The sequence below is a fragment of the Eleutherodactylus coqui genome, chromosome 7 (assembly GCF_035609145.1).
Source record: "Eleutherodactylus coqui strain aEleCoq1 chromosome 7, aEleCoq1.hap1, whole genome shotgun sequence".
In the NCBI taxonomy this organism is placed as follows: Eukaryota; Metazoa; Chordata; class Amphibia; order Anura; family Eleutherodactylidae; genus Eleutherodactylus; species Eleutherodactylus coqui.
Genome location: NC_089843.1, coordinates 199544227 through 199612885, shown reverse-complemented (window position 1 = coordinate 199612885; position 68659 = coordinate 199544227). Strand labels below are relative to the sequence as shown.

Genomic DNA, 68659 nt, shown 5'->3' with positions numbered 1-68659 from the left:
CCCCCCAAGGAGAGGAACCCGAGGAGATGGACACCACAACTAGACCCCCCGAAGCGGAAGAGAGCGTACCAAAGGAGCAAAAGCACCACAAAAGAAGGGCGAGTGATCGGCAGACGGGTAAACCTTCCCAGGAATCTGGGAAACCGGATAAAGCTGGTCCAAGCCCTCAAGTGGCGCCTGCTCAAAAGGTGCCTGAGGCAGAGGACCCTGGGGGAGCGACAGCCGCCACGAAAAGGAGGAAAGGGTCATTACAGAAGCTGTATTCGGAGGTAGTGCAGGGGGAGCAGCAGGGAGTATCTGCTCATGCAGAGAAACCTAGCATTCCCCCGGAGAAGCCACTGCACAATGCCCCTCCCCCACCCAGCCAGGTGGGGGACTCGGGGGTTACCTCCGGGAAAAAAGCTGAAGACCAAGTACTCGCCCCTGCAGAGGGGAATCAAGCGGAAGAGAAGGCTGACCCGCTGGCCCCCGGGGAGGGCGTACTTCCAATGGAGTCTGTGTGGGACATCTCGCAGATTCCAGCCTCAGGTACTGTGGGGGGTCAGGTTAGTGAAGGGAGTACCTCTCCATTGTCGTCCTTATACACCGTGGACTCGGATGCGGGGGGGTATGACGGTTCCAGCGATGTCTCTGGCTTAGGCGGAGAGTTATAGGATGGCAGGGGTCCTGAGTTGCGCAACCAGGACTAGGATAACATCTCCCTATACTCTCAAACATCCATGGCTGAGCTATCTGGCATTACACTAAATGTACGGAGTCTGGAAACGCAAGTGCGAAGGGCTGCCCTCTTTAATTACCTGACGATTTTCGCTGCTTCTGTGTTCTTTTTGCAGGAGTGTGGCATCCCTCATCGAGCACAATATAAAAAGTATGAAGCTGATTGGGTACACGGCCCATCAGTGTGGTCTGGATCAAACGAGTCCAGATCAGCAGGGGTCGCCATTCTTTTTAAAGGGAACGTTTTTATTGATTTTTAATCAACAAAATTTTACCAGGCAGAATTTTATTGGTTAAAGCTTTTATTAACGGTGTGAAATGGCAGTTTTTAAATTTTTACGGTTCTCCAGATAAAAACGAAAGAGCAAGAATGTTAGAGATTTTACCCTTATTTATTAGTGATGCTGAGCCTTTGGTTTTAGCAGGAGATTTTAACTGTATTTTAGGAGGGGAACGCCGGTTCTCGAACGCAGTAAGCCGCAATTATGATAAAACCTCGAATATGTTAAAAAATTTGCTTTTAGATTTTAGACTTACTGATGTTTTTAAAAAATGCAACCTCCACCTTCCAGAAGAGGCCAGCGTTACCTGGAGCAATGTGAATTGTAGCTCCAGGATCGATTTTATTCTTTGCTCTTATCAAGTACTGCCTTTTAAATGTGACCTTTTTACTAATGTGTTTTCAGACCATAAGTAGAGATGAGCGAACGCGTTCGTCCGAGCTTGATATTCGTGCGAATATTAGGGTGTTCGGGATGTTCGTTATTCGTAACGAACACCATGCGGTGTTCTGGTTACTTTCACTTCCTTCCCTGAGACGTTAGCGCGCTTTTCTGGCCAATTGAAAGACAGCGAAGGCATTACAACTTCCCCCTGCAACGTTTAAGCCCTATACCACCCCCCTGCTGTGAGTGGCTGGCGAGATCAGGTGTTCGCCTAATATAAAAGTCGGCCCCTCCCGCGGCTCGCCTCAGATGCGGTGTGAGTTAGATGAGGGACAGTGCTGTTTATACCGGAGCTGCTGTAGGGAAAGAATTGGTAGTTAGTGTAGGCTTCAAGACCCCCCAAAGGTCCTTATTAGGGCCACTGATAGCTGTGTGTTGGCTGCTGTTAGCAGTGGGATTTTTTTTTTTCTCAAAATCGCCTCTGCAGACCGTTGCACCTGGCATTAGGGACAGAAGTGCTGCATAGGCAGGGAGAGTGTTAGGAGTGAGTGTAGCCTCCAAGAACCTCAACGGTCCTTTCTAGGGCCATATTTATCCGTGTGCAGTACTGTCCAGGCTGCTGTTAGCTGTGCTGCATTTTTTTTGGGCTTCTCAAAATCGCCTCTGCAGAGCATTCCACCCTCCATTGATACTGCAGGGAAAGAATTGTATAGGCAGGGCCACAACACAGTTATTATTCATAGAATATACGCAGTGCTGCCTGTTGGTGGGAAAAAACTGAAAACAAATCTATTTGTCCAGCCTCTGTCCGTCCTAACGCCTGTGGACACGTGTGAGCTGCGTGAACAACATTGCTAAATCATACGCACCCAGCTACGCTTTACTGCTGGCTTCGCCATTTGCTTTCCTTAATTGGGAAAAAAATACCTGCTCTGCCAGAGTTATAATAACTCTGCTACCCTCACGTTCTGTGACACATAAGCAGGGACACAGCACAGTTATTAAACTTCTCATGTTCATTGAATATACGCAGTGCTGCCTGTTGGTGTGAAAAAACTGAAAACAAATCTATTTGTCCAGCCTCTGTCCGTCCTAAGGGCTGTGGACACGTGTGAGCTGCGTGAAGAACAGTGCTAAATCATACGCACCCAGCTACACTTTACTGCTGGCTTCGCCATTTGCTTTCCTTAATTGGGAAAAAAATACCTGCTCTGCCAGAGTTATAATAACTCTGCTACCCTCACGTTCTGTGACACATAAGCAGGGACACAGCACAGTTATTAAACTTCTCATGTTCATTGAATATACGCAGTGCTGCCTGTTGGTGTGAAAAAACTGAAAACAAATCTATTTGTCCAGCCTCTGTCCGTCCTTACGCCTGTGGAGACGTGTGAGCTGCGTGAAAAACATTGCTAAATCATACGCACCCAGCTACGCTTTACTGCTGGCTTCGCCATTTGCTTTCCTTAATTGGGAAAAAAATACCTGCTCTGCCAGAGTTATAATAACTCTGCTACCCTCACGTTCTGTGACACATAAGCAGAGACACAGCACAGTTATTAAAGGAGATGTCCCGCGCCGAAACGGGTTTTTTTTTTTTTAACCCCCCCCCCCGTTCGGCGCGAGACAACCCCGATGCAGGGGTTAAAAAAACCACCCGCACAGCGCTTACCTGAATCCCGGCGGTCCGGTGACTTCAATACTTACCGCTGAAGATGGCCGCCGGGATCTTCTACCTTCGTGGACCGCAGCTCTTCTGTGCGGTCCACTGCCGATTCCAGCCTCCTGATTGGCTGGAATCGGCACGTGACGGGGCGGAGCTACACGGAGCCGCTCTCTGGCACGAGCGGCTCCATAGAAGAAAGCTGAAGACCCGGACTGCGCAAGCGCGGCTAATTTGGCCATCGGAGGCCAAAAATTAGTCGGCTCCATGGGAACGAGGACGCTAGCAACGGAGCAGGTAAGTATAAAACTTTTTATAACTTCTGTATGGCTCATAATTAATGCACAATGTACATTACAAAGTGCATTATTATGGCCATACAGAAGTGTATAGACCCACTTGCTGCCTCGGGACATCTCCTTTAAACTTCTCATGTTCATTGAATATACGCAGTGCTGCCTGTTGGTGGGAAAAAACTGAAAACAAATCTATTTGTCCAGCCTCTGTCCGTCCTTACGCCTGTGGAGACGTGTGAGCTGCGTGAAAAACATTGCTAAATCATACGCACCCAGCTACGCTTTACTGCTGGCTTCGCCATTTGCTTTCCTTAATTGGGAAAAAAATACCTGCTCTGCCAGAGTTATAATAACTCTGCTACCCTCACGTTCTGTGACACATAAGCAGGGACACAGCACAGTTATTAAACTTCTCATGTTCATTGAATATACGCAGTGCTGCCTGTTGGTGGGAAAAAACTGAAAACAAATCTATTTGTCCAGCCTCTGTCCGTCCTTACGCCTGTGGAGACGTGTGAGCTGCGTGAAAAACATTGCTAAATCATACGCACCCAGCTACGCTTTACTGCTGGCTTCGCCATTTGCTTTCCTTAATTGGGAAAAAAATACCTGCTCTCCAAGAGTTATAATAACTCTGCTACCCTCACGTTCTGTGACACATAAGCAGGGACACAGCACAGTTATTAAACTTAGATAATTCATTCACTAGAGGCAGTGGGGCCTTTCGTTTTCCAAAAAGGGCAAAAATTATATTTGGCCTGCAGTCTTGCGCCAATTTATTTCCTGCCTGTGAAATCAAATCACTGGTAATACAGCATGCTGAGGGGTAGGGGTAGGCCTAGAGGACGTGGACGCGGCCGAGGACGCGGAGGGCCAAGTCAGGGTGTGGGCACAGGCCAAGCTCCTGATCCAGGTGTGTCGCAGCCGACTACTGCGCGATTAGGAGAGAGGCACGTTTCTGGCGTCCCCACATTCATCGCCCAATTAATGGGTCCACGCGGGAGACGGTTATTAGAAAATGAGCAGTGTGAGCAGGTCCTGTCCTGGATGGCAGAAAGTGCTTCGAGCAACCTATCGTCTACCCGCAGTTCTGCGCCGTCCACTGCTGCCAATCCGAATCCTCTGTCTGCTGCTCCTCCTTCCTCCCAGCCTCCTCACTCCACTACAATAACACCTGCTCAGGAGCGGGAGCACTCCCAGGAACTGTTCTCGGGCCCCTGCTTAGATTGGGCAGCAGCGGTTCCTCTCCCACCAGAGGAGTTTATCGTCACTGATGCCCAACCTTTCGAAAGTTCCCGGGGTCCGGGGGAAGAGGCTGGGGACTTCCGCCAACTGTCTCAACAACTTTCTGTGGGTCAGGAGGACGATGACGATCAGACACAGTTGTCTTGCAGTGAGGTAGTAGTAAGGGCAGTAAGTCCCAGGGAGCAGCGCACAGAGGATTCGGAGGAAGAGCAGCAGGACGATGAGGTGACTGACCCCACCTGGTGTGCAACGCTTACTCAGGAGGACAGGTCTTCAGAGGGGGAGTCAAGGGCATCAGCAGGGCAGGTTGCAAGAGGCAGTGCGGTGTCCAGGGCCAGGGGTAGAGGCAGGGCCAGACCGAATAATCCACCAAGTGTTTCCCAAAGCGCCCCCTCGCGCCATGCCACCCTGCGGAGGCCGAGGTGCTCTAAGGTCTGGCAGTTTTTCACAGAGACGCCTGACGACCGACGAACAGTGGTGTGCAACCTTTGTCGCGCAAAGCTCAGCCGGGGAGCCAACACCAACAGCCTCACCACCACCACCATGCGCAGACATATGATGGCCAAGCACCCCGCAAGGTGGGACAAAGGCCGTTCACCGCCTCCGGTTTGCACCCCTGCCTCTCCCCCTGTGCCCCAACCTGCCACTGAGATGCAACCCCCCTCTCAGGACACAGGCACTACCGCCTCATGGCCTGCACCCCACACCCTCATCTCCGCTGTCCTCGGCCCCATCCAGCAGTGTAGTTCAGCGCACCGTTCAGCCGTCGCTTGCGCAAGTGTTCGAGCGCAAGCGCAAGTACGCCGCCACGCACCCGCACGCTCAAACGTTAACCGTCCGCATCGCAAAATTCATCAGCCTTGAGATGCTGCCGTATAGGGTTGTGGAAACGGAGTCCTTCAAAAGTATCATGGAGGCGGCGGCCCCGCGCTACTCAGTTCCCAGTCGCCACTACTTTTCCCGATGTGCCGTCCCAGCCCTGCACGACCACATCTCCCGCAACATTGTGCGCGCCCTCACCAACGCGGTTACTGCCACGGTCCACTTAACTACGGACACGTGGACAAGCACAGGCGGGCAGGGCCACTACATCTCCCTGACGGCACATTGGGTGAATTTAGTGGAGGCTGGGACAGAGTCAGAGCCTGGGACCGCTCACGTCCTACCCACCCCCAGAATTGCGGGCCCCAGCTCGGTGCTGGTATCTGCGGAGGTGTATGCTTCCTCCACTAAAGCACCCTCCTCCTCCTCCTCCTCTGTCTCACAATCAAGATGTGTTAGCAGCAGCATGTCGCCAGCAGTCGGTGTCGCGCGGTGTGGCAGCACAGCGGTGGGCAAGCGTCAGCAGGCCGTGCTGAAACTACTCAGCTTAGGCGATAAGAGGCACACGGCCCACGAACTGCTGCAGGGTCTGACACAGCAGACCGACCGCTGGCTTGCGCCGCTGAGCCTCCAACCGGGCATGGTCGTGTGTGACAACGGCCGTAACCTGGTGGCGGCTCTGCAGCTCGGCAGCCTCACGCACGTGCCATGCCTGGCCCACGTCTTTAATTTGGTGGTTCAGCGCTTTCTGAAAAGCTACCCACGCTTGTCAGACCTGCTCGTAAAGGCGCGCCGGCTCTGCGCACATTTCCGCAAGTCCCACACGGACGCTGCCACCCTGCGCACCCTGCAACATCACTTTAAGCTGCCAGTGCACCGACTGCTGTGCGACGTGCCCACACGGTGGAACTCTACGCTCCACATGTTGGCCAGGCTCTATGAACAGCGTAGAGCTATAGTCGAATACCAACTCCAACATGGGCGGCGCAGTGGGAGTCAGCCTCCTCAATTCCTTTCAGAAGAGTGGGCCTGGTTGGCAGACATCTGCCATGTCCTTGGTAATTTTGAGGAGTCTACCCAGGTGGTGAGCGGCGATGCTACAATCATTAGCGTCACCATTCCTCTGCTATGCATCTTGAGAAATTCCCTGCAAACCATAAAGGCAGCTGCTTTGCGCTCGGAAACGGGGGCGGGGGAAGACAATATGCCGCTGGATAGTCAGGGCACCCTCCTGTCTATTTCTCAGCGCGTACAGGAGGAGGAGGAGGAGCATGAGGAGGATGAGGAGGAGGGGGAAGAGACAGCTTGGGCCGCTGCTGACGGTACACCGGCTGATTGCCTGTCATCCTTTCAGCGTGTATGGCCTGAGGAGGAGGAGGAGGAGGAGGAGGAGGATCCTGAAAGTGATCTTCCTAGTGAAGACAGCCATGTGTTGCGTACAGGTACCCTGGCACACATGGCTGACTTCATGTTAGGATGCCTTTCTCGTGACCCTCGCGTTGCACGCATTCTGGCCACTACGGATTACTGGGTGTACACACTGCTCGATCCACGGTATAAGGAGAACCTGCCCACTCTGATTCCCGAAGAGGAAAGGGGTTCGAGAGTGTTGCTATACCACAGGACCCTTGCGGACAAGCTGATGGTAAAATTCCCAGCCGACAGCGCTAGTGGCAGAAGGCGCAGTTCCGAGGGCCATGTTGCAGGGGATGTGCGTAGATCGAGCAGCATGTACATCCCAGGCAGTGCAACAGTCTTTAAGGGCCTGGCCAGCTTTATGGCTCCCCACCAAGACTGTGTCACCGCTCCCCAGTCACGGCTGAGTCGGCGGGAGCACTGCAAAAGGATGGTGAGGGAGTACGTAGCGGATCGCACGACCATCCTTGGTGACGCCTCTGCCCCCTACAACTACTGGGTGTCGAAGCTGGACACGTGGCCTGAACTAGCCCTGTATGCCCTTGAGGTGCTTGCTTGTCCTGCGGCTAGCGTGTTGTCGGAGAGGGTGTTTAGTGCGGCTGGGGGAATCATCACAGATAAGCGTAGCCGCTTGTCAACCGACAGTGCCGACAGGCTAACACTCATCAAGATGAACAAAGGCTGGATTTCCCCAGACTTCTGTTCTCCACCAGCGGACAGCAGCGATACGTAAGCAATACGTAGGCTGCACCCGCGGATGGAAGCTACGTTCTCTCTCACCATCCAAAACGGGGACATTTCTGCTTCATCAATCTGTGTCTAATATTCCTCCTCCTCCTCCTCCTGCTCCTCCTCCTGAAACCTCACGTAATCACGCTGAACGGGCAATTTTTCTTAGGGCCACAAGGCTCACTCAAATAATTTTTCAGAACAATTTTTATAAGTTTCAATGCGCTTAAAAGCATTGGAACTTTAACTTGAACCAATTTTTCGTTACACTGGGCTGCCTCCAGGCCTAGTTACCACTTAAGCCACATTAACCAAAGCGATTAATGGGTTTCACCTGCCCTCTTGGCTGGCCATGGCCAATTTTTGGGATGTACATTAGTACTGTTGATACAGCAATTTTTGTGGGCCCTCGCCTACAGTGTAATCAAATTAATTTTTAGCCCACCTGCATTACAGCTGACGTTACCTCAGCTGTGTTGGGCAATGCAATGGGATATTTCTATGTACCGCCGGTGGCTTCCTGGCACCCACCCAGGCAGTGGGTCCACAGGGAGTTAAACCTACATGTGTCCACTTGTAAAGAACCCCAGTCTGACTGGGGCATGCAGTGTGGGCCGAAGCCCACCTGTATTACGCACGACATTACTACCTCAGCTGTGTTGGGCAATGCAATGGGATATTTTTGTGTACCGCCGGTGGGTTCCAGGGAGCCACCCATGCTGTAGGTGCACACTGAGTTTTTAATACATCTGTACACTTCTAAAGAACCCGTCTGACTGGGGCATGCAGTGTGGGCCGAAGCCCACCTGTATTACGCACGACATTACTACCTCAGCTGTGTTGGGCAATGCAATGGGATATTTGTGTGTACCGCCGGTGGGTTCCAGGGAGCCACCCATGCTGTAGGTGCACACTGAGTTTTTAATACATCTGTACACTTCTAAAGAACCCGTCTGACTGGGGCATGCAGTGTGGGCCGAAGCCCACCTGTATTACGCACGACATTACTACCTCAGCTGTGTTGGGCAATGCAATGGGATATTTCTATGTACCGCCGGTGGCTTCCTGGCACCCACCCAGGCAGTGGGTCCACAGGGAGTTAAACCTACATGTGTCCACTTGTAAAGAACCCCAGTCTGACTGGGGCATGCAGTGTGGGCCGAAACCCACCTGCATTAACCCTTTCCAGTCCACTGTGTGACCTGTGAAGACATTAGGGTTTAAGGCTGTACAGCTCCGTTGTTGGTAGACGTCCGTCGGGGTTCTCTTACTGTATATTGCCAGCCTCTCTGCTGTCGGAGCCTATCCTACGTGTCAGCTCATGCAGTACTGGCTTTAGCCAGCATATAGCGCCGTTGTATAACGGCAGAAAAAGAGTAAGCCCCCTAGGAAAACCATATACAAATTGGATTGGAAAGGGTTAAGCACAACATTACTACCTCAGCTGTGTTGGGCAATGCAATGGGATATTTCTATGTACCGCCGGTGGCTTCCTGGCACCCACGCATGCTGTAGGTGCACACGGAGTTTTTACTACATCTGTACACTTATAAAGAACCCCAGTCAGACTGGGGCATGCAGTGTGGGCCGAAGCCCACCTGCATTAAGCACGACATTACTACCTCAGCTGTGTTGGGCAATGCAATGGGATATTTCTGTGTACCGCCGGTGGGTTCCAGGGAGCCACCCATGCTGTGGGTCGACAGGGACTTCACAATAGGGAGTTGTACCTGCCTGTGTCTATGAATTAAAAAGCCCGGTCTGACTGGGGCATGCAGACACCTTGACAGAATGAATAGTGTGTGGCACATAGGTTCCCCATTGCTATGCCCACGTGTGCAGCTCCTGATGGCGGTGGCACAGGATTCTATTTCTCATTGCTTCTGTACAGCATTGTGGGCTATCGCTCCGCCACTTTTAAAGAGGGTCGCTGCCTAGCCGTGCCAACCTCTGCAGTGTGTGCCTGCGGTCCCTCGTCATGGCAGACGCAATTCTAAATAGACATGAGCGTGGTGTGGCATGAGGGCAGCTGAAGGCTGCGCAGGGACACTTTGGTGTGCGCTGTGGGGGGGAGGGGGGGCGGTTGGGCAGCATGTAACCCAGGAGAAGTGTCAGTGGAGTGTCATGCAGGCAGTGATTGTGCTTTGTTGGAGGTAGTGTGGTGCTTAGCAAAGGTATGCCATGCTAATGAGGGCTTTTCAGAAGTAAAAGTTGTTGGGAGGGGGGGGGGCCCACTCTTGCCGGTATTGTGGCTTAATAGTGGGACCTGGGAACTTGAGATGCAGCCCAACATGTAGCCCCTCGCCTGCCCTATCCGTCACTGTGTCATTCCCATCACTTTCCTGAATTGCCCAGATTTTCACACATGAAAACCTTAGCGAGCATCGGCGAAATACAAAAATGTTCTGGTCGCCCATTGACTTCAATGGGGTTCGTTGTTCGAAACGAACCCTCGAGCATCACGGGAAGTTCGTTACGAATAACGAACACCCGAACATTTTGGTGTTCGCTCATCTCTAACCATAAGTTATTGTTTTTTAAAGTAAAAAGTGAAACAAAAAGAAGCACCGGTAGAAACGCCTGGAAATTAAACGTGTCCCTGTTACAAGATCCGCGGGTTTTATCAGATTTTATTGCCTTTTATAGAGATTGCAGACGGATGAGAGATCCCAGCATTCCCATCAGCGTTTGGTGGGAAAAAATGAAATTTAAGATAAAGCAATTCTTCATAAATGTTGGGATCTCCAAGGCCAAATATCACCGAGGCAGTTAAGTTCCCGTAAGTCAAATATCTTTCACCGTAGGGAACCACAAAAATATAATAAAATATAACTTTTATTGATTAAAATAAAAAAAAGGAAAGCTAAATAGTGCGATATAAAGTGATAGAGAAAACTATGCTCAGATAGTAATAAAAAGGAGGTCTCGTTTGTTTCTCAGTTATTTGGTATAAGCCCAAATAATTCCTTTGAGAGAAAGGTCTTTATGGCCTATTAGGGTACCCAATGAAGATTCGCAGTTAGATTTTATTATTGTTTTCTTTTCCCTTAATTCTGCGAGGATGTTAGCAGACTCCCCTATCAGGAGTTGGCATATATTGCGCCGCGATACTGACCTACAAGATTTCATCCCTGAAAGACCTCTCATAACATACAAAAGAGGCAGAAATTTGGGTGATCGTTTGGTGCATAGCCATCTCAGACCAAATCCACAATCCCAGACCTGGCTAGCATCTGACTTACCGAATGGGTGCTTCTCGTGTGCCGGATGTAAGGCATGTAAATTCATCCAGCGAGGAAGCACCTTCAGAAGCGCGCCTACTGGGAAGACTTATACCATCCGCAATTTCATCAATTGTAGGTCTCAATGTGTTGTGTATAAGGCCACCTGTCCATGTCCCCTCGACTACGTGGGCAAGACCATCCAACAACTGCGTCGACGGTTGTTGGCCCATATTGGGAACGTAGATCGAGGGGATCACACCAGTTTGGCAACACATTTGAGATCACCAAAATGACCCAAATGTCCTCCAATTTCAGGGTATTGAAATGCTCAGGGATAATGGACGACGAGGCAACTGAGATCGCAGGCTCCTACAGAAGGAGAGCCAGTGGATTTACAGACTCGACTCAATTGCCCCGAGAGGTCTTAATTAGAGATGAGCGAACACGTTCGGCTCCGCCCCTTTTTCGCCCGAACACCGAACTTTGCGAACACTTCAGTGTTCGGGCGAAAAAGTTCGGGGGCCGCCGTGGCAGCGCAGGGGGGTGCGGCGGGGAGTGGGGGGGAGAGGGAGAGAGGGCTCCCCCCTGTTCCCCGCTACTGCCGCCCGCGCCGCCGCGCATCTCCCCGCCCCCCGGCGGCACCCGGACACTTACGCGCGAACACTGCAGTGTTCGGCAAAGCCGGTGTCCGGGTGCGGATGTGTCCGTAACGGACACGTTCGCTCATCCCTAGTCTTAATGAATGCCAATCATTTTCATCATTTATTTGATGTCTCCCCTCCAATTGATGTGTCAGGCAAATATTGATATAGGCATAAAAGGTTACTGTATACTGGGCAATATTATATAATACTATCCTAGTAGAAGTTTAGAGGCATGCATTGCATCATAAATTTGGAACGTAATGGAGATATTTTTTACATGAGTCTGGACCGGTGATAAATATCTTTACACGTTGATCCTTTATAATAACTGATCGACTCATCACTACGGCGTACTTTATGAAGATATTAGAAATTATCAAATTATAAAATTAAATTGAATCATATACTCAACACTGAATGAATGCATGTATACAAGCAAAGATATACATAAACCACCATTTAGTGTGGTTCAATGTATAATATATATGACATGTTCTCAGTGAAAATTGGAAGCGATGAATATAGCATTATTTTCCAATTTTGTAATATAAAGATTCTATTTGGCACCATTTTGGTCCACAGATATTGACTTCAATCTTCAATCAGAATTGCCATGTTCATCCAAATTGATGCACTAATATTGTTTATCCATGCACTACCACCAATTATGGAAGGAATACAATACTAATCATGACTGAATATACTGGATCAATATATGTGGTTAATTATACATCTCTAAATATATTGATATTAAGTGCATCGATTTAGAACCATATTCTTCATTTTATCATCATGAGTGCATTTTCCTATACAGTAATAAAATATGCATACAACCACACACCTCTATTGGTTGTGATGAGTAATGCATATAGTTATAATATGCTGCCTCTTTTATTTCAACAATATTTTTTCTATAAATTGCCCCCATTCCAACTGCCTATCCTAATACTTACCTCTTTAAAAGAGATACTGGCCATCACTGAGACTGTGATACCTCTATTCACTCGATTACCTAATCGCCCATCTGCAAGAGGTAAAGGCACTGTGCTCCTCTCCGCTGCCACCTCTCTCGTCTGCGCGGCTTGGTTACCATAGTGATACAACGCTTCTGTGCGGCCGGACGTCCGCTCACCGCTTGGTTGGCAAGCGGTTGGCATTTTCACGTTTGGGTCCCATTGCGCATGCGCAGAACTCGCGTAATATCGCGAGATTTCGGCAAGAGGTGTGTAGCGATGCCGATAGCTAATTGGAGGAACAAGAGACAATCCCCTTGCTTGGAAGGCGTGCCCTGGACAATATAAACCCCTACTGATAAACAAATGAGCATAGATGGTAACTGTGCTAACAGCCACTGCGCTGTGCAGATCGACTATCAGCCACTATGCTGTGTGGCTTACTAACTCTATTGCTAGGATAGAATCCATCCTGATGACGCTGCCACATAATATTTGGCAGCAGAAACGCGTAGATGGAAAGAATATTTGCCTAATGTGATTAACATCAGCGCTTGACATAAGTGCCAAAGTAATCACTTAGGAAAATTACTGTTGGGACAAAAACTTCAAGTGTCCTTTAACATTAGTTTGCGAAAAGAGTCACTATCTATTGTGATTGATATCAATGGTTGGCCTTGTGCCAAATCAATCACTTAGAAATTGCACTGTCAGGCACAATAATCTAAGTGTCCTTGACAACAAATTGACAGAAGCTATTTGTATCCATAGCTAATTGATCTGAAATCACATCTTAGACGAATATATGTGATCTGCAGTCATATTCCAGATCACTATATATTCCTCTTTGACTATATAGGAGTTCTCAATAAAATTCTCTGGTTTGTGTTTAGAGATAGATGGCAAGAATCTTGCAATAGGCTATTTCTTGATACACAAGACTTACCTTGCATCATTCACCAAATAATAAGCCATCCTTAAGTAATACACACTATTTCAGTCTGGGACGTGCATCAATCCCTTTGATTGCAGTTATATATGAGTAAATTCTCTACGGTATTTGCATATCATCTATTGTGGTAATATATTTACTGCTTTAAGCTTGATATAGTACCCTATTATTCTCGATACATCTAGAGGAAGATACCACTATCTAATGTAGTGATACAGTGTTCTGGTCGACAATTGTTCTTGCGACTCGAATAATCACCATCTTCAGCCATTCTCCCTTTCTTTTCTCTATGTGACAATATCCATGAGAATTCCTGATAGGGGAGTCTGCTAACATCCTCGCAGAATTAAGGGAAAAGAAAACAATAATAAAATCTAACTGTGAATCTTCATTGGGTACCCTAATAGGCCATAAAGACCTTTCTCTCAAAGGAATTATTTGGGCTTATACCAAATAACTGAGAAACAAACGAGACCTCATTTTTATTACTATCTGAGCATAGTTTTCTCTATCACTTTATATCGCACTATTTAGTTTTCCTTTTTTTTATTTTAATCAATAAAAGTTATATTTTATTATATTTTTGTGGTTCCCTACGGTGAAAGGATCTCCAAGGCCAAAGCGAAGCGCGCCTTTTATACTAATCTGAACATCCGTCTGCAAACCCTGTACAAATTCCGAGACCATGGTATTAATGTGGAGAAGGAGCTCATAGACATAAAGAAAGAGATTGCCAAATGCCTGGAGCAGAAGGGAAAGGAGATCATCTTCCGCTCAAGAGTCCAGCACCTGGAAGAAAACGAGACCTGCTCCAGGTATTTCTTCAAGAAGACCAGAGGAAGGCAATCTCTTAACGAGCTACATGGTACTCGGGATGTGCAGGGGATTTTAAAAAAGGTTTATGAGTTTTATGCGGATCTATTTAACACAAAGAATGTTAACAGTTTTATGGAAGACTCTAGAGCTGAGCGAACGCGTTCGTCTGAGCTTGATATTCGTGCGAATATTAGGGTGTTCGGGATGTTCGTTATTCGTAACGAACACCATGCGGTGTTCTGGTTACTTTCACTTCCTTCCCTGAGACGTTAGCGCGCTTTTCTGGCCAATTGAAAGACAGGGAAGGCATTACAACTTCCCCCTGTGACGTTCAAGCCCTATACCACCCCCCTGCTGTGAGTGGCTGGGGAGATCAGGTGTCCGCCGAATATAAAAGTCGGCCCCTCCCGCGGTTCGCCTCAGATGCGGTGTGAGTTAGATGAGGGACAGTGCTGTTTGTACCGGAGCTGCTGTAGGGAAAGAATTGGTAGTTAGTGTAGGCTTCAAGACCCCCCAAAGGTCCTTATTAGGGCCACTGATAGCTGTGTGTTGGCTGCTGTTAGCAGTGGCAAATTTTTTTTTCTCAAAATCGCCTCTGCAGACCGTTGCACCTGGCATTAGGGACAGAAGTGCTGCATAGGCAGGGAGAGTGTTAGGAGTGAGTGTAGCCTTCAAGAACCTCAACGGTCCTTTCTAGGGCCATATTTATCCGTGTGCAGTACTGTCCAGGCTGCTGTTAGCTGTGCTGCATTTTTTTTTGCTTCTCAAAATCGCCTCTGCAGACCATTGCACCCTCCATTGATACTGCAGGGAAAGAATTGTATAGGCAGGGCCACAACACAGTTATTATTCATAGAATATACGCAGTGCTGCCTTTTGGTGGAAAAAAACTGAAAACAAATCTATTTGTCCAGCCTCTGTCCGTCCTAAGGGCGGTGGACACGTGTGAGCTGCTTGAACAACATTGCTAAATCAGACGCACCCAGCTACGCTTTACTGCTGGCTTCGCCATTTGCTTTCCTTAATTGGGAAAAAAATACCTGCTCTCCAAGAGTTATAATAACTCTGCTACCCTCACGTTCTGTGACACATAAGCAGGGACACAGCACAGTTATTAAACTTCTCATGTTCATTGAATATACGCAGTGCTGCCTTTTGGTGGAAAAAAACTGAAAACAAATCTATTTGTCCAGCCTCTGTCCGTCCTAAGGGCGGTGGACACGTGTGAGCTGCTTGAACAACATTGCTAAATCAGACGCACCCAGCTACGCTTTACTGCTGGCTTCGCCATTTGCTTTCCTTAATTGGGAAAAAAATACCTGCTCTCCAAGAGTTATAATAACTCTGCTACCCTCACGTTCTGTGACACATAAGCAGGGACACAGCACAGTTATTAAACTTCTCATGTTCATTGAATATACGCAGTGCTGCCTTTTGGTGGAAAAAAACTGGAAACAAATCTATTTGTCCAGCCTCTGTCCGTCCTAAGGGCGGTGGACACGTGTGAGCTGCTTGAACAACATTGCTAAATCAGACGCACCCAGCTACGCTTTACTGCTGGCTTCGCCATTTGCTTTCCTTAATTGGGAAAAAAATACCTGCTCTCCAAGAGTTATAATAACTCTGCTACCCTCACGTTCTGTGACACATAAGCAGGGACACAGCACAGTTATTAAACTTCTCATGTTCATTGAATATACGCAGTGCTGCCTTTTGGTGGAAAAAAACTGAAAACAAATCTATTTGTCCAGCCTCTGTCCGTCCTAAGGGCGGTGGACACGTGTGAGCTGCTTGAACAACATTGCTAAATCAGACGCACCCAGCTACGCTTTACTGCTGGCTTCGCCATTTGCTTTCCTTAATTGGGAAAAAAATACCTGCTCTCCAAGAGTTATAATAACTCTGCTACCCTCACGTTCTGTGACACATAAGCAGGGACACAGCACAGTTATTAAACTTAGATTATTCATTCACTAGAGGCAGTGGGGCCTTTCGTTTTCCAAAAAGGGAAAAAATTATATTTGGCCTGCAGTCTTGCGCCAATTTATTTCCTGCCTGTGAAATCAAATCACTGGTAATACAGCATGCTGAGGGGTAGGGGTAGGCCTAGAGGACGTGGACGTGGCCGAGGACGCGGAGGGCCAAGTCAGGGTGTGGGCACAGGCCGAGCTCCTGATCCCGGTGTGTCGCAGCCGACTGCTGCGCGATTAGGAGAGAGGCACGTTTCTGGCGTCCCCACATTCATCGCCCAATTAATGGGTCCACGCGGGAGACGGTTATTAGAAAATGAGCAGTGTGAGCAGGTCCTGTCCTGGATGGCAGAAAGTGCTTCGAGCAACCCATCGTCAACACGCAGTTCTGCGCCGTCCACTGCTGCAAATCCGAATCCTCTGTCTGCTGCTCCTCCTTCCTCCCAGCCTCCTCACTCCACTACAATGACACCTGCTCAGGAGCGGGAACACTCCCAGGAACTGTTCTCGGGCCCCTGCTTAGATTGGGCAGCAGCGGTTCCTCTCCCACCAGAGGAGTTTATCGTCACTGATGCCCAACCATTCGAAAGTTCCCGGGGTCCGAGGGAAGAGGCTGGGGACTTCCGCCAACTGTCTCAACAACTTTCTGTGGGTGAGGAGGATGATGACGATCAGACACAGTTGTCTTGCAGTGAGGTAGTAGTAAGGGCAGTAAGTCCAAGGGAGCAGCGCACAGAGGATTCGGAGGAAGAGCAGCAGGACGATGAGGTGACTGACCCCACCTGGTGTGCAACGCTTACTCAGGAGGACAGGTCTTCAGAGGGGGAGTCAAGGGCATCAGCAGGGCAGGTTGCAAGAGGCAGTGCGGTGGCCAGGGCCAGGGGTAGAGGCAGGGCCAGACCGAATAATCCACCAAGTGTTTCCCAAAGCGCCCCCTCGCGCCATGCCACCCTGCAGAGGCCGAGGTGCTCTAAGGTCTGGCAGTTTTTCACAGAGACGCCTGACGACCGACGAACAGTGGTGTGCAACCTTTGTTGCGCAAAGCTCAGCCGGGGAGCCAACACCAACAGCCTCACCACCACCACCATGCGCAGACATATGATGGCCAAGCACCCCACAAGGTGGGACGAAGGCCGTTCACCGCCTCCGGTTTGCACCCCTGCCTCTCCCCCTGTGCCCCAACCTGCCACTGAGATGCAACCCCCCTCTCAGGACACAGGCACTACCGCCTCATGGCCTGCACCCACACCCTCATCTCCGCTGTCCTCGGCCCTATCCAGCAGTGTAGTTCAGCGCACCGTTCAGCCGTCGCTTGCGCAAGTGTTCGAGCGCAAGTACGCCGCCACGCACCCGCACGCTCAAACGTTAACCGTCCGCATAGCAAAATTCATCAGCCTTGAGATGCTGCCGTATAGGGTTGTGGAAACTGAGTCCTTCAAAAGTATCATGGAGGCGGCGGCCCCGCGCTACTCAGTTCCCAGTCGCCACTACTTTTCCCAATGTGCCGTCCCAGCCCTGCACGACCACGTCTCCCGCAACATTGTGCGCGCCCTCACCAACGCGGTTACTGCCACGGTCCACTTAACTACGGACACGTGGACAAGCACAGGCGGGCAGGGCCACTACATCTCCCTGACGGCACATTGGGTGAATTTAGTGGAGGCTGGGACAGAGTCAGAGCCTGGGACCGCTCACGTCCTACCCACCCCCAGAATTGCGGGCCCCAGCTCGGTGCTGGTATCTGCGGAGGTGTATGCTTCCTCCACTAAAGCACCCTCCTCCTCCTCCTCCTCTGTCTCGCAATCAAGATGTGTTAGCAGCAGCATGTCGCCAGCAGTCGGTGTCGCGCGGTGTGGCAGCACAGCGGTGGGCAAGCGTCAGCAGGCCGTGCTGAAACTACTCAGCTTAGGCGATAAGAGGCACACGGCCCACGAACTGCTGCAGGGTCTGACAGAGCAGACCGACCGCTGGCTTGCGCCGCTGAGCCTCCAACCGGGCATGGTCGTGTGTGACAACGGGCGTAACCTGGTGGCGGCTCTGCAGCTTGGCAGCCTCACGCACGTGCCATGCCTGGCCCACGTCTTTAATTTGGTGGTTCAGCGGTTTCTGAAAAGCTACCCACGCTTGTCAGACCTGCTCGTAAAGGCGCGCCGGCTCTGCGCACATTTCCGCAAGTCCCACACGGACGCTGCCACCCTGCGCACCCTGCAACATCACTTTAAGCTGCCAGTGCACCGACTGCTGTGCGACGTGCCCACACGGTGGAACTCTACGCTCCACATGTTGGCCAGGCTCTATGAACAACGTAGAGCTATAGTCGAATACCAACTCCAACATGGGCGGCGCAGTGGGAGTCAGCCTCCTCAATTCCTTTCAGAAGAGTGGGCCTGGTTGGCAGACATCTGCCATGTCCTTGGTAATTTTGAGGAGTCTACCCAGGTGGTGAGCGGCGATGCTACAATCATTAGCGTCACCATTCCTCTGCTATGCATCTTGAGAAATTCCCTGCAAACCATAAAGGCAGCTGCTTTGCGCTCGGAAACGGGGGCGGGGGAAGACAGTATGCCGCTGGATAGTCAGGGCACCCTCCTGTCTATTTCTCAGCGCGTACAGGAGGAGGAGGAGGAGCATGAGGAGGATGAGGAGGAGGGGGAAGAGACAGCTTGGGCCGCTGCTGACGGTACACCGGCTGATTGCCTGTCATCCTTTCAGCGTGTATGGCCTGAGGAGGAGGAGGAGGAGGAGGAGGAGGAGAAGGAGGAGGATCCTGAAAGTGATCTTCCTAGTGAAGACAGCCATGTGTTGCGTACAGGTACCCTGGCACACATGGCTGACTTCATGTTAGGATGCCTTTCTCGTGACCCTCGCGTTGCACGCATTCTGGCCACTACGGATTACTGGGTGTACACACTGCTCGATCCACGGTATAAGGAGAACCTGCCCACTCTGATTCCCGAAGAGGAAAGGGGTTCGAGAGTGTTGCTATACCACAGGACCCTTGCGGACAAGCTGATGGTAAAATTCCCAGCCGACAGCGCTAGTGGCAGAAGGCGCAGTACCGAGGGCAAGGTAGCAGGGGATGTGCATAGATCGAGCAGCATGTACATCCCAGGCAGTGCAACAGTCTTTAAGGGCCTGGCCAGCTTTATGGCTCCCCACCAAGACTGTGTCACCGCTCCCCAGTCACGGCTGAGTCGGCGGGAGCACTGTAAAAGGATGGTGAGGGAGTACGTAGCGGATCGCACGACCATCCTTGGTGACGCCTCTGCCCCCTACAACTACTGGGTGTCGAAGCTGGACATGTGGCCTGAACTAGCGCTGTATGCCCTGGAGGTGCTTGCTTGTCCTGCGGCTAGCGTGTTGTCGGAGAGGGTGTTTAGTGCGGCTGGGGGAATCATCACAGATAAGCGTAGCCGCTTGTCAACCGACAGTGCCGACAGGCTAACACTCATCAAGATGAACAAAGGCTGGATTTCCCCAGACTTCTGTTCTCCACCAGCGGACAGCAGCGATACGTAAGCAATACGTAGGCTGCACCCGCGGATGGAAGCTACGTTCTCTCTCACCATCCAAAACGGGGACATTTCTGCTTCATCAATCTGTGTCTAATATTCCTCCTCCTCCTGCTCCTCCTCCTGAAACCTCACGTAATCACGCTGAACGGGCAATTTTTCTTAGGGCCACAAGGCTCACTCAAATAATTTTTCAGAACAATTTTTATAAGTTTCAATGTGCTTAAAAGCATTGGAACTTTAACTTGAACCAATTTTTCGTTACACTGGGCTGCCTCCAGGCCTAGTTACCACTTAAGCCACATTAACCAAAGCGATTAATGGGTTTCACCTGCCCTCTTGGCTGGCCATGGCCAATTTTTGGGATGTACATTAGTACTGTTGATACAGCAATTTTTGTGGGCCCTCGCCTACAGTGTAATCAAATTAATTTTTAGGCCACCTGCATTACAGCTGACGTTACCTCAGCTGTGTTGGGCAATGCAATGGGATATTTTTATGTACCGCCGGTGGGTTCCAGGGAGCCACCCATGCTGTAGGTGCCCACGGAGTTTTTAATACATCTGTACACTTCTAAAGAACCCGTCTGACTGGGGCATGCAGTGTGGGCCGAAGCCCACCTGTATTACGCACGACATTACTACCTCAGCTGTGTTGGGCAATGCAATGGGATATTTCTATGTACCGCCGGTGGCTTCCTGGCACCCACCCAGGCAGTGGGTCCACAGGGAGTTTAACCTACATGTGTCCACTTGTAAAGAACCCCAGTCTGACTGGGGCATGCAGTGTGGGCCGAAACCCACCTGCATTAACCCTTTCCAGTCCACTGTGTGACCTGTGAAGACATTAGGGTTTAAGGCTGTACAGCTCCGTTGTTGGTAGACGTCGTCGGGGTTCTCTTACTGTATATTGCCAGCCTCTCTGCTGTCGGAGCCTATCCTACGTGTCAGCTCATGCAGTACTGGCTTTAGCCAGCATATAGCGCCGTTGTATAACAGCAGAAAAAGAGTAAGCCCCCTAGGAAAACCATATACAAATTGGATTGGAAAGGGTTAAGCACAACATTACTACCTCAGCTGTGTTGGGCAATGCAATGGGATATTTCTATGTACCGCCGGTGGCTTCCTGGCACCCACCCATGCTGTAGGTGCACACGGAGTTTTTACTACATCTGTACACTTATAAAGAACCCCAGTCAGACTGGGGCATGCAGTGTGGGCCGAAGCCCACCTGCATTAAGCACGACATTACTACCTCAGCTGTGTTGGGCAATGCAATGGGATATTTCTGTGTACCGCCGGTGGGTTCCAGGGAGCCACCCATGCTGTGGGTCGACAGGGACTTCACAATAGGGAGTTGTACCTGCCTGTGTCTATGAATTAAAAAGCCCGGTCTGACTGGGGCATGCAGACACCTTGACAGAATGAATAGTGTGTGGCACATAGGTTCCCCATTGCTATGCCCACGTGTGCAGCTCCTGATGGCGGTGGCACAGGATTCTATTTCTCATTGCTTCTGTACAGCATTGTGGGCTATCGCTCCGCCACTTTTAAAGAGGGTCGCTGCCTAGCCGTGCCAACCTCTGCAGTGTGTGCCTGCGGTCCCTCGTCATGGCAGACGCAATTCTAAATAGACATGAGCGTGGTGTGGCATGAGGGCAGCTGAAGGCTGCCCAGGGACACTTTGGTGTGCGCTGTGGGGGGGGAGGGGGGGCGGTTGGGCAGCATGTAACCCAGGAGAAGTGTCAGTGGAGTGTCATGCAGGCAGTGATTGTGCTTTGTTGGAGGTAGTGTGGTGCTTAGCAAAGGTATGCCATGCTAATGAGGGCTTTTCAGAAGTAAAAGTTGTTGGGAGGGGGGGGGGGGGGGCACTCTTGCCGGTATTGTGGCTTAATAGTGGGACCTGTGAACTTGAGATGCAGCCCAACACGTAGCCCCTCGCCTGCCCTATCCGTTTCTGTGTCATTCCCATCACTTTCTTGAATTGCCCAGATTTTCACACATGAAAACCTTAGCGAGCATCGGCGAAATACAAAAATGTTCTGGTCGCCCATTGACTTCAATGGGGTTCGTTGTTCGAAACGAACCCTCGAGCATCACGGGAAGTTCGTTCCGAATAACGAACACCCGAACATTTTGGTGTTCGCTCATCTCTAGAAGACTCTTTGAAGGAGATTACCGATATTTTAGATCCTGTCTCCCAAAAGCTTTTATTAAGAAAAATCACGGAGCAGGAGGTTTTAGAGACGATCAAGAGTTTTAAACCAGGTAAGGTGCCTGGCCCGGATGGTATACCCATCGAGTTTTATGTCACCTTTTATGGGCTTTTAAAGGATGATTTGTTCTCCCTTTTTACCGAGGTTTTTAATTCTAAAGCCCTCCCGGGGTCATGGAAGAAGGGTGACGTCTCCTTGCTGTACAAGAAAGGAGACAAAGCTGACAAAGAACTGGAGACCGATAACCCTTCTAAACTGTGATTATAAAATTATGGCCAAGATATGTGCGAGCAGACTTAAAACCGTCATACAGAAAATCATCCACTCCAACCAAGTCTGCGGAGTCCCTGGGAGGAGCATATGGGAGAACCTAAACTTCATTAAAGACGTGATCAGTGACACAAAGTCTAGAAAAGGGAAGATGGCCGTTTTGTCTATAGACTTTGAAAAAGCTTTTGACAGTGTGTCCCACTTTTACCAATTTAAGGTTTTACCTTTTTAAGGTTTTAGAGAAGATGGGTATACCGGAGGGTTTTTTATTGTCTCTTAAAGCGTTTTATGATAATTGTACAAGCAAAGTTTTAGTGAATGGTTTTAAGACACAGGACGTGCTTTTAAACTCCGGGGTAAAGCAGGGGTGTCCCTTGTCCCCACTACTCTTCATTTGTGCATTGGAGCCTCTTATGTGTGCGCTAAGGCGAGATAAGCAAATCCGCGGGATCCCCCTGCCAGGAGGGGGGGGGGGGGGGATAGAGGCGAAGGTAGTGGGCTACATGGATGACGTTGCAGGTTTGTGCAGGGACACCTATCTATACAAAAGACCTTAAGACAGATACAATATTTTTGCTGCGCCTCGGGTTTTAAAGTTAATTTTAGTAAAAGCAATATTTTAAACATCGGTGAAATGCTTTTAACGGATATTCCGGTTCCTGTGTCTCCATCCGCACAAATTTTAGGTATCTCCTTCGATGAGTCCAATAATGGTTTTAACAGTTGGGACTTGGTGGTACAGAAAATAAATCAGAAACTTTGAATGTGGAAGCTGAGAGAGCTGACGATGGAGGGGAAGATTTTAGTTACTAAAATGGTTATTCTACCTATCCTGTTGTTTTTAAGCATGGTGTTCCCCCCTCCAGAGTGGCTCCTCAAAAAGATTACTAAAGCTTGTTTTACCTTTTTATGGAACTCCAGGATGGAAAAGCTCAGGCGAGAGATTGTTTTAAAACCCAAAGTGATGGGCGGGAAGGATTTTCCAGATTTTAAAGCATTTCTCTTAATTAAGTTTTTTAGCCTGTGTATTTCTGCGCTTTTTAAACAAAACTATTGGTCTTATTTTGTGCGTTTTAATACCGGATATTTTATGAGGCGTAATGGCTGGTTCACCACAGTTTTAAATTCACCTTATGCTTTTAATATGCCGGATGAATACAAGATTTTAGAGAATATTATAGTTTTATACAATTTTAATGGGAAGAGCGTTGAAATTTTTAAAGATAGTAAAAAAAAGTGCTCAAAAACATTAAAGAAAATTCCCTAACAGAGACGATGAGCAATTTTAACGAGCAACAAAGCAAAAAGATCTGGCAAATTGTTAACAGTAACTATCTTTTTAATTCACAGAAAGACCTGGCCTGGAGCTGCGTACATCAATATCTTCCATGCCGGGCATTCCAGCACCGGAGAGGCTTGACCAACTCTGCCGCCTGCCCAAGACCCAGATGTGGAGATGATGAGACAACAGCCCATCTGATGTGGACCTGTGACTTCACAAGAGAAATATGGAGGAAGATAATACCCCTGATGAAGAGAAGAACCGGACTAAAGCAACTAAGCCTCAACACAGTGATGTACGGTAGTCTGGAATGCCCAACACGGACTCAAAATATCATGGCATGGAAAATGATAAACTGTACTAAAGCAGCTCTGTGGAAGGCCAGGAATATTTTATTATTCAAGCACAAGCTTTTATCTGTAAATGAGGTTTTATCCATCTTTCTTAACGAGCTGTACCAGTATTATTAAATAGACGGGAAAAAAATATCCCATTTTATCCAGAAAGTGGTTTTTAAGCGAATGGAGTTCCATAATTTGATGCCACCAAGTGCCCATTTTATGTGAATGTATTTATTTTTAAAACAGTGTTGAAATGTTGTTTTTGTGCATTTATAATGTTCTTCAGAATATTTCATGTAAAGCCGTTTTGATATAAATAAAGTCACCCCTTTGTAAGGGGTAGTCAATTTTAAAAAAATCTGTTCTTATCAGTTTAATATCTGATACGTCCCCTATCTGGGGACCATATATTAAATGGATTTTTAGAACAAGGAGCTGGAAAAAGAGCTTGCTCTGTCCACTCCGCGCATTGACCTGGTATTGCAGTACCTCCAGGACCGGTGCACCCCCTTTCTTATTTTAGTATTCAAAAACAGAAACGACGACCAAGAGGTGCAGCGCAGCTGTGGCTGCTGCTACCCAAGCACTTTGACACTCAGCCCGTCTGCTGCAGTGGATCTCGCAACATTGTATCCACTGAGCAGCTGTGTCTCCCAGAGTGTGCACAGCACAGGTACAACTGGAAGCAAAACAACACACACACAGCAGTTAATATTCCAGTTATAGTTCATACCTACCGCTACGCTAATAGCCCAGTTGGAAACATCGGGCAGGCACCGCGTATCCTGGCAGCCTGCGTCTGTATGCTCCACGTATTTGGGTCATGGGTGTATGTGCAGGGGGTGCGGTCGCACCTGGGGCCCGGAGCCCAAGGGGGCCCATAAAGTCTCTCTTCCCCACATTGTAAACCAATGCTATCAATGAAGCTTTATAGTTTGGGGGCCCAGTTCCAGACTTTGTACTGGGGCCCCGCAGCTTCAAGTTACACCTCCGGATCAGGATAATGCTAGGCCATTCCAACCAGCCTGTGTGACTGACCTGCAGTCGCTGGTAGTCGAAAAGCGGCTGCCCGGCCGGCCCCGGATGCGCCCTTCGGAGTGGACAGACAGCAGCGGTCCCCCAATCACACAGGCCCGAGGCTTGCTATGCAGCACGGAATACCTCATTGGACTGCAGCACTCCACGCGGGCTGAGATACACGCTCCACGTGGCAGTATTCATCCATGAAGATCCAGGCCAACGCTTAGAGATGGAGCAACACTTAGGGAGCAAAGAACTCCAACGAACGCACGTCTACTTTAAAAGGATGTATTGCTTTATTCAATGCATGGACACAGAAACAGTTCAACCGCTCGATTACAGACCGCAGTCAATACAGTAAAGAAAGAAATGTGTCTGTTTAATGTAAACTTGCATGGAGCTCGTTTGTGAGCCACTGACTGACTGAATGCTGCTGCTGCTGCTGCATGTCTGAAATGTGGTCTTTACATGCAGCAGCCGGGATAAGGCCTTGCCTATAAGCATTCCCCAGCTGGCAAAAACGGAACCTCCCTGCCTATTCCTCACCATGGAAGAACGGAACCTACCTTTTTAAAAAAAAAAAAGAAAGCCACAGCAGCAGCCAACTAGATTTTGGTAGGCCGCTGTCTCCCCCTTGTGTGCTGCATTAAAAATGCACTCCGCTAAAAATAACAATGATCCACAAAATAGAGCGTATGGAGAGAATGAGGCTTCTAGATGAGCCGTCAGGCTATGATAAATTTTATCACACCTGGGCGATATGGATAGATGCCCGGAGCTCACCCCTATTTACGGGGTGGTTATAGACAGGGACATGTGAGTAACACGTTTTAAATCACAATCGTAAAGAGAAACAACCATCCTGGAGCCCCCCCCCCCCCTTTTTGTTTTATTTTCTCTTTCTCCCGTGTCATAGATACCTACCCTCCCTTACCACTCCCCCCCTTATCCTCCCCTCATTCCCCTGTTTGTAGACCTTATAAAATATCACAAACATGATATAGTTCAACTCGAAATTGATTTATTAAGTTTCATTGTCAAAGTTTTTTTTCCATTGCTTTGAGATGAGGCAAAAGTTTCCCCCCCTCCATGAAACCAATAAAACCTATATTGAATAAAATAAAAATGATGCAGTTACCGGTAGTTCTGCAGCTTCTTGGAGGAGATAAAGACCATCTCCTGTCTCCCAGCTGCAGCAGAGACTGACTAAAATGGCTGCAAAGCCGGGTATTAAGGCTTCTGAATTGATGACATCACAATGGAGTGACATCAGCCTGCCATACACCTGGCTCATTTGCATACAGTATGTATGTATGTGAGTCTATCTTTATTAATTATGTAGAATATAGATATGGATTATTTCTGAATTATTGATTTTGTAGATATAGATTAAAGATAGATTTAAGATTGTTTATATGTGTATATATATAAAAAAAATAAAATAAAATCTGTAGTTCTGTATGTATGGCGGGCAAAAAAGGCCTGCTGTATGTTTTTAAGTTCTTCGGATGACCATGCCGCTCTATTATTCTCCTTACTAGGGTCTACTAATGCCGGCCCAGGGGAAGGCAATAAAGCCCTATGAGGCCGAAGGCAATTTCCCTCATTCTAGGTAAAAAGTTTCCATCCGTCCCTACTCGAAATGCGGCCAGCCGAAGAGATCCCTCAAACCGACGCACCTTCAGAGACAAACTAGTGCTTGCTTCTAGTGTCATCGCCGGCTTAACCATCCTGTGTAGGGAGCTGACGAGTCCTGCAGCAGGCTCTGCAAGCCTAGGATGCGTGAGCACGGTGCAAGAGGAAGGACTGAGGGGGGGAGGGCGCGGTTGAGAAGGCATGGGGCGGGGCTATTTAAAACTCTTTCCGCTGCCTGGGTGCATTGTGGGTGCTGGCTGAGCGTGTTGCCTCAAGCCTTGGAAGTGGAGTTGGGCGGGCCGGGCTGCAGGTGAAACCTCTTTCGGGTTATCGCTTCTTGGCCTTTTGGCTAAGATCCAGTGTAGTCTCTGCCTGGATAGGAAGCGTGAGAGTGCTGAGTTTACTCAGCGACTCCTTTTGCTGCTTTGGCAGTGCTTTTTCTGTGGTTTCATACCGACAGTGATATCAGGATGTTCGGGATAAAGAATACCATCCGATCGATGTGGATGTCATGGACCGCACCAAGAACAACATGGTGTACATCGTGAGAGACATTATTCTGGAGAAGGCTGGAGTACCGAAGGAGGAGATATTCAGCGTACAGGACTTTCCCCGCCAAGGCCAGTATGATGTGACCTTCTTTGATGAGGGAGCGTGTCTGACCCTGTATGAGTGGCTGCGGGAGCATAGAGACACGGAGCCCCTTCAGGGCATTAAAGCCACCCCACTGTTTGGGATGCAGGAACGGACTATTACAGTACACGTCTATAATCGGTTTACAGACGTCAGCCTCATTGCCAGTTTCCTTAGACGTTACTGTGAGCAAGTGCGTGGAGGGGAGAGGCAAAAGAACATCCTCGGCATCTTTAATTGCAAGTACAAATTTATTGTTAAACTGAAAATGGCTCCCAATGTCGTTGGAGGAGTCATGCACCCGCCGGCCAGCTTTTCCATCGCTGGCAATAGATGATTTTTGACATACCAGGGACAGCCCACCTACTGCAGGAACTGCGGTCAGTTTGGACATGTTAAAGCAGACTGTACAAAGGGCCAGGTTTGCAGGAACTGTCAGGGCACCGGACACCATTCTGGCTCTTGCCCTAAGCCCAGATGCTGTGACTTGTGCGGCTCTGAGAGTCACATCTGCAAGGACTGTCCAGGAACTGTATTGTCAAGAGATGTGGGAGTGTGGAGGCTACCGACAGAGACCGTCGTGACAGGAAATGTACCAACCGCACAGTCTGAATCATCTGCGGCTGCGATACGTGCAGTTCCTGAGGTAAAATCATTTGCGGCTGCGATGGATGCAGTTCCTGAGGTAAAATCATCTGCGGCTGGGATGGATGCAGTTCCTGAGGTAAAATCATCTGCGGCTGTGAAGGATAAATCGTCTGTGGTGAAAATGGCGGCAGTTACCAAGTCAGTCAGCAAAAAGGAAAGAAAAGAGGAAGGTATGAAGAGGAAAGTGGACAGGCCGAGGCCTGCGGAGGTTGTTGCTGAAGCTGAGGTGTCTGAGGTAATTCGGGACCTGGAGGAGGTTATTGAGAGTGTGGAGAGTCCTGTCCACCCCTCTGACCCCGGAAACAGCGACATTTTCTCCTCACAAGGGGCCAGTTTGTGTTACAGGGAGGGTGGTGGGTTACAAAATGTCTCCAGCGAGGAGGAGTTCGTTGAGGTCGCTGACAAGAAAGCGGCAAAGAAAAGAAAATGTACAAAAAGTAAGGACCTCGTCATGGTAGTCAGCAATCCCTACCAAACGCTGGCGGAGGACTCTAGGGATTTTGAGGACAGTGGTGAGGAGATATGAGACTGAGCCAGCATAAAACATGTAATATTATTGTGCTATAGGCATTTATAGGGCTTATGTTTTCTGAGGAAACCAGGCCTGAACAGTTATGTTTATGTATTGTCACCTATATACAGATATATATGTAATGTTTATGTGCCCTGGGCATTACTAAGGGCTATGGGGTTTACAGTATGCTCCCAGAACGTTCGTGTTTTTAAGAACAAGGCCAGGAGGGCGGCCATTTTAAGTTTGCTGCAGCAGGAGCCAGCTGACATTCTTTGTTTACAGGAGTGTGGTCTCCATGGCGACATCAGCCCAGCTGAGTGGCCTCATGGCAGGATGGTGTGGTCTGGGAGCATACACAATAAAAATGATGGGGTGGGCATCCTGATAAACTCCAGGGAGCTGACGCTGCAGAGTTACACGGTGATCGAGGAGGGGAGGTGCGTCTCTGCGCTGCTGGAGTACAGGAGGGTGACTTTTCGGCTAATTAATGTATACGCACCCAGCGCAAAAAATGACAGAAAAGCTTTATTTGAAAAGATGAGAATGTTTGTCGGGCAGGATGCCAACCATATTAGGAGGAGACATGAACTGCGATGTGGCTAAGAGGGCCTTTGATGTTTCTGCGAAGGCTTTATTTGAGGTGGTTTCCGATTTTCGGATGAGGGATATGCAGCAAGCGTGCGGTATAAACCCACCTCTGAATACGTATCACGCAGACAGGGGGGGGGGATTCACTCCAGATTGGATTTTTGCTTCGTGTCTGATAATGTCACCACCATAAGCTATAGGCAGAAGCCTGCGCCATATTCGGACCACGAGTTCCTGTGTGTGAGGTGGATGTCAGTAAGAGTGTTGTGTGTGGGAGGGGGTTATGGAAGCTTAATGTGAGACACCTGGAGAGCCAGGATATAAGGGCCCGCTATGCGTGTGAGTATGAAAGGTGGAGCGCCAGGAAGAAAGAGTTTGCAAGTATTTTGCTCTGGTGGGATTGGGTCAAGAAAAAAACCCAGGTGTTCTTTAAATCTCTTGGCTATGAAATGGCTGCAGCCAAGAGAAAGGAGTACAAGAAGCTGAGCGCCCGGCTGAGCCTGCTGATGAAGCTCCGTGACAGCGGGATGGAGGTGCAGGAGGACATTGTGCAAGTAAAGAGGGACATTAACAGCTACCTGGTAGAGAAGAGAAGGAGTATTATGTATCGCGCAAAGATCGAAAAAATGGAACATGATGAGAAATGCTCGCGATTCTTCTTTAAAAAAAAAGTTTTTGCAAAAAAAACAACTTTTGACACAATTGTGAAGGAGGATGGATGTGAGTTGAGTGGTGAGGGTGTGTATGAGGAGATTGCAGCGTTCTATGAGGATTTGTATGGTGAGAAATGGAGGGATGAATGCTTGGAGAATGATGTATTAAAAGGTGCTTGAGGGGAAGCTCCCTGACATTGAGCAGACTTCCGTCATGCGGGAGATATCTAGTAGAGAGGTGTTTGAGGTAATACAGAAAATGGCTACAAATAAAACACCTGGTGCGCATGGGTTACCTGTCGAGTTTTATCGTATGTTGTGGAATGTGGTAGGGAAGGACGCGTGTGAGGTGTGTAAGTATATGTGGGTGAACGTGGAGATGGTGGAGAGTATGCGTGGCGGTATTTTTGTCCTGATCCCAAAAAAAGGGGATTCAAAGAGTTTAAAAAACTGGCGTCCAATTACATTACTGAACTGTGACTATAAGATCTATGCTAAAATAATCGCCAACCGTATGCGTGACGTGGTGGAGTGTGTTGTGAGTGAGGACCAGTATTGTGCGGTGCCTGGGAGACGTTTGCATGAGAGTTTGTGTCTGATGAGAGACGTGTTGTGGGACTGCAAGGTTAGGAAGAAGACTGTGTATGTGGTGAGCCTGGACTTTGAGAAGGCGTATGACAGGTTGTCGCATGGGTTTTTGTTCCGAGTGCTGCTGCGAATGGGGTTTCCGGCTGATTTTGTGTGTAGAGTGAGGAGTTTGTATGATGGGATATATAGTAGGACGTTGGTGAATGGGAATGTTGGAAGGAGAGTGAATGTGAGGTCTGGAATGCGTCAGGTGTGTCCTCTATCTCCGGTGGCGTTTATTTGCGCCATGGAGCCGTTGCTCTGCTTGATTAGGCAGGATAAAGTGGTGCGGGGGATCCATATCCCTGGCAGTAATGGAAGAGAGCTGAAGGTGAGTGCGTACATGGATAATGTGTGTGTGATGTGTGAGTCTGAGTGTGCGGTGAGGAGGGTGAAGCGGTTGGTGTCTATTTTCTGTGGTGCGTCTGCTTTCAGGGTGAATTGGGACAGGAGTGAATGTAAGGTGTTTGGTGAGGCTGTGTTGAATGCGGATGTGGGCCTAAAAACTTTACTGGTGCAATTAAAGTGTTAGGGGTTAATTTTAATGAGAATCTGGATGGAAAGAAAAGTTGGGTGGATGTGAAGCACAAAGTAGAAAATCGGTTAAATTTTTGGAAGCTCAGAGGTCTTACAGCTATAGGTAAGATCCTGGTGATTAAAAGCGTAATTCTGCCCATTTTTCTGTATTTGGCGATGGTTTTTTTCGCTCAGTTATATGAACATCAGAAGACTTAATAGAGTTTTGTTTGTGTTTTTTTGGGGGTCAAAAATGGAGCGTTTGAGGAGAGAGGTTGTGGTGAAGAGTTGGAGGCAGGGAGGAATGGGCTTCCCAAATTTGGAAACTTACTTTGGTTTAAACATGTTGGTTTTTTGTTGTCTGATTCAGAAAGATGTGAAAGGGGCGTGTATGGCGAGGTACTTGGCTGGAAGACTTTTTACGCGAATGAAGTGGTGTGAGCGTGATTTACGTATGCCGGTAGCTTTTTAGATTCCGAAGTGGTATGAATGGGTTGTGAGCTTTGTGGTGAAGTTTGAGTTGAGTGAATATGAGGTGAGCGTGCTGAAGAATAAGCGGATGGTGCGGAAGATCATTGAGAGTAAGGATGTGGTGTGTGATAATTCTTTACGGGGAGCGGATGTGGAGAGCATGTGGAAGAAGGTGCGGATGGATGGGATGAGTAATAGGCAGAGTGAGATTGTATGGCAGAGTCTGCATGGTGTGTTACCGATGCGAGAGTTCCAGTGTGTGAGAGGTTTGGTGAGGAGTGAGAGATGTCTGAGAGAGGGGTGCGGTGGATGTGAGAGTGTGATGCATGTTTTTTGAAATTGTGACACTGCGCAGAATGTACTGCGAAGGTTAGGGACGTTATGCCGTGAAATAACGGGTGTAAATTTCATATGCTATGAATTAGTCATGTTTGGTCTCGGAGTGAGTAATAGAGTGAAGGGGAGATTGTTGTGGCTGTTCTTGGCGTGCGTGAAGGAAGTGTTGTGGGATGTGAGGAACGTGTATGTGTTTAAGCGGAAGGAACTGAGTGCGAGGGACAGCGTGCGAATGGTGCTGGGGAAAATGTATATTATTTATTTGTGGGACAAAAAGAAAACAGGGGTGGATGCGGAGGGGATGTGGAAGGTGCTGAAGTGGAAACAAATTGTTAACCTGTCATGAGTTTTCTTTTAACCCCTTCATGACATGGACTATTTTGGGCTTAAGGACGCAACAATTTTTGGCGGATTTTCTTCTCCGTTTATCAAAAGTCATAACTTTTTTATTTTTCCGTCGACGTGGCCGTGTGAGGGCTTGTTTTTTGCGTGGCGAACTGTAGTTTTTATTGGTGCCACTTTTGGGTACATAGACTATATTGTAAAACTTTTTTTTTTATGATAACAGAGAGGGAAAACGCATCAATTCTGCCATATATATATATATATATATATATATTTTTTTTTTTACAACATTAATCATGCAGCATAAATGAGACATTCCATTTTTTCTGCAGACCGGTACGGTTACAACGATACTAAAATTCTTAGTTTTTTTAAGGTTTTCCCACTTTTCTGCAATAAAAACCCTTTTTTTTGGAAATCTTTTTTATATTCTAAATTGCTGCATTCAAAGTCCTGTAACTTTTTTATTTTTTTATGTACGGAGCTCTATGAGGGCTTATTTTTTGTGAGACGAGCTGTAGTTTTTACTGCTACCAAATTGGGGTACATACAGCTTTTTTGATCACTTTTATTGCGTTTTTAGTGAGGCAAAATGCTAAAAATTAGCATTTTGCCTCAGTTTTTTAGCATTTTTTTTGCGTTTTTTTCCGTGCATAGTCAAAGGCATGTGCAACTTATTGTATGCATTGATACGGACGCGACAATACCAAATATGTGGGGTTTAATTTTTTTTTTACCTTTTTTTATGCTAATCTGAGAAAAAGCATAAAAAAATTTTTTTACTCTTTTTAAATTCATTTTTTTAATATTTGTTTTTTTTTACACTGACTGTTTCCCTCTGAGGGACTTTAACCACTGCCCTGATGATCGCTGTCATAAGCCATGGCAGAGCTACTGCTCTGCCATGCCTTATTGCTTATACAGCGATCATAGGCAATACAGGACACCAGTGTCTGGCGTCCTGTTGCCATGGTGACAGGCTGGGCTCTCGCGATGACATCGCGAGTTCTGGCCGGAGACACAGAGGGAGTCTGCTCCCTCTGTGAACTCTTTCCCTGCCACGATCTACTTAGATCTCCAATGCCCCCCCCCCCCGCTGTTGCAACGGGACGCCGGCTGTGCCTGACAGCCGCCTCCCGCTGCGAGATAGCGCGGGATCACATATGATCCCGCGCTATCTCCAGGACGTAAGTGTTGCGGGAAGTACCAGGCTGCCAGGACGTAAACTTACGCCCTGCAGCGGGAAGGGGTTAAACTTCAAATGATTTGTTTTTGTATTAATGTGATGAAGTAGTGTTATGTATGTAACTAAAGCAGATTTCTTTATAATAAAAAAAAAAATCTGTTCTTATCAGTTTAATATCTGATACGTCCCCTATCTGGGGACTATATATTAAATGGATTTTTAGAACAGGGAGCTGGAAAAAGAGCTTGCTCTGTCCACTCCGCGCATTGACCTGGTATTGCAGTACCTCCAGGACCGCTGCACCCCCTTTCTTATTTCAGTATTCAAAAACAGAAACGACGAGCAAGAGGTGCAGCGCAGCTATGGCTGCTGCTACCCAAGCACTTTGATTGACACTCAGCCCGTCTGCTGTGCTGTGGAGCTCGCAACATTGTATCCACTGAGCAGCTGCGTCTGCCAGAGTGTGCACAGCACAGGTACAACTGGAAGCAAAACAACACACACCAGTTCATATGGCAGCCGCACTCTACAGTTCGTACCTACCGCTACGCAAATAGCCCAGTTGGAAACATCGGGCAGGCACCGCGTATCCTGGCAGCCTGCGTCTGTATGCTCTACGTATTCGGGTCATGGGTGTATGTGCAGGGGGTGCGGTCGCACCTGTGGCCCGGAGCCCTAGGGGGCCCATAAAGTCTCTCTTCCCCACACTGTAAACCAATGCTATCAATGAAGCTTTATAGTTTGGGGGCCCAGTTCCAGACTTTGTACTGGGGCCCCGCAGCTTCAAGTTACACCTCCGGATCAGGATAATGCTAGGCCATTCCAACCAGCGTGTGTGAGTGACCTGCAGTCGCTGGTAGTCGAAAAGCGGCTGCCCGGCCGGCCCCGGATGCGCGCTTCAGAGTGGACAGACAGCAGCTGACCCCCAATCACACAGGTCCGAGGCTTGCTATGCAGCACGGAATACCTCATTGGACTGCAGCACTCCACGCGGGCTGAGATACACGCTCCACGTGGGATGTGCAGTATTCGTCCATGAAGATCCAGGCCAACGCTTAGTGATGGAGCAACACTCGGGGAGCAAAGAACTTCAACGAACGGACGTCTACTTTCAAAGGATGTATTGCTTTATTCAACGCATGGACACAGAAACAGTTCAACGCTCGATTACAGACCGCAGTCAATACAGTAAAGAAAGAAATGTGTTTGTTTAATGTAAACTTGCATGGAGCTCGCTTGTCAGCCACTGACTGACTGAATGCTGCTGCTGCTGCTGCATGTCTGAAACGTGGTCTGACGTTACATGCACCACCAGGGATAAGGCCTTGCCTATAAGCATTCCCCAGCTGGCAAAAACGGAACCTCCCTGCCTATTCCTCACCATGGAAGAACTGAACCTACCTTTTTTTTAAAAAAAAGAAAGCAACAGCAGCAGCCAACTAGATTTTGGTAGGCCGCTGTCTCCCCCTTGTGTGCTGCATTAAAAATGCACTCCGCTAAAAATAACAAAGATCCACGAAAGAGCGTATGGAGAGAATGAGGCTTCGAGATGAGCCGTCAGGCTATGATAAATTGTATCACACCTGGGCGATATGGATAGATGCCCGGAGCTCACTCCTATTTTACTAGGTGGTTAAAGACAGGGACATGTGAATAACACGTTTAAACCACAATTGTAAAGAGAGACAACAACCCTGGAGCCCCAGGTCCTAGATACCCACCCTCTCTTACCACTCCCCCTCTTACCCTCCCCTCATTCCCTTGTTGGTAGACCTTATAAAATATCACAGACAAACATTATATAGTTCAACTCAAAATTTATTAAGTTTCATTGTCAAAGTTTTTTTTCCATTGCTTTGACATAAGGCAAAAGTCCCCCCCCCCCCCCCCATGAAACCAATAAAACCTATATTGAATAAAATAAAAAGGATGCAGTTAGTTCTGCAGCTTCTTGGAGGAGATAAAGACCATCTCCCGTCTCCCAGCTGCAGCAGAGACTGACTAAAATGGCTGCCAAGCCTGGTATTAATGCTTCTGTGATGACATCACAATGGAGTGACATCAGCCTGCCAAACACCTGGCTCATGGCATCACAAGGGAGTGACATCATCAGCCTTCCAAACACCTGGCTCATTTGCATACAGTATGTATGTGAGTCTATCTATCTATCTTTATTAATTAAAGGAGATGTCCCGAGGCAGCAAGTGGGTCTATACACTTCTGTATGGCCATAATAATGCACTTTGTAATGTACATTGTGCATTAATTATGAGCCATACAGAAGTTATAAAAAGTTTTATACTTACCTGCTCCGTTGCTAGCGTCCTCGTCTCCATGGTGCCGACTAATTTTCGCCCTCCGATGGCCAAATTAGCCGCGCTTGCGCAGTCCGGGTCTTCTGCTTTCTTCTATGGAGCCGCTCGTGCCAGAGAGCGGCTCCGTGTAGCTCCGCCCCGTCACGTGCCGATTCCAGCCAATCAGGAGGCTGGAATCGGCAGTGGACCGCACAGAAGAGCTGCGGTCCACGAAGGTAGAAGATCCCGGCGGCCATCTTCAGCGGTAAGTATTGAAGTCACCGGACCGCCGGGATTCAGGTAAGCGCTGTGCGGGTGGTTTTTTTAACCCCTGCATCGGGGTTGTCTCGCGCCGAACGGGGGGGGGGTTTAAAAAAAAAAAACCCGTTTCGGCGCGGGACATCTCCTTTAAGTAGAATATAGATATGAATTATTTCTGAACTATAGATTTTGTAGATATAGATTAAAGATAGATTTAAGATTGTTTATGTGTGTATATATATATATAAATGTAAAAAAAATATAAAATCTGTAGTTATGTATGTACGGCGGGAAAAAAAGGCCTGCTGTATGTTTTTAAGTTTTTCGGATGACCATGCCGCTCTATTATTCTCCTTACTAGGGTCTACTAATGCCGGCCCACAGGAAGGCAATAAAGCCCTATGGGGCCGAAGCCAATTTCCCTCATTCTAGGTAAAACGTTTCTAGCCGTCCCCACTCAAAATGCGGCCAGCCGAAGAGATCTCTCAAACCGACCGGCCGACGCACCTTCAGAGACAAACTAGTGCTTGCTTCTAGTATCATCGCCGGCTTAACCATCTTGTGTAGGGAGGTGACGAGTCCTGCAGCAGGCTCTGCAAGCCTAGGATGCGTGAGCACGGTGCAAGAGGAAGGACTGAGGCGGGGGGGAGGGCGCAGTTGAGAAGACATGGGGCGGGGCTATTTAAAACTCTTCCAGCTCCCTGGGTGCATTGTGGGCGCGCCCGGAGTGCTTGCTGAGCGTGTTGCCTCAAGCCTTGGAAGTGGAGTTGGGCGGGCCGGGCTGCAGGCGAAACCTGTTTTGGGTTATCGCTTCTCGGCCTTTTGGCTAAGATCAATTGCAGTTGATCTAGCCGGAGGGCTTGGGTGATCGCCTTACTGCTTGGCAGTAGTCTTTCTGTGGTTTCCAGCAAATCGACAGATATATCGAAGATGTCCGGTATCCAGAACACGATCCGTTTTATAGTGGACAGTAGAGACGGGACCAAGAACACCGTTGTGCATGTTGTCTGGGACATTATCATGGAGGAAATCGGAGTACCAAAGGATGAAATTTTTTGCGTCCAGGATTTCCCAAGACTCGGACAGTACGATGTCACCTTCTGTGGAGAAGCAGTTTGCCTAAATGTGTATGAGTGGTTGAGGAGCCATAAAGACCTTCCCTTACTGCAAGGAATAAAGGTAATCCCTTTATTTGGTATCCAAGAAAAACCGTTAATATTGCATGTTTACAACCTGTACACAGATAAGGACATGATCGTCAGCTTTCTCAAACGCTATTGTGACCAAGTCAGAGGTGGGGGAAAAAATGACACATCTACTTGTCATTTTTAACTCCAAGTATAAATTGTGGGTCAGACTAAGGATGGGCGCTACTAAAATTGGAGGAGTTACGCACCCACCGGCGAACTTTACTATTGCAGGTAACCGGGGAGATCTCTATTACCCGGGGCAACCCACCTTTTCTAGGAACTGTAACCAATTTGGCCACACAAAAGAGGATTGTTCCAGCAGCTTAGTCTGCAGGAATTGTCAGGAGACAGGACATCATGCCGGCAATTGTCCAAGACCCAAATGTTGCGACCTCTTTGGTGACAATGGCCACATGTGCAGAGACTGCCCTTTGAACATGCCGTCCAGGAGTGCCTGGAAGGCTAAGACTAACGTAGCGGCTACTAGTCGTGAGGCTAATACCAGTCATGTGGCCCCAACCAGCAATGTGGCGTCCACTAGTGGTGTAACACCTGCCGTTGTAAGTGGAGTTGCCACTGTGCCTAGGCCTGTGGTGACCACGGCGGAGAGTTCTGCAAAACCTCCTCAGAGTACTGAGAAGAAGTCTGCTGGGTCAAAAACATTTAAAACCGCAGAGGTGGGAGCTAAAGAAGTGGAGGAGAATATTAAAAGGAAGATTGGGAGTCAGAAGCCGCATGTCGGGAGTGCTACTCTGGAAGAGCAAGTGGCCGGGGAAATCAGGCAGCTAGAGGAGATCATTGAGGAGGTGGACAGCCCCATTAACCCATCAGCAAACATTGAGGAGTTTTCCTCCCCTGAGACAGTCCTGTGTAAGAGGGAGGGGGAGGTGGACTGAATGACTCCAGCGAGGAGGAGTTTGTGGAGGTGGCTGAAAAAAACCAGCCAAAAAAAGAAAATGCACCAAAAATAAAGAGACACTCATGGAGGTCAGTAATCCATTTGAGACATTGGAGCAAGACCTCGAGTGCTCAGGTGAGAGTGGCGAGGACGTATAAAATGAGCCACCATGTGTTTATATATCATCAGTATCTTGTGGTTTAGCCACTTCAAGTGTAAAGATATACAGTGCATGACATTCTTTATAAGGTCGTTGCATGAGTAAAGTCATGTTGTTATAAATATATATCCAGCATGGTTCTGAATATTTGCTCCTAGAATGTGAGGGTTTTTAAGTCAAAGGCCAGAAGAGCTGCAGTTTTTAGTTTTTTGCGGCAGAAAAAAGCCGATTTGTTTTGCCTTCAGGAGTGCGGCATAAACTCCGATATCAGCCCTTCAGAATGGCCTTATGGTGCTGCAGTGTGGTCTGGGAGCTTATATAATAACGATGGAGTCGGCATATTAATTAACTCCAGAGAGTTGGCGCTACAGAGTAGCGAGGTGATTGAAGCGGGGAGATGCATCTCTGCAGTGCTGTTATATAGAGGCATACAGCTTCACATTATTAATGTGTACGCACCTGCTGAGAAGCAAGAGAGGAGCGCCTTATCTGAGAAAATAAAGTTGTTTATGCAGGGAAGGACACCTACTGTTCTCATAGGGGACATGAATTGCGACCTCTCTAAAATAGCATTTGATGTGTCTGCAAAACTTTTATTTGAATTATGTTCTGACTTTCATTTGAGTGATATCCAGCAGGCGTGTGGCATATGCCCTCAGTTAAACACGTACCATACGGACAGGGATGGGGTCCACTCCAAAATTGATTTTTGTTTATCAGAGAATATATCTGCTATAAGTTATACACAAGAGATGGCGCTTTTTTCTGACCACGAGTGCTTGTTATGTGGGGTGGAGGTGGGGAACAGTGTTGTGTGGGGGAGGGGAGTCTGGAAGCTGAACCTGAAGCTTCTAGAGAGACAAGACATTAAAAAACAGTATGAAGGTCTGTATAGGAAGTGGAGGGAAAGAAAGGCTGATTTTGTAAATATTCTAGACTGGTGGGATTGGGTAAAGGGAAAAACTAAAGCTTTTTACAGGTCTGTAGGATATAAAGTAGCCAAGGAAAGGAGAGCAGAATACGTAAGGCTTAGCAATAGGCTTAGCTTCCTGATAAAGTTGCGGGATAGCAGGATAGACGTGCAAGAAGACATCCTGAAGTGCAGAAGGGAAATAAATAGCTTCCTGGTGGAAAAGGGGAAGGGTATAATGTACCGCGCCAAGTTGGACAAAATGCTGCATGACGAGACATGTTTGCGGTTTTTCTTTAAAAAAATGTTTTCCAAAAAACCTACTTTTGAAATAATAGAGAAGGAGACAGGAGGGGGAGGAGGTGCATGAAGAGATAGCATCCTTCTATGAGGACTTGTATAAAGAAAAATGGAGGGATGAAGTCCTGGAAGGTGACGTGCTAAATATACTTGAGAATAAGTTAGGAGAGGCGGAGCAAGTATCCGTCACACGAGAAATTACCGCTAAAGAGGTGTGGGAGGCGGTCCAGAGCATGGCCGCTAATAAAACCCCCCGGGGTAGATGGATTACCTATTGAATATTATCGTATGCTGTGGAGTGTGATAGGGAAAGATGTGTGTCAAGTGTGCCAGTACATGTGGGTGAATGTGGATATAGCTGAAAGTATGTGAGGTGGAGTGCTTGTTTTAATCCCCAAAAAGGGTAATTTGAAAAATTTAAAAAATTGCCGCCTGATTACGCTTCTAAATGTTGATTATAAAATCTATGCTAAAATAATTGCAAATCGGATGCGTGCGGTAGTGGAGAGGGTGGTGAGCGAGGACCAATACTGTGCGGTCCCCGGTAGGAGGCTGCATGAGAGTCTGTGTCTGGTGCGGGATTGTCTAGGTGATTGTAAGGAGCGAAAGAAGAGTGTGTATGTTGTGAGCTTGGACTTTGAAAAAGCGTATGATAGGTTGTCGCATGGGTTCTTGTTCCGAGTGTTGGTGCGCATGGGGTTCCCGGGTATGTTTGTAGAGCGAGTGAGGAGTCTCTATGAAAGGATTTATAGTAGTATGTTAGTGAATGGGAAGGTTGGAAGGAGAGTGAATGTTGTCTGGAGTGCGTCAAGGGTGCCCGCTGTCAGCCTTGGTATTCATCTGTGCCATGGAGCCGTTACTAAGCCCAATAAGACAGGATAAGATAGTGAGGGAGATACACATCCCAGGTAGTGACGGCATAGAGGTAAAGGTATATGTGTATATGGATGATGTGTGTGTGATGTGTGAGTCTGAGAGTGCAGTGAGGAGGGTGAAGCTGTTAGTGTCTGTGTTTTGTGGTGCGTCTGCGTTCCACGTTAACTAGGATAAAAGTCAGTGCAAGGTTTTTGGTGAGACTGGATTGAGTGCAGATATATGTCTAAATAATGTGTCTGGGCCAATTAAAATTCTAGGTATCAAATTTAATAATCTACAGGGAGAAGAGAGCTGGGAGGATGCAAAACAGGAGGTGGAGAATAGGCTAAATTTTTGGAAACTACGCAATCTCTTTTGATTGGCAAAATAGTAGTACTAAAGAGCGTAATTTTGGTTATTTTTCTATATGTGGCATTAGTTTTCCCTCCTGGATACATGGGTCAGAGGAGGCTAAATAGAATCGTGTTTCTTTTTTTCTGGGGGTCCAAAATGGAACGTCTGAGGAGGGAGGTAGTGTTCAAGAGTTGGGAAAGGAGGAGGAATGGACTTTCCAAACTTGGAGATCTACTTTGGATGTAACAGTATAGTCTTCCTATTGAGCATGTTGCAAAAGACCACAAAAGGGGCATGCATGATGAGGTATCTAGCGGGGAGATGGTTTGTGCGCATGAAATGGTGTGAATATGATTTAAGAAAACCAGCTGCTTTCCAGTTCCCCAAGTGGTATGAATGGACGGTATGTTTTGTGGCAAAGTTTGAGTTGGATGATTGTGAAGTGAAGATACTTAAAGGAGATGTCCCGCGCCGAAACGGGTTTTTTTTTTTTTAAACCCCCCCCCCCGTTCGGCGCGAGACAACCCCGATGCAGGGGTTAAAAAAACAAACAGCACAGCGCTTACCTGAATCCCGGCGGTCCGGCGTCTTCATACTCACCTGCTGAAGATGGCCGCCGGGATCCTCTGTCTTCATGGACCGCAGGGCTTCTGTGCGGTCCATTGCCGATTCCAGCCTCCTGATTGGCTGGAATCGGCACGTGACGGGGCGGAGCTACACGGAGCCCCATAGAGAAGAGGAGAAGACCCGGACTGCGCAAGCGCGGCTAATTTGGCCATCGGAGGGCGAAAATTAGTCGGCACCATGGAGACGAGGACGCCAGCAACGGAGCAGGTAAGTATAAAACTTTTTATAACTTCTGTATGGCTCATAATTAATGCACAATGTACATTACAAAGTGCATTATTATGGCCATACAGAAGTGTATAGACCCACTTGCTGCCTCGGGACATCTCCTTTAAGAATAAGCGAATGGTTAAACGAATGATTGAGAGTAAGGATGAGGTGTCTGATATTAATTCTGTTAGCAGAGTGAATGTGGAGAGAGTGTGGAAGAAAGTGCGGATGGATGGGATGAGTAATAGGCAGAGTGAGATTGTATGGCAGAGTCTGCATGGTGTGTTACTGGTGCGAGAGTTTTAGCATGTGAGAGGTTTGGTGAGGAGTGAGAGATGTCCGAGAGAGGAGTGCGGTGGATGTGAGAATGTGGTTCATTTATTTTGGAACTGCAGCCATGCACAAAATGTGCTGCGGAGACTTGGTCCTTTATGTAAGGAAATAACAGGAGTTAACATCATGTCCTTTGAGTTACTTATGTTTGGTTTAGGTGCGAGAGGCAGTGTGAGAGAGAGACTGTTGTGGCTGTTTATGGCGTGTGTGAAGGAAGTGTTGTGGGATGTAAGGAATGTGTATGTGTTCAAGAGGAAGGATGTAAGTGAGAGGGACAGCGTGCGAATGGTGTTGGGGAAATTATACTTCATTTATTCATGGGACAAAAGAAAGGATGGAGTCGATGTGGAAGGTATATGGAAGGTGAAAAAATGGATACAATTAGTTGATTTGTCATGATTTGTAATGTATTTCTGTTGTATAAATGTGATGAATTTATTATGTTGTGAATAAATAAAAACCTTTGGTTTATATAAGAAAAAAAAAAAATCTGTTCTTATCAGTTTAATATCTGATACGTCCCCTATCTGGGGACCATATATTAAATGGATTTTAAGAACAGGGAGCTGGAAAAAGAGCTTGCTCTGTCCACTCCGCGCATTGACCTGGTATTGCAGTACCTCCAGGACCGGTGCACCCCCTTTCTTATTTCAGTATTCAAAAACAGAAACGACGAGCAAGAGGTGCAGCGCAGCTGTGGCTGCTAACAACCAAGCACTTTGATTGACACTCAGCCCCTCTGCTGCCGTGGAGCTCGCAACATTGTATCCACTGAGCAGCTGTGTCTGCCAGAGTGTGCACAGCACAGGTACAACTGGAAGCAAAACAACACACACAACCAGTTAATATGCAAGCCGCACTCTAAAGTTCGTACCTACCGCTACGCTAATAGCCAAGTTGGAAACATCGGGCAGGCACTGCGTATCCTGGCAGCCTGCGTCTGTATGCTCCACGTATTCGGGTTTTGAGTGTATGTGCAGGGGGTGCGGTCGCACCTGGGGCCCGGAGCCCGAGGGGGCCCATAAAGTCTCTCTTCCCCACATTGTAAACCAATGCTATCAATGAAGCTTTATAGTTTGGGGGCCCAGTTCCAGACTTTGTACTGGGGCCCCGCAGCTTCAAGTTACACCTCCGGATCAGGATAATGCTAGGCCATTCCAACCAGCCTGTGTGTGTGACCTGCAGTCGCTGGTAGTCGAAAAGCGTCCGGCCCTGGATGCGCGCTTCAGAGTGGACAGACAGCAGCGGACCCCCAATCACACAGGCCCAAGGCTTGCTATGTAGCACGGAATACCTCATTGGACTGCAGCACTCCACGCGGGCTGAGATACACGCTCCACGTGGGATGGGCAGTATTCGTCCATGAAGATCCAGGCCAACGTTTAGAGATGGAGCAACACTCGGGGAGCAAAGAACTCCAACGAACGGACGTCTACTTTACAAGGATGTATTGCTTTATTCAATGCATGGACACAGAAACAGTTCAACCGCTCGATAAAGACCGCAGTCAATACAGTAAAGAAAGAAATGTGTCTGTTTAATGTAAACTTGCATGGAGCTCGTTTGTCAGCCACTGACTGAATGCTGCTGCTGCATGTCTAAAACGTGGTCTGACGTTACATGCACCACCAGGGATAAGGCCTTGCCTATAAGCATTCCCCAGCTGGCAAAAACGGAACCTCCCTGCCTATTCCTCACCATGGAAGAACGGAACCTACCTTTTTTTAAAAAAAAGAAAGCCACAGCAGCAGCCAACTAGATTTTGGTAGGCCGCTGTCTCCCCCTTGTGTGCTGCATAAAAAGTGCACTCCGCTAAAAATAACAATGATCCACGAAATAGAGCGTATGGAGAGAATGAGGCTTCTAGATGAGCCATCAGGCTATGATAAATTGTATCACACCTGGGCGATATGGATAGATGCCCGGAGCTCACCCCTATTTACTAGGTGGTTACAGACAGGGGCATGTGAGTAACATGTTTAAACCACAATCGTAAAGAGAAACAACAATCCCGCCCCCCCCCCTTTTGTTTTATTTTCTCTCTCTCTCTTGTGTCATAGATACCTACCCACCCTTACCGCTCCCCCTCTTACCCTCCCCTCATTCCCCTGTTTGTAGACCTTATAAAATATCACAGACAAACATTATATAGTTCAACTCACTCGAAATTTATTTATTAAGTTTCATTGTCAAAGTGTATTTTACATTGCTTTGAGATAAGGCAAAAGTCCCCCCTCCCCTCCATGAAACCAATAAAACCTATATTGAATAAAATAAAAATGATGCAGTTAGTTCTGCAGCTTCTTGGAGGAGATAAAGACAATCTCCCGTCTCCCAGCTGCAGCAGAGACTGACTAAAATGGCTGCCAAGCCCGGTATTTCTGCTTCTGAATTGATGACATCACAATGGAGTTACATCATCAGCCTTCCAAACACCTGGCTCATGACATCACAAGGGAGTGACATCAGCCTGCCAAATAACTGGCTCATTTGCATACAGTGTATATGTATGTGAGTCTATCTATATTAATTATAGACAGATTTACGAAATATATATATATATATATATATATATATATATATATATATATATATATATATATATATAAACAAAGTGTGTGTAAAAAAAAAAAATAAAAAAATCTGTAGTTATGTACGGCGGGAAAAAAAGGCCTGCTGTATGTTTTTAAGTTCTTCGGATGACCATGCCGCTCTATTATTCTCCTTACTAGGGTCTACTAATGCGGACCCCGGGGAAGGCAATAAAGCCCCATGGGGCCGAAGCCAATTTCCCTCATTTTAGGTAAAAAGTTTCCATCCGTCCCCACTCGAAATGCGGCCAGCCGAAGAGATCTCTCCAACCGACCGGCCGACGCACCTTCAGAGACAAACTAGTGCTTGCTTCTAGTGTCATCGCCGGCTTAACCATCCTGTGTAGGGAGGTGACGCGTCCTGCAGCAGGCTCTGCAAGTCTAAAATGCGTGAGCACGGTGCAAGAGGAAGGACTGTGGGGGGGAGGGCGCGGTTGAGAAGGCATTGTGGGTGCGCCCAGAGTGCTGGCTGAGCGTGTTGCCTCAAGCCTTGGAAGTGGAGTTCGGCGGGCTGCAGGCGAAACCTTTTTCGGGTTATCGCTTCTCGGCCTTTTGGCTAAGGTCAAGTGCACTTGTGCAGGAGATCTTAGCCGGAAGGTATCTCAGGTTCCCCTCTCCTCGGCCTGGCGGTATCGCCCACTTCGGCTTGGGAAAGATTATGATGGTATTTGTACATCGAAATGGAGGTTCCAGGTCACGTGTATTAAGGACCCTGGGTGCCCAGGGGGTCTGAAACTACCGCTTGCTCGTTTTAAACTGGGTAACGTGAGTGGCGACCTCTATTTTGCAAAAATGCCAGCCTACTGCCGCAACTGTAGAAAATATGGCCATGAGAAAGACAGTTGCGGCATCACCTGCAGGAATTGTGGTGGCTCAGAGCATGAGACCAACCAGTGTCCTATGGCAAAAAAATGCGATCTATGCGGCAGAGTTGGTCACCTTTCTTTTGAGTGTCGCCATAGGGCACGAAAGACGGAGCAGCGAGGGCAGCCAAGGAAACCAGAAGACCAAACCGCACCCCCCCCCAAGGAGAGGAACCAGAGGAAATGGACACTTCCAGCAGACCCCCCCAAAGTGAAGAAGGTACATCTAAAGAGCAGCGGCGTAGCAAGAGAAGGGCTACAGAGCGGCCGATGGACTCCCACCCCCAGGATCCTGGGTCAGAGGGGAGGCCAAATGAAGCCGGTCCTGGCCCGCAGGAGACACCGGCTGCGGGGGTACCCGAGGCAGAAGACCCCGGGGAGGATGCGGCGGCAACAAAAAGGCAAAAAATGCTCAAAGGCCACCCTGTACTCGGAGGTGGTTACGGGGGGGACCTAAGGGAGTACCTGCTGACGCAGCGAAACCGGACGGTCCCCCTAAGGTGCCATCCACCAGTGCCCCTCCCCCTCCCTGCCAGGTGGGGGACCCAAGGGCAACCTCCGAGGTGGTGGCCAAGAGCCAAGTACCCACCCCTGCAGAGGGGAAACGAGAGCAGCAGGAGGCCGACTTGCCGACCCCTGGGGTAGAAACGCTACCCATGTCGTCCATCTGGGACTTATCGGACATTCCTGCCTCGGGTGCCCTGGGGGGGTCAGCTGAATGATGGGAGTTCCTCTCCAGCATCATCGTTGTTCACCGTGGATTCGGATGCAGGGGGGGGGGGGTATGAGAGCTCCAGCGGGGTCTCTGGTTTAGCCGGAGAGTGTGGATTTTAAGTTGAACACCGCGGGTGTGTACGACACCATCCTTTCACACACTCAATGATGGCGGACCTTTCATGTCTCACTTTTAACATAAGAAGCCTCGAGAGCAAAGTGAGACGGGCTGCCCTATTTAACTAGCTTACCATTTTTGCTGCTTACGTTTTTTTCCTGCAGGAATGCGGCATCCCGCACAAATCACAATATAATAAGTACGAGAAGGATTGGGTACATGGGCCATTAGTCTGGTCTGGATCTAACGAGTCCAGATCAGCAGGGGTCGCCATTCATTTTAAAGGGAACGTTTTTATTGAAAATTTTTATGAAATTTTACCAGGCAGAATTTTATTGGTCAGAGCTTTTATCAACGGTATGAAATGTCAGTTTTTAAATTTTTATGGTTCTCCGGAGAAGAAGGTGAGAGCAGAATGCTGGAGATTTTACCCCTTTTTATCAATGATTCTTATCCCCTTATTTTAGCTGGTGATTTTAATTGTGTTTTAAGGGGGGGAACGCCGGTTCTCTAACTCCGTAAGCAGGAATTACGATAAAACTGCTAACATGTTAAAAAATATTATAACAGATCACCTGCTTACGGATGTTTTTAAAACATGCAACCCACTTTTACCTGAAGAGGCCGGCGTGACCTGGAGCAACACCACCTGCAGCTCCAGGATCGATTTTATCTTCTGCTCTCACCAGGTACAACCTTTTAGATGTGACGTTTTTAATAACACATTCTCTGACCACAAGGTTTTATTTTTTAAAGCAAACCTTGGCGCAAGAAGGAGAACCAGTAAGAATGCCTGGAAGATGAACATGTCCCTTCTACAAGAACCGCAGGTTTTATCTGATTTTATTACTTTTTTTAAAGAATGCAGACGGGTTAGAGATCCCAACATTCCCACCAGCCAGTGGTGGGAATAGATGAAAATCAAGATTAAGGACTATTTTATACGGGTTGGGATCTCTAAAGCCAAAGAGAAACGGGCCTTTTATTCCAATTTAAATACCCGTCTGCAGACCCTGTACAAGATGAGAGAGCACGGCATAGGAGGTAACGAAAGATGTAATGGATGTAAAAAAAGATATCGCCAAATGCCTGGAGCAGAGAGGTAAATAAATATTCCGTTCCCGAGTCAAGCACCTCGAAGAGAATGAGACCTGCTCCAGGTATTTTTTTAAGAAAGTTACCAATAGAAAATGTGTTTTTAATGAACTCGATGGAGTTACAGATGTACAGGGTCTTTTAGGAAAAATACATGGTTTTTATGCGGATCTTTTTAACACTAAGAGTGTGGATGTAAATTTTATGGAAGACTCATTAAAGGAGATCACGGATGTTTTAGATCCTGCCTCCCAGAGCCTTTTATTACGTGATATTTCGGAGCAGGAGATTTTAGACACCATCCATAGTTTTAAACCAGACAAGGTGCCTGGTCCGGGCGGTATACCCATCGAGTTTTATGTCACGTTTTATGGAATTTTAAGAGGATTTTTATTCTCTTTTTAGCGAAATTTTTAATTTTAAGAGCCTCCCAGGGTCATGGCGGAAGGGTGAGGTGTCTGCTATACAAAAAAGGGGATAAGACCGATATAAAAAACTGGAGACCCATCACCCTTCTTAACGCTGATTATAAGATCATGGCTAAAATCTGCGCCAACTAAAAGAAATCATACATAAAATTATACATACCAATCAAGTCTGTGGCGTCCCTGGGAGGGCGATAAATGAAAATCTTAACCTTTTAAAAGACTGCATCAGCGACACGAAGTCAAGGCATAGAAAAATGGCCATTTTATCCATAGATTTCGAAAAGGCCTTCGACAGTGTCGCATTTTTATCTTTTTAAGGTTTTAGAGAAGATGGGTATATCAGAAGGTTTTTTACTCTCTAAAAGCTTTTTACAAAAACTGCACAAGTAAGATTTTAGTAAACGGTTTTAAGACGCAGGATGTCCTTTTAAAATCCGGGGTCAAGCAGGGGTGTCCCTTGTCCCCACTACTTTTTATCTGTGCACTGGAGCCTCTTTTATGCGCCTTAAGAAAAGACAAGCAAGTTCGAGGAATCCCCCTACCGGGTGGGGGGGGGGGGGGTATCAAGGCTTAAGTAGTGGGGTACATGGATGATGTCGCTGTGCTTTGCAGGGACACCCTCTCAATTCAGAAAACCTTGAGGCAAACTCAGTATTTTTGCTGCTACTCCGGTTTTAAAGTGAATTTTAATAAAAGCAACATTTTACATATAGCAGATATGCTTTTAACGGACATTCCTGTTGCTGTTTCTGAATCAGTGCAGATTTTAGGTGTCTCCTTTAATGAGAAACAATGGTTTTACCATTTGGGACTTGGTGGCACAAAAAATAAACAAAAAACTGTATGTGGAGCATGCGTCAGCTGACGCTGGAGGGGAAGATTTTAATTACAAAGATTATTATTTTACCGATTTTACTATACCTCAGTTTGGTGTTTACCCCTCCAGACCGGCTGCTAAAGAAGATCACAAAGGCATGCTTCACCTTCCTATGGAACTCCAAAATGGAAAAACTTAGACGAGAGATAGTTTTAAAACCCAAACCCATGGGGGGAAAGGATTTCCCTGATTTTAAGGCTTTTCTTTTAACTAAGTTTTTTAGTATGTGTTTGAATGCTGTTTTTAAAAATCACTATTGGTCATATTTTATCCGCTACAACACAGGTTATTTTATGCGCAGAAATAGGTGGTTTTCCACAGTTTTAAGTTCCCCCTACTCTTTTAACCTGACAGACGAGTACAAGATTTTAGCAAAAACGGTGATTTTATATAATTTTAGTGGTAAGACCGTACAATATCTTTTAAATAGTAAAAAAGCATATAAGGACAAAGGAAAGTGGTTTTATGGCGCCTGCAGGGAATTTTAATGAAGAAAAAACTAAACAAATTTGGAGCATGGTGAATGATAATTCTCTTTTAAATTCCGAGAAGAACCTTGCCTGGAGCTGCGTTCACGAGTGTCTTCCATGCCGGGCATTCCAGCATCGAAGAGGGCTGACCACCTCTGCCGCTTGCCCAAGACCAGGATGCCGAGATGAGGAGACTACACAACACCTGATGTGGACCTGCTACTTCGCCCAACTTATATGGACTAAAATAAGCCCTCTTCTACATAAAATCACCCGTTAAAGAGCTAAAGATGGAGACCGTGCTGTACGGATGCCTGGAGTGCCCCACACGGACCAAGAAGATAAATGGCATGGAAGACCATCAACTGCGTGAAGACAGCTCTGTGGAAGGCCCGAAATATTTTATTTAAACATGAGATTTTATCAGTGCAGGACGTTTTATCTATTTGTTTTAGTGAAATGTATGATTATTTTATAAAAATCGATAAGAAAAACTTTCCTATTTTATCTAGAAAATGGCTTTTAAGTGAGTGGAGTTCCATAATGTGTTGCCACCAGGTGCCCATTTTATGTGTATATATTTGTATTTTTAAAGAGTTTTTGTTTTAGAACGTTTTATATTTAAAAATGTTCTTAATGCTTTGTCTGATGATGATGATTGTAAAACTCTTTTTGATCAAATAAAGTCACCCCACTAGTTGGGGATGTTAACTTAAAAAAAAAATCTGTTCTTATCAGTTTAATATCTGATACGTCCCCTATCTGGGGACCATATATTAAATGGATTTATAGAACAGGGAGCTGGAAAAAGAGCTTGCTCTGTCCACTCCACGCATTGACCTGGTATTGCAGTTCCTCCAGGACCGGTGCACCCCCTTTCCTACAACAGTTTCCAAAAGCAGAAAAACAAAACTGACGTGCAAGAGGTGCAGCGCAGCTGTGGCTGCTAACAACCAAGCACTTTGACACTCAGCCCGTCTGCTGTGCCGTGGAGCTCGCAACATTTTATCCACTGAGCAGCTGCGTCTACCAGAGTGTGCACCGCACAGGTACAACTGGAAGCAAAACAACACACACACACCAGTTCATATGGCAGCCGCACTCTATAGTTCGTACCTACCGCTGCGCTAATAGCCAAGTTGGAAACATCGGGCAGGCACAGCGTATCCTGGCAGCCTGCGTCTGTATGCTCCACGTATTCGGGTCATGGGTGTATGTGCAGGGGGCCCGGAGCCCCAGGGGGCCCATAAAGTCTCTCTTCCCCACATTGTAAACCAATGCTATCAATGAAGGTTTATAGTTTGGGGGCCCAGTTCCAGACTTTGTACTGGGGCCCCGCAGCTTCAAGTTACACCTCAGGATCAGGATAATGCTAGGCCATTCCAACCAGCCTGTGTGAGCGACCTGCAGTCGCTGGTAGTCGAAAAGCGGCTGCCCGGCCAGCCCCGGATGCACGCTTCAGAGTGGACAGACAGCAGCGGACCCCCAATCACACAGGCCCGAGGCTTGCTATTTAGCACGGAATACCTCATTGGACTGCAGCACTCCACGCGGGCTGAGATACACGCTCCATGTGGGATGTGCAGTATTCGTCCATGAAGATCCAGGCCAACGTTTAGAGATGGAGCAACACTCGGGGAGCAAAGAACTCCAACGAACGGAAGTCTACTTTAAAAGTATGTATTGCTTTATTCAATGCATGGACACAGAAACAGTTCAACCGCTCGATAAAGACTGCAGTCAATACAGTAAAGAAAGAAATGGTGTCTGTTTAATGTAAACTTGCATGGAGCTCATTTGTGAGCCACTGACTGACTGAATGCTGCTGCTGCCGCCGCCGCCGCTGCTGCATGTCTGAAACGTGGTCTGACGTTACATGCACCACCAGGGATAAGGCCTTGCCTATAAGCATTCTCCAGCTGACAAAAACGGAACCTCCCTGCCTATTCCTCACCATGGAAGAACGGAAGCTACCTTTTTAAAAAAAAAAAAAAAAAAAAAAAAAAAGCCACAGCAGCAGCCAACTAGATTTTGGTAGGCCGCTGTCTCCCCCTTGTGTGCTGCATTAAAAATGCACTCCGCTAAAAATAACAATGATCCACGAAATAGAGCGTATGGAGAGAATGAGGCTTTGAGATGGGCCGTCAGGCTATGATAAATTGTATCACACCTGGGCGATATGGATAGATGCCCGGAGCTCACCCCTATTTACTAGGTGGTTACAGACAGGGGCATGTGAGTAACACGTTTAAACCACAATCGTAAAGAGAAACAACAATCCCGCCCCCCCCCCCCCGGGCCCTCCCCCCTTTTGTTTTATTTTCTCTTTCTCCCGTGTCATAGATACCTACCCTCCCTTACCGCTCCCCCTCTTACCCTCCCCTCATTCCCCTGATTGTAGACCTTATAAAATATCACAGACAAACATTATATAAGTTCAACTCAAAGTTATTAAGTTTCATTGTCAAAGTTTTTTTTACATTGCTTTGAGATAAGGCAAAAGTTTCCCCCTCCCCCCTCCATGAAACCAATAAAACCTATATTGAATAAAATACAAATGATCCAGTTAGTACTGCAGCTTCTTGGAGAAGATAAAGACCATCTCCCGTCTCCCAGCTGCAGCAGAGACTGACTAAAATGGCTGCCAAGCCCGGTATTTCTGCTTCTAAATTGATGACATCACAATGGAGTGACATCATCAGTCTTCCAAACACCTGGCTCATGACATCACAAGGGAGTGACATCAGCCTGCCAAACACCTGGCTCATTTGCATACAGTGTGTATGTATGTGAGTCTATCTATATTAATTATGTAGAATATAGATATGGATTATTTCTGAATTATAGACTTTGTAGATATAGATTAAAGATAGATTTACGATTGTGTGTGTGTGTGTAATATAGATAGATAGATAGATAGATAGATATGTGTTTAAAAAAATATAAAATCTGTAGTTCTGTATGTATGGCGGGAACAAAAAGGCCTGCTCTATGTTTTTAAGTTCTTCGGATAACCATGTCACTCTATTATTCTCCTTACTAGGGTCTACTAATGCCGGCCCAGGGGAAGGCAATAAAGCCTTATGGGGCTGAAGCCAATTTCCCTCATTTTAGGTAAAAAGTTTCCATCCGTCCCCACTCGAAATGCGGCCAGCCGAAGAGATCCCTCAAACCGACCGGCCGACGCACCTTCAGAGACAAACTAGTGCTTGCTTCTAGTGTCATCGCCGGCTTAACCATCCTCTGTAGGGAGGTGACGAGTCCTGCAGCAGCAGGTTCTGCAAGCCTAGGATGCGTGAGCACGGTGCAAGAGGAAGGTCTGAGGGGGGAGGGCGCGGTTGAGAAGGTGTTGGGCGGGGCTATGCAAAGTTCTTCCAGCTCCCTGGGTGCATTGTGGGTGCGCCCAGAGTGCTGGCTGAGCGTGTTGCCTCAAGCCTTGAAGTGGAGTTGGGCGGGCCGGGCTGCAGGCAAATCCTGTTTCGGGTTATCGCTTCTCGGCCTTTTGGCTAAGACCAATTGTACTTGTACAGGAGGTCTTGACCGGAAGGTATCTCGGGCACCCCTCTCCTCGGCCTGGTGGGATCGCCCACTTCGGTAGGCTAAACCCGCCTGCTGCTATTGGGGAGAGGGACTAGTCCTCGAGTAAACGAGTTGCGATCCCCCTTGCCCGCTTGGCCTTGCGCCAAGTTGTGGAAAAATTTACAACAGCGGTTGTAAAAGCGTATTGGGAACCATGGGTGCGGACCTTGGTTCCATACCGGCGTATGCTCGGATAAAAAACACCCTACGAGTGGTTTTTAACAATGAAGCGGCGGATACACGTGGCCTGAAGTATGTGGTTGAGGACATGCTCATGGGCGTTTTTAACATACAAAAACGAGAGATACTAGCTATACAGGATTACCCCAAGCGAAGGACATATGACATTACCTTTATGGAGAAAGGTATTTTCCATGATTTGATCGCAGCAATTCCTTCCAAAAAAGATCCACGGCTTGAGAGGGTCCAATTGATCGAGCACGTCCTGGATGTGACCAAACTCGTAGTGATTAAAATGTACTCTCCCTACACTGATCTGAAAGAGGTTGAAGCTTTCCTGGCATGCTACTTTAAATCAGTGAAGTGTATGGGAAAAATTATGAACGAGTTTGGCATTTGGACATCCAAGTGGAGGTTCCAGGTCACGTGTATAAACGACCCTGGTTGCCCACGGAGTCTGAAACTACTGCCTGCTTGTTTTAAACTGGGTAACGTGAGTGGCGACCTCTATTTTGCGGGAATGCCAGCCTTTTGCCGCAACTGTAAGAAATACGGCCATGAGAAGGACAGTTGCGGCGTCACCTGCAGGAATTGTGGTGGCTCAGAGCATGAGACCAACCATTGCCCTATGGCAAAAAAATGCGATATATGCGGCAGAGTTGGTCACCTTTTTTGAGTGTCGCCATAGGGCACTAAATGCGGAGCAGCAAGGGCAGGAAAGGAAACCAGCAGACCAAACCGCCCCCCTCCCCCCAAGGAGAGGAACCGGAGGATATGGATACCACCAGCAGACCTCCCCAAAGCGAGGAAGGTACATCCAGAGAGCAGCGGCGTAGTAAGAGGAGGGCTGCAGATAGGCCGATGGACTCCCATCCCCAGAATCTGGGGCCAGAGGGGAGTCCAAATGAAGCCGGTCCCAGCCCGCAGGACACGCCGGCTGCAGGGGTACCTGAGGCAGAAGACCCCGGGGGAGACGCGGCGGTAACGAAAAGGCGGAAAGGCTCAAGGGCCCCCCTGTACTCGGAGGTGGTATGGGGGGGACCAAAGGAAGTACCTGCTGATGCAGTGAAACCGGACGGTCCCCCTAAGGTGCCATCCACCAGTGCCCCTCCCCCTCCCTGCCAGGTGGGGGACCCAAGGGCAACCTCCGAGGAAGTGGACACGAGCCGAGTACCCACCCCTGCAGAGGGGAAACATGAGCAACAAGAAGCCGACTTGCCGACCCCTGGGGTGGACACGCTACCTATGGCATCCATCTGGGATTTGTCAAACATTCCTGCCTCGGGTGTCCTGGGGGCTCAGCTGAGTGACGGGAGTTCCTCTCCAGCATCCTCTTTGTTCATCGTGGATTCGGATGCGGGGGGGGGGGGGGGGTATAAGAGCTCCAGCGGGGTCTCTGGTTTAGCCGGAGAGTGTGGTTTTTAAGTTGAGCACCGTGGGAGGATACGTCACCATCCTTAAACCCATTCCATGATGGAGGATCTTTCATGTCTCACTTTTAACGTAAGAAGTGTAGAGGGTTAATTTAGTCGCTAGGCTATCAAAATATGAATAAATAGTAAGAAATACAAAATGTGTTTTGGGTTAGGGAAACAGGTGCCTGAGAAGACTTCTCAGAAGTCTTCATGGTCTTTCACTCTGTCTTATCTAATGAACAAGAACATCCTGTCTCTAACAAGCTATACTGTCCTTTTGCTTTCTCATTAAAAAGAAATGTATCCTTGCAGTTATTTGCTGACCACAAGCCCCTCCTGTCTGGGCAGTGGTCTATGGTCTATTCAATTTGATGTTTTTGCTTCAATAAACCAGAAGCCATTTTGATGACATTCTGTGTAGTCAGCGTGACTTCTCTGAGCGCTCGTTAATTGCTTATACCAATTTGGACACAGGCGACATCAGCATTTGGTCCCCCTTGAAGGACCCCCGACAGTTACTTGGCGCCAGAACGTGGGGCGGAGTTTATTCTTTACCTGCAGCCGATATCTGACGATGCAAACTGCCAACACTACGGGGCCAGGATCACGGGACCCCAGAATCCAAAAATCACCGGTGAAAGGTAGGCCCTTGTCCTGCCACTTCGATTCTGGGCTTCCTGTGATTTTTGGGCTCATCGTTGACAGAAGGTTAGTCGCTGCATGTATTTATAAGAATACTCCGCCATATTTTAACGTATGTGTTCATAAAACTGTAATAGACGGAAGAACTCATACCCTGGTTTATGCCATGTTGCCTGAGGAAATTCTTGAAGTTTCTGTACTGATTGTTTGTATCACGTTGGCAATTATCTGCTTTTGTTGGCTTTGTTATAATATCACCAAAGGTTCCCTGAGAGGCAAGTGGGGGCTCCCCTTACCCTCCGAAGTAATCTCTGTGATTACTGGAAGTCGCTGTAAAACTATTCCGGGACAAGGAATGACTGTGTCCTCCTATAACGTACTGTGTGAAAATAGTGTCCTGTTTACTTAGTGAAGAATAGTGAGCACATTGAGATGGGGGCAAGAATAAGGGAGAGGGAAGGGGAAGATATCAGTAAATGTGATCTCCTCTTACCCTCCGAAGTAATCTGTGGGATTGCTGGAAGATTTTACCCCTATTGAGATAATAAAAGTGAGGGAAGGGGAGGATATCGGTAGGTACGCCTATACGATATCAGAGACGCCAGTTATGAGAAACGTCCAAGGCAAAGAGTATGCCTATATGGCAACAGCTAGAGAAATAGCAAAGGTCAGACAAAGCAAGTTAGCCGTGGAGAAAGAATGTAGCGAATTGTTGAGAAAAGCAGGTGTTTTAGAATTCTGGGAGTCTTCAACTAGCAAGTTTGGGAAAGATTTAGAGACAGTAAAGGTTAAAAGTATGTGAAGAAAGTCAAGAAGTTATGTGAAACTATTGGTATAGTCATTGAGCATAGGGCTAGGCATACCCAGTTGGTAGTATGTAGAGTCAATAAGTAATGTAAAGTTGAAGTAAGATAATTGCAGTTTAAAGATGGCAATTATTCATATGCTTTGAGTTGAAGACAAAGGAAGGCAGCCCTTCTTCACCATCTGAGGGCACCGCCCCGGCCGTGTCATGGATGATGTTTTTCTCCCCTTTGCCCTGCCCCTAGATGGCCGTGTTGTTATTGGGGCCAATACCAGTCGATATATCTTGATACGTGTCTAGTATGTAGTATTCCTGGACCCTCCCATCACCATCGCCCAGTCAGGCCACACCTTCGGTGGCCATTTCAGTGCCAGCCATGGCCCAGCGGCCATTTTAGCATCTGTTGCAATAATACCTTCAGTTACCGCTCAGACGTCATCTTAGCTCCGCAGCAGAAATGAGCTGGCTTCTCATCTCCCATCTATGTATGTTTTTACCCGGCATACCAATTCATTGCACTGCAATGATGAGTGCCTTTCCTGAATTTTGCATAGGGATATTCAAATCCCCTGCATCGCGCCTGCAAATAGCCTTCTCCCGATTATCTGTTCTGCAGTCTGTGTTTAGCACCCCCATCCCAAGTAGGTTTGTGCTTAAAATTTCCCATAAATGTAGTTGTTGCTGGAAAAATCTTTTCCACTTTGCAAGGGGAAAAAAATGGAGGAGAAAGGGAATCCTCTAGTCTGTGCCCCCCTATGACATGAAGCAAGTTCATACAGTCTGCAGACAATTATGTGACAATTAACCACCGTACTGTTTGTCCTGTATGTTGATTTGTGAAAAGCCGCAGCTGCAAGTCGCCCCCCCTTGTCTCAGAAAGGGGGGGGGGGGTACAGTGAGAAGGAACAGAGTTTAGTGAGATTTGCAGAGAAGGAATGTGTGCTTCTCAAGGACAAAGATTAGAGCGGAGAACACTGGACAATAGCCCTGCTTGCTTGAACAGAATTGAATGCATTTGTTTGCAAGATGAGGACAGTTGCATCATACGCGTTACGTCCTGTGTGAACTCTTACTAATATTTGAATGAGACTTGACCGCACGAACGGATGAGAATTAATGACCCATGTTCAGACTGTAATGAATGTAAAATGTGTGATGTAGGCGCTGTGTTTGTGCGGTGGCAGCAGTACAGGCAATGGTTGACAAATCTTCGGAGTTGATATTGAACTACCCCCTAGTGGTCCTCACCCCCCCTCCCCTCCATGACATCCAGAGCATATACACGCAAGTGCAACCCAAGCACTTATCTCTGGCCTGTCAGATCCAGCTACAATGTGCTCTTTTCATTCTTTCCAATGTTGCTACTCCTTTTAACCTGGCTACCTTTTTTTTTAATTAAGTACCCTAGTTTAAAGGGGGGGGGGGGGAAGAAGACATAGGTGATCTAGGTATTGCAGGTCAGCTATCTTTAAATTAAAAAAAAAAAATTTCTCCTTTTCCTTCTTGCAACAAGGTTATGATCTATTTGAAATAGAATACCAGCCTGATTGTCTAGCAGTAATCAGTGCAAGGGGTTTCAGGAGTGCCAATTCAGCTGGCAGAAACTGAACCACTTGAGGTAATGTTTAAAGGGTCACGATGCCTCACGTGCTTCCTTGTGTTGGAAGGTCCTGAAAACATATTGGGAATTGATGTGATGGGACCCTTGGGATGTTGTATCAAACTTCACCCATCCGGTGAGGCTCGTATACACCCCGGGTCTGAAAGTCACCCGACCTTCTGTCAGATGGCAGCAGACCAAGCGACACCTCTCCCTGTCCTCACTCTTACGCACGCAGAGGAACAAGCTCTTAGCCCCTTGGTCCGTCAGTACCCCCTGGCACATGTCCAGGAAGATGCAATTGCAGACACTGTCTCTTCTTTATGTTAACTTAAAGCCCTTAAAGGAATGTGTCTTCCCAGCCAATACCCCTTTTGTTCCCCATTAACAGAAAGAGTTTAAAGGGCCAGCCAGACTGTCAGTAATTGTTTGCATTCATTTTCAGAGGAAAGCAGTACTGCTGGACAGTGCTGCCATAAGGGGCACAGAATAGCCCAAAACCAGTTCACCAGATGCATGAAGCTGGTATTAGACGCCTGGCCAATTCCCGAGGGCACCGCCCTCTTGTAATATGTTGATGACTTACTTTTTGTGTGTTTCTGACCCAAATGGTTGCCTCAATGCATCACTAAGCCTTTTGTGTTTCCTCCATCAGAGTAGAATGGCTGCAAAGCCAGCAAGACAAATTTCAGTTCTGCAAATCTCACGTAGTGTTCCTGGGCCACTGCCTAGGTCCAGGTACTAGACACCTGACGCCGGAACGCACGAAGGTGGTAAGTGACATGCAACTTCCCACCTCCCATGCTCAGTTGCGTACCTTTTTGGGACTGGGCTCATACTGGCGGCCGTGGACACGCTCTGCCTCCATGACCATGCAGCCTCTGTACGACTGTTTGGGTTTACGGCCATTTGCCCTGACCCCGCGGGGAAAGTACAGATAACTAGTGCACCCGCACTGGAGCTGCCAGACTATGACAAACCTTTCCAGATGTACGTCACTGAGATGGAGGGACACGCCACCGCTGTACTGACACAAATGCATGGTGACAAAAAGCGACCTGTAGCATACTACAGTGCCCATTTTGACGCGGTGGCTAGAGGGTCTCTATCATGCGTCCGAGCGGTTCTAGCAGTCCAGGCACTACTGGACAAAAATTCTGACGTTGTCCTAGATCACACCATGGTGATCTACACCCCACAGGACATACATGGTATCCTGACTCAGGTAAGCCGCAGACATCTGTCTCTTGCCAGACAGATACAATAGAACTCGCAGTGCATTCCTCCTCGAACATCTCAAGCCAAAGGTGCACCACCTTGAATCTAGCCACCTTACTTCCATTAGGTGTTGTAGATTCAAAATGGGGGAGTAAGTACAGGGAATCAGTTGTTTTACAACCCCCTGACTGACGAACAGGAAGCATTTGACATCGGAAACCAGCATGACTGTGTGGCCTCCATGGCCCAGGAAACGGCTGGGTTTGCGCATGTCACAGACAAGCCCCTGCAGAACCCCCAGTTTGAGCTGTTTGTGGATGGATCTAGATACCTAAATGACGAGGGAAGGTTTGTAACAGGTTTTACAGTGGTCACGCAACAAGATGTCCTAAAAGCAGAATGCCTCCGCATGTCTCAGGACAAAAAGCGGGATTACAGGCCCTCACTGAGGCGTGTAGAGTCGCAAAAGGCAAGACGGCAAACATTTACACTGACTCCTGGTATGCATTTGGCATAGCTCATGATTACGGCCCAACATGGAAGGCCAGACAGCTTGTTACCTCAGCAGGACAGCCAATTAAGAATGATGCAGTGGTGCAGAGTCTCACAGAGGCCCTACTTACTTCTACCTGACAAAGTGGAAAGCTCACACCAATTCCTACAACAGAGAAACAAGAGGCAACGCCATCACAGACCACACAGCAAAGGCAGCGGCCCTCAAGCCGTGGAAGAAAAGAAGAATTTGATACAAACTTTGGACTTGGATACAAACTTTGGACTTGGATACAAACTTTGGACTTGGATACAAACTTTGGACTTGGATACAAACTTTGGACTTTACAGTTACAAGCCAGCAAGGAAGGAAAGAATGAATGGACTAAATATGGGAGCAGCAGAAATGGGACGGCGTATGGCAAACAGTCAACAGCACTTGCCCACCACGGTCCCTATGCCCCATGATGGCCCAGCTGATGCACGGAAAGACACACCTATCAAAACAGCAATGATGTCGACGCTTGAACGAGGACGGGTGGCTCCTGGGTTTTCTGTAGGTGCTGCATCATCATTTGTCCAATTTTGCATGATCTTTGCTGTAAGCAACAGGGCAGAAGTAAATTTGCCACATAACACTTGCCTAGACCACTCTACCCATTTCAGGGATTGCAAATTGACTACACTCAGCTCCCACTTGTTGGAAAGTATGAATACGTGCTTGTTGTTGATGATTTCTTTTCAGGTTGGAGACCTACCCCGTTACTAAAGTAAATAAGCAGGTAACCGCACGGAAGCTCATGAATGAGGTAATCCACAGATACGGGGTACTAGAGACAATTGAGAGTGACAGAGGTACACATTTTACAGGTAAAGTGATGCGAGAGGTAATGTCAGCCCTTGGAGTGGAACAAGCGTTTCACACCCCGTACCACCCGCAGAGTTTAGACAAAAGTTAAAAGACTAAATGGTACGCTTAAGTTAAAAGAAGTGTTGTTTGGCTACTATGCCAAGATTGGGGCTGTATCATCCACAGGCCCTACAGCAGGGCTATGACATAGTAGCCGGATATGTAAAGCACCTGTGTGACCAACTACCAGTAACCCAAAATCTAGTCTTTTTCTCCCGTTCCAGACCCAGACAACCTAGGGGGATCTCGCTCCCTACAACCTGGAGATTGGGTGGTCGTAAAGAGGCGTGTCCGGAAATCTCTAGGGCCCAGATTCAAGCGGCCCTGTCAAGTCCTGCTGACCACACCTACTTCAGTAAAGTTGAAGGAACTGTTGCTTGTCTTGAGACTAATGGGACTTTTCACGCCCTACTTTGCCCCCCCCCCCCCCCCCATGAGAAGAAAAATGGACATTTTGTTTATTGATGGACTTTTGGACTCCTCACTCCATGCTTCACCCTTATGAGAGGGTGCAAAGGGACAATGCCCAGAACCACTTTGTTAGACACCACCAAATACTGGTAGATGGACTAAACACCTCACAGGTGAAAGACTGTTGGACTTGTACACACACACCTGATGCCACTAGTTTTCCTTTCTTGGCTGTTCCTGTTCCGTCCAAAAGAACTGTTTGCATGGACAAATGAAAACTCAGAAACCAGAGATAGCTGGTGGGGTAACACATTTAGTTCTTTGAACCCTGCCAATTGGTTTTCTGGTTTAGGAGGTTGGTTCATGGGGATTCTACAAAGTATATTACAAGTTGTGATGATTTTATTATGCATTTATAGAGCAATTAAGGTTATAATCTCATGTATTTCTAAATGTACTGAAAAAGTTTTCTCTGCGCCGATATGAATTACGTGTTTATGGACTAGGAGTCGTACTTGTCTTGACTCCATGTCCAAAATGGGGGAGATGTAGAGGGTTAATTTAGTTGCTAGGCTATCAAAATACGAATAAATAGTAAAAAATAGAAAATGTGTTTGGGGTTGGGGAAACAGGTGCCTGAGAAGACTTCTCAGAAGTCTTCAAGGTCTCTCACTCTGTCTTATCTAATGAACAAGAACATCCTGTCTCTAACAAGCTATACTGTCGTCCTTTTGCTTTCTCATTAAAAAGAAATGTATCCTTGCAGTTATTTGCTGACCACAAGCCCCTCCTGTCTGGGCAGTGGTCTATGGTCTATTTAATTTGATGTTTTTGCTTCAATAAACCAGAAGCCATTTTGATGACATTCTGTGTAGTCAGCGTGACTTCTGAGCGCTCGTTAATTGCTTATACCAATTTGGACACAGGCGACATCAGCATTTGGTCCCCCTAGAAGGACCCCCGACAGAAGCCTCGAGAGCAAAGTGAGACGGGCTGCCCTGTTCAACTACCTAACCATTTTCGCTGCTTCTGTGTTCTTCCTGCAGGAATGCGGCATCCCACACAAATCCCAATACAAGAAATATGAAAAAGATTGGGTGCACGGTCCATCAGTCAGGTCTGGATCTAACGAGTCCAGATCAGCAGGGGTCGTCATTCTTTTTAAAGGGAACGTTTTTATTGAAAATTTTTATGAAGTTTTACCAGGCAGAATTTTATTGGTCAGAGTTTTAATTAATGGTATTAGATGGCAGTTTTTAAATTTTTATGGTTCTCCAGAAAAGAAGGTGAGAGCAGAAATGTTGGAGATTTTACCCCTTTTTATTAACACTTCTTATCCCCTGGTTTTAGCTGGAGATTTTAATTGTGTTTTAAGGGGGGGGGACGGGGGACGCCGGTTCTCTAACTCCGTAAGCAGGAACTATGAAAAAACTGCCAACATGCTCAAGAACATCCTATCAGATCACCTGCTTACGGATGTTTTTAAAAAATGTAACCCGCTTTTACTTGAAGAGGTCGGCGTGACCTGGAGCAACACCACCTGCAGCTCCAGGATTGATTTTATCTTCTGCTCTCACCAGGTACAACCTTTTAGATCTGATGTTTTTACTAATACCTTCTCTGACCACAAGGTTTTGTTTTTTAAAGCAAACCTTGAAGAGCGAAGGAGAACCAGAAATGCCTGGAAGATGAACGTGTCCCTTCTACAAGATCCGCAGGTTTTATCTGATTTTATTACCTTTTTTAAATAGCGCAGACGGGTTAGAGATCCCAACATTCCCACCAGCCAGTGGTGGGAAAAGATGAAAATTAGGATTAAGGATTATTTTATACGGGTTGGGATCTCTAAAGCCAAAGAGAAATGGGCCTTTTATTCTAATTTAAATACCCGTTTGCAGACCCTGTACAAGATGAGAGAGCATGACATTGATGTGACTAGAGAGATTTTAGATGTAAAGAAAGATATTGCCAAATGCCTGGAGCAGAAGGGTAAAGAAATTATATTCCGCTCTAGAGTAAAACACCTTGAAGAAAACGAGTCCTGCTCCAGGTATTTTTTAAGAAAATCACCGATAAAAAATGTGTTTTAAATGAACTTGATGGAGTCACAGATGTACAGGGTCTTTTAGGAAAGGTACATGGTTTTTATGCGGATCTTTTTAGCACCAAGAGTGTGGATGTAAGTTTTATGAAGGACTCAGAGGAGATCACTGATGTTTTGGATCCTGTCTCAGAGTTTTTTATTACGTGATATCTCGGAGCAGGAGATTTTAGACACAATCCATAGTTTTAAACCAGGCAAGGTGCCTGCCCCGGACGGTATACCCATCGAGTTTTATGTTATGTTTTATGGAATTTTAAAAGAGGAGTTTTATTCTCTTTTTACGGAAGTTTTTAATTCCAAAAGACTCCCAGGGTCATGCCGGAAGGGTGAGGTGTCTCTGTTGTACAAGAAAGGTGATAAGACAGATATCAGAAACTGGAGACCCATCACCCTTCTAAACGTCGATTACAAAATCATGGCCAAAATATGTGCCAACAGACTGACACAGATAATACACAAAATTATACATCAAAACCAAGTCTGTGGCGTCCCTGGGAGGGCGATACACAATAACTTAAACCTTTTAAAGGATTGCATCAGCGACACGAAGTCAAGGCATGGCAAAATGGCCATTTTATCGATAGATTTCAAAAAAGCCTTTGACAGAGTGTCGCATTTTTATCTCTTTTAGGTTTTAGAGAAGATGGGTATACCAGAAGGCTTTTTACTGTCTCTAAGAGCCGTTTACGATAACTGCACAAGTTTTACCAGTTGGGACTTGGTGGCACAAAAAATTAACCAAAAACTGTGTATGTGGAGCATGCGGCAGCTGACACTGACATAATTAAGTATGGTGCTTCCCCCTCCAGATCGCTTATTAAAAAAGATCACAAAGGCATGCTTCACCTTCTTATGGAACTCCAAAATGGAAAAGCTCAGAAGAGAGTTTTAAAACCCAAACCTATGGGGGGGGGGGGGGGGAGGATTTCCCTGATTTTAGAGCTTTTCTTTTAACTAAATATTTTAGCATGCGTCTTAACGCTGTTTTTAAGAAACACTATTGGTCGTATTTTATTCGTTTTAACACAGGTTATTTTATGCGAAGACATGGGTGATTCTCCAGTTTTAAATTCCCGGTATTCCTTTAACCTGTCGAGTGAGTACAAGATTTTAGCCAAGATAGTGATTTTATATGATTTTAGTGGTAAGACTGTGCAATACACCTTTTAAATAGTAAAAAACACACAAAGATATAAAGGAAAGTGGTTTATGGTGCCTGCAGGGAATTTTAATGAAGAGAGAACAAAATAAATCTGGAGAATGGTAATTGATAACTCTCTTTTTAATTCTCAGAAGGACCTTGCCTGGAGCTGCGTTCACGAGTGTCTTCCACGCCGGGCATTCCAGCATCAAAGAGGGCTGACCAACTCTGCCGCCTGCCCAAGACCCGGATGTTGTGAAGAAGAAACAGTACAACACATCATGTGGACCTGCTACTTTACTAAATTAATATGGACTAAAATAAGCCCTCTGATAACCAAAATCCCCCGGATAAGAAGAATAAAGATGGAGACCGTGCTATATGGATGCCTGGAATGCCCCACGAGGACCGAGAAGATAATGGCATGGAAGATCATTAACTGCGTGAAGGCAGCTCTGTGGAAGTCCCGAAATATTTTATTATTCAAGCATGAGGTTTTATCAGTGCAGGACGTTTTAGCGATTTGTCTTAGTAAATTATATGATTACTTTTTAATAGACAAGAAAAACTTTCCAATTTTATCTAGAAAATGGCTTTTAAGTGAGTGGAGTTGCATAATTTGATGCCACCAAGTGCCCATTTTATATGTATCTGGATTTTTAAAGAGGTTTTTGTTTTTTTTTAGAGAGAATTTTATGTTTATAAAATGTTCTCAGAAATGTTTAATTTCTCTCTGATTATTGTGAAACTCTTTGCTTAAAATAAAGTCACCCCAGCAATGGGGATGTTTAAAAAAAAATAAAAAATAAACAATCTATTCTTATCAGTTTAATATCTGATACGTCCCCTACCTGGGGACCATATATTAAATGGATTTTTAGGACAGGGAGCTGGAAAAAGAGCTTGCTCTGTCCACTCCACGCATTGACCTGGTATTGCAGTACCTCCAGGACCGGTGCACCCCCTTCTTATTTCAGTATTAAAAAACAGAAACGACGACCAAGAGGTGCAGCGCAGCTGTGGCGGCTGCTGCTACCCAAGCACTTTGATTGACACTCAGCCCGTCTGCTGCCGTGGATCTCGCAACATTGTATCCACTGAGCAGCTGCGTCTGCCAGAGTGTGCACCTGCACAGGTACAACTGGAAGCAAAACAACACACACCAGTTCATATGGCAGCCGCACTCTACAGTTCGTACCTACCGCTACGCAAATAGCCCAGTTGGAAACATCGGGCAGGCACCGCGTATCCTGGCAGCCTGCGTCTGTATGCCCCACGTATTCGGGTCATGGGTGTATGTGCAGGGGGTGCGGTCGCACCTGGGGCCTGGAGCCCTAGGGGGCCCATAAAGTCTCTCTTCCCCACATTGTAAACCAATGCTATCAATGAAGCTTTATAGTTTGGGGGCCCAGTTCCAGACTTTGTACTGGGGCCCCGCAGCTTCAAGTTACACCTCCGGATCAGGATAATGCTAGGCCATTCCAACCAGCCTGTGTGAGTGACCTGCAGTCGCTGGTAGTTGAAAAGCGGCTGCCCGGCTGGCCTCGGATGCGCGCTTCAGAGTGGACAGACAGCAGCTGACCGCCAATAACACAGGCCCGAGGCTTGCTATGTAGCACGGAAGACCTCGTTGGACTGCAGCACTCCACACGGGCTGAGATACACGCTCCACGTGGGATGTGCAGTATTCATCCATGAAGATCCAGGCCAACGCTTAGAGATGGAGCAACACTCGGGGAGCAAAGAACTCCAACAAACGGACGTCTACTTTAAAAGGATGTATTGCTTTATTCAATGCATGGACACAGAAACAGTTCAACCGCTCGATTACAGACCGCAGTCAATACAGTAAAGAAAGAAATGTGTCTGTTTAATGTAAACTTGCATGGAGCTCGTTTGTGAGCCACTGACTGAATGCTGCTGCCGCCGCTGCTGCATGTCTGCAACTTGGTCTGACGTTACATGCACCACCAGGGATAAGGTCTTGCCTATAAGCATTCTCCAGCTGGCAAAAACGGAACCTCCCTGCCTATTCCTCACCATGGAAGAACGGAACATAACCTACCTTTTTTTTTAAAAGGAAAAAGAAAAAAAGCCACAGCAGCAGCCAACTAGATTTTGGTAGGCCGCTGTCTCCCCCTTGTGTGCTGCATTAAAAATGCACTCCGCTAAAAATAACAATGATCCACGAAATAGAGCGTATAGAGAGAATGAGGCTTCGAGATGAGCCGTCAGGCTATGATAAATTGTATCACACCTGGGCGATATGGATAGATGCCCGGAGCTCACCCCTATTTACTGGGTGGTTATAGACAGGGGCATGTGAGTAAGACGTTTAAACCACAATCGTAAAGAGAAACAACAATCCCCGAGCCCCCCCCCCCTTGTTGTTTTATTTTCTCTTTCTGCCGTGTCATAGATACCTACCACCCTCCCTTACCACTCCCCCCCCCTTACCCTCCCCTCATTCCCGTTTGCAGACCTTATAAAATATCACAGACAAACATTATATAGTTCAACTCGAAATTTATTAAGTTTCATTGTCAATTTTTTTTTTACATTGCTTTGAGATAAGGCAAAAGTTTCCCCCCCTCCATGAAACTAATAAAACCTATATTGAATAAAATAAAAATGATGCAGTTAGTTAGTTCTGCAGCTTCTTGGAGGAGATAAAGACCATCTCCCGTCTCCCAGTTGCAGCAGAGACTGACTAAAATGGCTGCCAAGCTCGGTACTAATGCTTCTAAATTGATGACATCACAATGGAGTGACATTATCAGCCTTCCAAACACCTGGCTCATGACATCACAAGGGAGTGACATCAGCCTGCCAAACACCTGGCTCATTTGCATACAGTGTGTGTGTGTATGTGAGTCTATTTATCTATCTTTATTAATTATGTAGAATATGGATATGGATTATTTCTGAATTATAGATTGTGTAGATATAGATTAAAGATAGATTTAAGATTGTTTATTTTTATATATGTAAATAAATATAAAATCTGTAGTTACGTATGTATGTATGGCGGGAAAAAAAGGCCTACTGTATGTTTTTAAGTTGTTCGGATGACCATGCCGCTCTATTATTCTCCTTACTAGGGTCTACTAATGCCAGCCCAGGGGAAGGCAATAAAGCCTTATGGGGCCGAAGCCAATTTCCCTCATTTTAGGTAAAAAGTTTCTATCCATCCCCACTCGAAATGCGGCCAGCCGAAGAGATCCCTCCAACCGACCGGCCGACGCACCTTCAGAGACAAACTAGTGCTTGCTTCTAGTGTCATCGCCGGCTTAACCATCCTGTGTAGGGAGGTGACGAGTCCTGCAGCAGCAGCAGGCTCTGCAAGCCTAGGATGCGTGAGCACGGTGCAAGAGGAAGGACTGAGGGGGGAGGGCGCGGTTGAGAAGGCGTGGGGCGGGGCTATTTAAAACTCTTCCAGCTCCCTGGGTGCATTGTGCATGCGCCCGGAGTGCTGGCTGAGCGTGTTGCCTCCAGCCTTGGAAGTGGAGTTGGGCGGGCCGGGCTGCAGGCGAAACCTGTTTCGGGTTATCGCTTCTCGGCCTTTTGGCTAGATCAAGTGTACTTGGTGCAGGAGATTTAGTCAGAAGGTACTCAAGCACCCCTCTCCTCAGCCTTGCTGGGTCGCCCACCTCGGTGGGCTTAACCCGCATGCTGCTATAGGGGAGAGGGACTATTCCTAGGTTAACGAGCAGCGATCCCCCTAGCCTCTTTTGGTCTCCGGATCAAAGGAGGGCAATTGCAACACTTAGGTGAAGCAAAATTGTGCTAAAAAGATGGGTGAAAACCCAGAATTCATACCAGCTTATGCCCGGATTTTAAACTCTGTTCGTGTCATCCTAGCAGAGAATACGGCGGAAGCACGTGGCCTGACGTACGTCGTTAAGGACGTGCTCATGGGCGTTTTCAACGTCCAATTACACGAAATTCTGGCGATTCAGGACTACCCTAAGAGAAGGACGTACGATGTGACATTTACGCAGAAAGGTATCTTCCGTGACCTGATTTCTGCTTTACCAACCAAGAAGGATCCCAGGTTGGAGGGAGTCCAGATAATCGAGCACGTCCTTGATGTCACCAAACTCGTAGTGATTAAAATGTATTCCCCTTACACGAACGTTGAAGAGGTGCAGTCCTTCCTACAAGAATACTTCAAATCAGTTCGTTGTGTTGGGAAGATTATGAACGAGTTGGGAATATGGACATCAAAATGGCGTTTCCAGGTCACGTGCATAAGAAATCCCAGCTACCCAGGGGACATAAGACTTCCGCCGGCACGTTTTAAATTGGGTAATGTGAGTGGCGATCTCTACTTTGTGGGGATGCCTGACTTCTCTAGGGTTTGTCAAAAATACGGCCATCACAAAGAGCAATGTGGTAGCACCTGTAAGAAGTGTGGGGGTGCAGACCACGAGACAAACCAGTGCCAAATGGGGAAGAAATGTCATTTTTGCGGCAGAGTTGGTCATCTTTATAATTCTTGTCCCCATAGAGCACAGAACCAGGAGCAGCAGGGGCAGCCCAGACGCAGCCAGAGCCAGCCAAGGCGGCCAGCAGACTCAAGTGTACCCCCCCAAGGAGAGGAAACCGAGGAGATGGACACCACAACTAGACCCCCGAAGAGGAAGAGCACCGAAGGAGCAAAAGCGCCACAAAAGAAGGGCAAGTGATCGGCAGACGGGTAAACCTTCCCAGGAATCTGGGAAACCGGATGAAGCTGGTCCAAGCCCTCAGGTGGCGCCTGCTCAAAAGGTGCCTGAGGACCCTGGGGGAGCGACAGCCGCCACAAAAAGGAGGAAAGGGTCAGTACAGAAGCTGTATTCAGAGGTAGTGCAGGGGGAGCAGCAGGAAGTATCTGCTCATGCAGAGAAACCTAGCATTCCCCCAGAGAGGCCACCGCACAATGCCCCTCCCCCACCCAGCCAGGTGGGGGACTCGGGGGTTACCTCCGATAAACAAGCTGAGGACCAAGTACTTGCCCCTGCGAAGGGGAATCAAGAGGAGGAGAAGGCTGACTCGCCGGCCCCCGGGGAGGGCCTACTTCCAATGGAGTCTGTGTGGGACATCTCACAGATTCCAGCCTCAGGTACTGTGGGGGGTCAGTTGAGCGAAGGGAGCACCTCTCCGTTGTCCTCATACACCATGGACTCGGACGCGGGGGGGTATGACGGTTCCTGCGATGTCTCTGGCTTAGCCGGAGAGTTATAGGATGGCAGGGGTCCTGAGTTGTGCAACCAGAACTAGGATAACATCTCCCTATACTCTCAAACATCCATGGCTGAGCTATCTGGCATTACACTAAATGTACGGAGTCTGGAAACGCAAGTGCGAAGGGCTGCCCTCTTTAATTACCTGACGATTTTCGCTGCTTGTGTTCTTTTTGCAGGAGTGTGGCATCCCGCATCGAGCACAATATAAAAAGTATGAAGCTGATTGGGTACACGGCCCATCAGTGTGGTCTGGATCAAACGAGTCCAGATCAGCAGGGGTCGCCATTCTTTTTAAAGGGAACGTTTTTATTGATTTTTAATCAACGAAATTTTACCAGGCAGAATTTTATTGGTTAAAGCTTTTATTAACGGTGTGAAATGGCAGTTTTTAAACTTTTACGGTTCTCCAGATAAAAACGAAAGAGCAAGAATGTTAGAGATTTTACCCTTATTCATTAGTGATGCTGAGCCTTTGGTTTTAG

At 47.3% G+C, this 68659-nt stretch overlaps 2 non-coding genes and 3 pseudogenes across 2 annotated transcripts; all 5 read left to right on the top strand.

Moving 5' to 3' along the window:
* The first annotated feature begins 24056 nt into the window (after positions 1-24056).
* LOC136573953 (U2 spliceosomal RNA) lies at positions 24057-24243 on the top strand. The gene has a single exon (XR_010786152.1). It is a non-coding gene; the product is annotated as a U2 spliceosomal RNA (small nuclear RNA).
* Positions 24244-33035: 8792 nt separating this feature from the next.
* On the top strand, positions 33036-33212 carry LOC136573993 (U2 spliceosomal RNA; annotated as a pseudogene).
* Positions 33213-41752: 8540 nt separating this feature from the next.
* On the top strand, positions 41753-41938 carry LOC136574068 (U2 spliceosomal RNA). The gene has a single exon (XR_010786216.1). It is a non-coding gene; the product is annotated as a U2 spliceosomal RNA (small nuclear RNA).
* A 7178-nt stretch (positions 41939-49116) lies between these two features.
* On the top strand, positions 49117-49329 carry LOC136574095 (U2 spliceosomal RNA; annotated as a pseudogene).
* Positions 49330-63733: 14404 nt separating this feature from the next.
* Positions 63734-63915, top strand: LOC136574156 (U2 spliceosomal RNA; annotated as a pseudogene).
* Positions 63916-68659: the final 4744 nt, after the last annotated feature.